This window comes from Asterias rubens, chromosome 22 (assembly GCF_902459465.1).
Source record: "Asterias rubens chromosome 22, eAstRub1.3, whole genome shotgun sequence".
Taxonomy (NCBI): Eukaryota; Metazoa; Echinodermata; class Asteroidea; order Forcipulatida; family Asteriidae; genus Asterias; species Asterias rubens.
In genome coordinates this window covers 5,160,727-5,232,815 of record NC_047083.1, presented here as the reverse complement: position 1 = coordinate 5,232,815, position 72,089 = coordinate 5,160,727, and the positions used below count along the sequence as shown (strand labels likewise).

The 72,089-nt window shown below is 37.3% G+C and overlaps 1 protein-coding gene across 1 annotated transcript; it reads right to left on the bottom strand.

Moving 5' to 3' along the window:
* Positions 1-32,282: 32,282 nt before the first annotated feature.
* On the bottom strand, positions 32,283-56,016 carry LOC117305418 (melatonin receptor type 1A-like). The gene is made up of 5 exons (XM_033790288.1): positions 55,719-56,016; positions 42,972-43,126; positions 40,345-40,596; positions 36,972-37,198; positions 32,283-32,499 (listed from the first exon to the last, which is right to left on the bottom strand). Exons 1-5 carry the CDS (start codon positions 56,014-56,016, stop codon positions 32,343-32,345), a joined length of 1,089 nt encoding a protein of 362 aa, XP_033646179.1. The 3' UTR covers positions 32,283-32,342.
* Between the last annotated feature and the right edge of the window lie 16,073 nt (positions 56,017-72,089).

Genomic DNA, 72,089 nt, shown 5'->3' with positions numbered 1-72,089 from the left:
GTCTCAACAACTATGAGGATTGGGGTTAATTTACTCTTCCAATAATCAGTTATGCACTATCCCTTTTATATGTTTCTTAAAAACTAGAGGATTGGAATGAATTTACTCTTCCACTAATCAGTTATGCACTATCCCTTTTATATGTTTCTTAAAAACTAGAGGGTTGGAATGAATTTATTATTAATGATGTACGATCTCTTTGTGATCTGTTTCTTGAAAGCTAAACAGTTGGAAAGAACACTCTCTTTCAATTATCAACTTTGTTTGTGTCTTGTCTTGTCTTGCCTTTCCTTCACAAACCGCCGCCACCTGGGCTCTAAACGTGCAGACCCTCATGCTTGCGTGCTTAAACTTGTATGTTTTCAAGGAGGGACTTAAAGTTGTAGGCGTCAGGGCTGATTTAACTTGTGGAGTGAGTTCCAGATTGGTATTGTTCTCGGATACTTACAAGGAGTAACTGTAGCATGTGTCTTGAAAACTAGAGAATGTGATTGAATTTACTCTTCTAACTACCAATGATGAAATATCCCTTTAAAGGCAGTGGACACTATTGGTAATTGTCAAAGACTAGCCTTCACAGTTAGTGTATCTCAACATATGCATAAATTAACAAACCTGTGAAAATTATGAAAGAAAAACACCCTTGTCACACGAAGTTGTGTGCGTTAAGATGGTTGATTTCGAGACCTCAAATTCTAAATTTGAGGTCTCGAAATCAAATTCGTGGAAAATTACTTCTTTCTCGAAAACTACGTCACTTCAGAGGGAGCTGTTTCTCACAATGTTTTATACCATCAACCTCTCCCCATTACGGGTAATCAAGAAAGGTTTTATTATGATAATTATTTCGAGTAATTACCAATAGTGTCCACTGCCTTTAGGAGCAAATTACCATGGTTGACACTATCGACGTTTCCCTGAAATGTACTTAAATGTACTTGCCCGTACGTGTGTTCGATGTTCGATCGAGACAAAGTCTTCCTCGATTGACGTCACAAAAGGGGTAGGCGGAGTCACCCCCACACAACTTTATTTAATTTTTTAAACTTATAAATCGTTGAAAACAATTACTCAAAAAATTATTTTATTGTTCAGGAATATATACTCTAATGTTTGAAGAAAACAAAATTCTATTTCCAGGTGCCTTTAAGAGTAAACCCACTCATCGTGGGTAGATCTCCCAACTTGTTGGCTTTGTTAATGAGCGCCCTTCCCGTGGGACATTCTTGAGTAGCTCGTGTGCCCAACCACAATCCAGTGGATTTAAGTTATCGTACCTCCCCCCCCTATTCTTTAATTTGGAATTAACTTCGCATACTGTGGAACTTGGCAGATACCTCAGTAGGTGCCAAATTGCTAGCCTCAACATATTTCAAGCTCTGTCAGTCTGTAAAGCCTCGTCACTGAAGTTCTTAAATCGCAGTTTATTAAGAACAGTGTTTTGATCTCCGCTTTAGAGAAATGCAGGGCCTTTTCACCAGCATGGATGATGTTCCTTGATGTTACTTTCCACCATTAAAGTATCAGCCACTTTTGACAATTCTGCCCAACAGCGATCACTGCGACGAACAACATGGAACCCTTCCAGGAAGCATTTGTGGATATCTAGACCTTCTGCAAACGTCCAAGAAGCCATTGCAGCATCCCTTTTCCAAGGACACAGTGCTTGTTGGGATGACACCGACCTGTTAGTGCTACTTGTCACCATGCGTATACATATAAGGCAGAGCCTTATTCTTCTTGACCAAAGCCAAAGCCGAAACAAAAATAAAAATCAGTGTGGAACATCCGGAATGGGCAGCTCGGCCCTTCTGTGTGCTCAAGGCTAATTTTTGTCCATGCACTTTGGGGGTGCACGTGACACGACATCAAAGCGGCTAATACTTTCATGATGGAAAGCGTTAAGAGGTACATTATCATCCATGCTTGTGAAAAGCCCTTGCATTCCTCTTAAGTGAGATCAAGAAACTGGTCTTATAACAAACCCTGATTCAAGAACTTCTATACATGGGTATAGACACCATTTTGAGCATGCTAGCCCTCTTTGTTTCAAAGATATGTTTTTCCACTTTCAGCTAATGACGGAAACTCATTAACAAAACTATGCAAATTTGAAGGCTGTTCGACACTTTTGAAAGGTTATGTTTTTCTTCATTTGACTCCTTGACCATGAAAACACAGGTATAGACACCTTTTTGAGCATGCTATCCCTCTTTGTTTTAAAGATATGCATGTTTTTACACTAATGGCAGAAACTAATTAACATAGTTATGCAAGTTTGATGGCTTTCCAACACTTTTTAAAGGCTGTTTCTTTCTTCATAGAACTCCTTGACCATGAAAACATGGGTATAGACACCATTTTGAGCATGCTAGCCCTCTTTGTTTTAAAGATATGCATGTTTTACACTAATGGCAGAAACTAATTAACATAGTTTTGCAAACTTGAAGGCTTTCCAACACCTTTTAAAGGTTGTTTCTTTCTTCATAGAACTCCTTGACCATGAAAACATGGGTATAGACACCATTTTGAGCATGCTAGCCCTTTTTGTATTAAAAATATTCATGGTTTTCCATTTTCAGCTAATGGCGGAAACTAATTAACACAATAACTTATGCAAAATTGAAGACTCTCCGGTAGTTTTTAAAGGTTATTCCTCTCTCATTGGACTTCTTGACCATGAAAACATGGGTATATACACCATGTTGAGCATGCTAGCCCTCTTTGTTGTCAAGATATGCATGGTTTTTCATTTTCAGCTAATGGCGGAAACTAATTAACATAATTATGCAAATTTGACGGCTTTCCGACACTTGGAATTTAGAGGACTTTTGATATGTTGAACTTGGGTGTATATAGAACCCATGACAATTGAAATCAATTCTGTTGCAATTTTTTGCCAGGTCAAGCCAGTATTTCTGATAGATTGACTGTACTATTTGGAAATGACTTAGAGACCATGTTTGTGTAGTTGGATGACTGTATTAACAAGGTCGGCAAGAAGAGGGGATTTAGAAAATGACGTCCGGACAGAACACATTTAATTCTCTGAAATGATTAGTTTGAGAAAATCTCATCAACCGAAAAATGTCAGGAACGCAGGAAAACAATCAAATGAGACAGGGGCAATTTTTAGTGTAATGTAATCCTTTTTAGAAGCCATTTTTAGTAAGATTATGGTTTTCGTATTAACAAGGCCATGAAGGGGAGGGATTTTTTTTTTCGAGGAAAATCTCATTAACTGAAGAATGTGTGCACGCATGAAAACAAGCAAATGAAGCTATACAAGAAGGCATTTTTTATTATTTTTTTTTATGAATTATTAAAAAAAAAAATGTTTTGTAATCCAACCGATTTGTCTTATTATTTTGTTTGTGTTTTCCTGAAAAGTTTAGTTTGAGAAAAAGCTCATTAATGGAATGTGTCGAACACAGAAAAAGAAGCAATGGGAACTGGCAGGGGGCAATATTTAGTGTAATTTAATACCTTTTAAAGGATTCGGGTACTTTTTCAAAATGTCAACAGATTTACATTAACTTACAGGGTTTGAAAATATTGATAGTGGAAAGCTTCCCTTCAAATATTACTAACCGAGGTTGTGTTGTTTTTGAGAAATGAGGTAAAACAAGTCACAAAATAATTTTCGTTTTGAAAAGACGAAAATTATTTGAACATGCAAAATCCCATTAATCAGTTATAATAGTATGACAAAACCGTAGCGTAACTGGTTTATACAATTATTGTAATTTATGTACATGTTAAAACTGAGAGGAACATTATTTGTTTTACTCATTTCTCAAAAACTACAGCACCTCAGTAAGTAACATTTCAAGGGAAACTTTCTACTATCATAATCTTCAAACTATTTAAGTTTAATGTAAATCTGTGGACATTGTGTTTTTTGTTAGGAAAAAATACATATACCCTTGTACTGACTTGTATGTAGTGTCTTGAGCTTGACTGGGACTTCTCCCGGTTCCTTTTTCCTACGTGGGGAATGGTTATGGGGGGGGGGGGGGGTGATGTTTGTTTGTTTGTTTGTTGCAATGTCTGTAGGGGTGCAGTCAGTTATAGGGACAGAAAACCCAAACCACATTGTGCCCCCGGGGTCCTATGATGCGCAAGGCGAGACAAGACACTTACTACACGAACCTGACAATTGAAACGGGCAATTAATTGAACTATTGTTTTTATTCTCGATTAAAGATTGATGAACTCTTTGGAGGTAAATAAACTGTAATTATTTTTCAAAAGCAGACAGGGACTGCCTTATCCACAGCCACAAGAGGGCGCCAATCTCATGCTGTTTTGGAGTCGAATATCAGAAGCGTTTTGAAATGAAATTTTGAGAAAACTTGTAAACTTGAAATTTGCCAGAACAACAAGTTTTCCTAATTTGATATTATCCCATCTACAAACTTGATGACCAACTACGACAGAAGTAAAACATTCAAATCAATTTTATGGGCATTTTTTGTTTATAGAACAAATGCACTCTTCCAATAACCAATGATGTACCATCCCTTTATGATAATGTTTCTTGAAAACTAAAGGATTGGAAAGAATTTACTTTTTCAAAAACCAATGATCTACCATCCCTTCATGATATGTTTCTTGAAACTAAAATATTTGAATAAATGCACTCTTCCAATAACCAATGATGTACCATCCCTTTATGATATGTTTCTTGAAAACTAGAGGTCGGGGATTGGAATGAATTTACTCTTCCAATAATCAGTTATGCACTATCCCTTTTATATGTTTCTTAAAAACTAGAGGATTGGAATAAATTTACTCTTCCACTAATCAGTTATGCACTATCCCTTTTATATGTTTCTTAAAAACTAGAGGATTGGAATGAATTTATTATTAATACTGTACCATCCCTTTGTATGTGTCTCAACAACTATGAGGATTGGGGTTAATTTACTCTTCCAATAATCAGTTATGCACTATCCCTTTTATATGTTTCTTAAAAACTAGAGGATTGGAATGAATTTACTCTTCCACTAATCAGTTATGCACTATCCCTTTTATATGTTTCTTAAAAACTAGAGGGTTGGAATGAATTTATTATTAATGATGTACGATCTCTTTGTGATCTGTTTCTTGAAAGCTAAACAGTTGGAAAGAACACTCTCTTTCAATTATCAACTTTGTTTGTGTCTTGTCTTGTCTTGCCTTTCCTTCACAAACCGCCGCCACCTGGGCTCTAAACGTGCAGACCCTCATGCTTGCGTGCTTAAACTTGTATGTTTTCAAGGAGGGACTTAAAGTTGTAGGCGTCAGGGGCTGATTTAACTTGTGGAGTGAGTTCCAGATTGGTATTGTTCTCGGATACTTACAAGGAGTAACTGTAGCATGTGTCTTGAAAACTAGAGAATGTGATTGAATTTACTCTTCTAACTACCAATGATGAAATATCCCTTTAAAGGCAGTGGACACTATTGGTAATTGTCAAAGACTAGCCTTCACAGTTAGTGTATCTCAACATATGCATAAATTAACAAACCTGTGAAAATTATGAAAGAAAAAACACCCTTGTCACACGAAGTTGTGTGCGTTAAGATGGTTGATTTCGAGACCTCAAATTCTAAATTTGAGGTCTCGAAATCAAATTCGTGGAAAATTACTTCTTTCTCGAAAACTACGTCACTTCAGAGGGAGCTGTTTCTCACAATGTTTTATACCATCAACCTCTCCCCATTACGGGTAATCAAGAAAGGTTTTATTATGATAATTATTTCGAGTAATTACCAATAGTGTCCACTGCCTTTAGGAGCAAATTACCATGGTTGACACTATCGACGTTTCCCTGAAATGTACTTGAATGTACTTGCCCGTACGTGTGTTCGATGTTCGATCGAGACAAAGTCTTCCTCGATTGACGTCACAAAAGGGGTAGGCGGAGTCACCCCCACACAACTTTATTTAATTTTTTAAACTTATAAATCGTTGAAAACAATTACTCAAAAAATTATTTTATTGTTCAGGAATATATACTCTAATGTTTGAAGAAAACAAAATTCTATTTCCAGGTGCCTTTAAGAGTAAACCCACTCATCGTGGGTAGATCTCCCAACTTGTTGGCTATGTTAATGAGCGCCCTTCCCGTGGGACATTCTTGAGTAGCTCGTGTGCCCAACCACAATCCAGTGGATTTAAGTTATCGTACCTCCCCCCCCCCTATTCTTTAATTTGGAATTAACTTCGCATACTGTGGAACTTGGCAGATACCTCAGTAGGTGCCAAATTGCTAGCCTCAACATATTTCAAGCTCTGTCAGTCTGTAAAGCCTCGTCACTGAAGTTCTTAAATCGCAGTTTATTAAGAACAGTGTTTTGATCTCCGCTGTAGAGAAATGCAGGGCCTTTTCACCAGCATGGATGATGTTCCTTGATGTTACTTTCCACCATTAAAGTATCAGCCACTTTTGACAATTCTGCCCAACAGCGATCACTGCGACGAACAACATGGAACCCTTCCAGGAAGCATTTGTGGATATCTAGACCTTCTGCAAACGTCCAAGAAGCCATTGCAGCATCCCTTTTCCAAGGACACAGTGCTTGTTGGGATGACACCGACCTGTTAGTGCTACTTGTCACCATGCGTATACATATAAGGCAGAGCCTTATTCTTCTTGACCAAAGCCAAAGCCGAAACAAAAATAAAAATCAGTGTGGAACATCCGGAATGGGCAGCTTGGCCCTTCTGTGTGCTCAAGGCTAATTTTTGTCCATGCACTTTGGGGGTGCACGTGACACGACATCAAAGCGGCTAATACTTTCATGATGGAAAGCGTTAAGAGGTACATTATCATCCATGCTTGTGAAAAGCCCTTGCATTCCTCTTAAGTGAGATCAAGAAACTGGTCTTATAACAAACCCTGATTCAAGAACTTCTATACATGGGTAAAGACACCATTTTGAGCATGCTAGCCCTCTTTGTTTCAAAGATATGTTTTTCCACTTTCAGCTAATGACGGAAACTGATTAACAAAACTATGCAAATTTGAAGGCTGTTCGACACTTTTGAAAGGTTATGTTTTTCTTCATTTGACTCCTTCACCATGAAAACACAGGTATAGACACCTTTTTGAGCATGCTATCCCTCTTTGTTTTAAAGATATGCATGTTTTTACACTAATGGCAGAAACTAATTAACATAGTTATGCAAGTTTGATGGCTTTCCAACACTTTTTAAAGGCTGTTTATTTCTTCATAGAACTCCTTGACCATAAAAACATGGGTATAGACACCATTTTGAGCGTGCTAGCCCTCTTTGTTTTAAAGATATGCATGTTTTACACTAATGGCAGAAACTAATTAACATAGTTTTGCAAACTTGAAGGCTTTCCAACACCTTTTAAAGGTTGTTTCTTTCTTCATAGAACTCCTTGACCATGAAAACATGGGTATAGACACCATTTTGAGCATGCTAGCCCTTTTTGTATTAAAAATATTCATGGTTTTCCATTTTCAGCTAATGGCGGAAACTAATTAACACAATAACTTATGCAAAATTGAAGACTCTCCGGTAGTTTTTAAAGGTTATTCCTCTCTCATTGGACTTCTTGACCATGAAAACATGGGTATATACACCATGTTGAGCATGCTAGCCCTCTTTGTTGTCAAGAGATGCATGGTTTTTCATTTTCAGCTAATGGCGGAAACTAATTAACATAATTATGCAAATTTGACGGCTTTCCGACATTTGGAATTTAGAGGACTTTTGATATGTTGAACTTGGGTGTATATAGAACCCATGACAATTGAAATCAATTCTGTTGCAATTTTTTGCCAGGTCAAGCCAGTATTTCTGATAGATTGACTGTACTATTTGGAAATGACTTAGAGACCATGTTTGTGTAGTTGGATGACTGTATTAACAAGGTCGGCAAGAAGAGGGGATTTAGAAAATGACGTCCGGACAGAACACATTTAATTCTCTGAAATGATTAGTTTGAGAAAAATCTCATCAACCGAAAAATGTCAGGAACGCAGGAAAACAATCAAATGAGACAGGGGCAATTTTTAGTGTAATGTAATCCTTTTTAGAAGCCATTTTTAGTAAGATTATGGTTTTCGTATTAACAAGGCCATGAAGGGGAGGGATTTTTTTTTTCGAGGAAAATCTCATTAACTGAAGAATGTGTGCACGCATGAAAACAAGCAAATGAAGCTATACAAGAAGGCATTTTTTATTATTTTTTTTTATGAATTATTAAAAAAAAAAATGTTTTGTAATCCAACCGATTTGTCTTATTATTTTGTTTGTGTTTTCCTGAAAAGTTTAGTTTGAGAAAAAGCTCATTAATGGAATGTGTCGAACACAGAAAAAGAAGCAATGGGAACTGGCAGGGGGCAATATTTAGTGTAATTTAATACCTTTTAAAGGATTCGGGTACTTTTTCAAAATGTCAACAGATTTACATTAAACTTACAGGGTTTGAAAATATTGATAGTGGAAAGCTTCCCTTCAAATATTACTAACCGAGGTTGTGTTGTTTTTGAGAAATGAGTAAAACAAGTCACAAAATAATTTTCGTTTTGAAAAGACGAAAATTATTTGAACATGCAAAATCCCATTAATCAGTTATAATAGTATGACAAAACCGTAGCGTAACTGGTTTATACAATTATTGTAATTTATGTACATGTTAAAACTGAGAGGAACATTATTTGTTTTACTCATTTCTCAAAAACTACAGCACCTCAGTAAGTAACATTTCAAGGGAAACTTTCTACTATCATAATCTTCAAACTATTTAAGTTTAATGTAAATCTGTGGACATTGTGTTTTTTGTTAGGAAAAAATACATATACCCTTGTACTGACTTGTATGTAGTGTCTTGAGCTTGACTGGGACTTCTCCCGGTTCCTTTTTCCTACGTGGGGAATGGTTATGGGGGGGGGGGGTGATGTTTGTTTGTTTGTTTGTTGCAATGTCTGTAGGGGTGCAGTCAGTTATAGGGACAGAAAACCCAAACCACATTGTGCCCCCGGGGTCCTATGATGCGCAAGGCGAGACAAGACACTTACTACACGAACCTGACAATTGAAACGGGCAATTAATTGAACTATTGTTTTTATTCTCGATTAAAGATTGATGAACTCTTTGGAGGTAAATAAACTGTAATTATTTTTCAAAAGCAGACAGGGACTGCCTTATCCACAGCCACAAGAGGGCGCCAATCTCATGCTGTTTTGGAGTCGAATATCAGAAGCGTTTTGAAATGAAATTTTGAGAAAACTTGTAAACTTGAAATTTGCCAGAACAACAAGTTTTCCTAATTTGATATTATCCCATCTACAAACTTGATGACCAACTACGACAGAAGTAAAAAATTCAAATAAATTTTATGGGCATTTTTTGTTTATAGAACAAATGCACTCTTCCAATAACCAATGATGTACCATCCCTTTATGATAATGTTTCTTGAAAACTAAAGGATTGGAAAGAATTTACTTTATCAAAAACCAATGATCTACCATCCCTTCATGATATGTTTCTTGAAACTAAAATATTTGAATAAATGCACTCTTCCAATAACCAATGATGTACCATCCCTTTATGATATGTTTCTTGAAAACTAGAGGTCGGGGATTGGAATGAATTTACTCTTCCAATAATCAGTTATGCACTATCCCTTTTATATGTTTCTTAAAAACTAGAGGATTGGAATGAATTTACTCTTCCACTAATCAGTTATGCACTATCCCTTTTATATGTTTCTTAAAAACTAGAGGATTGGAATGAATTTATTATTAATGATGTACGATCTCTTTGTGATCTGTTTCTTGAAAGCTAAACAGTTGGAAAGAACACTCTCTTTCAATTATCAACTTTGTTTGTGTCTTGTCTTGTCTTGCCTTTCCTTCACAAACCGCCGCCACCTGGGCTCTAAACGTGCAGACCCTCATGCTTGCGTGCTTAAACTTGTATGTTTTCAAGGAGGGACTTAAAGTTGTAGGCGTCAGGGGCTGATTCAACTTGTGGAGTGAGTTCCAGATTGGTATTGTTCTCGGATACTTACAAGGAGTAACTGTAGCATGTGTCTTGAAAACTAGAGAATGTGATTGAATTTACTCTTCTAACTACCAATGATGAAACATCCCTTTAAAGGCAGTGGACACTATTGGTAATTGTCAAAGACTAGCCTTCACAGTTGGTGTATCTCAACATATGCATAAAATAACAAACCTGTGAAAATTTGAGCTACATCGGTCATCGAACTTGCGAGATAATAATGAAAGAAAAAACACCCTTGTCACACGAAGTTGTGTGCGTTAAGATGGTTGATTTCGAGACCTCAAATTCTAAATTTGAGGTCTCGAAATCAAATTCGTGGAAAATTACTTCTTTCTCGAAAACTACGTCACTTCAGAGGGAGCTGTTTCTCACAATGTTTTATACCATCAACCTCTCCCCATTACTCGTAATCAAGAAAGGTTTTATTATGATAATTATTTCGAGTAATTACCAATAGTGTCCACTGCCTTTAGGAGCAAATTACCATGGTTGACACTATCGACGTTTCCCTGAAACGTCGGGAAAGCATTACCTTCCAGCCTCTTGGAGAGGTGGGGGTGGGGGACTAAGAAAAAATCCTGAGACCAAATTCGAAACAGATCTGTTTGTGCCAGGTTTCATTGCCACGCACTATCGACTCTTGTGAAGTTATTCAATTGAATCGTGCTGAAACAATTAAGTCTATTACATTTGAAGATAATGATAATAAAACTTACCAAGCATTACTTGCTGAATTGCTATAGTTTTTGAGAACGGTTAAAACCTTGTCACGATAACAACTGGTAAATACTTTTTGCTAAAATAACGTTCGTGTCACTGAGACGAACATTACTTCCGTGACTTGTTCTACTCATTTCTCAAAAACTACAGCACCTCAGCAAGTAACATTTTAAAGCTTTCTACCATATTTTCAAACTGTGTAAGATAGTTTAATGTAAATGTGTGGGCGGTCTGTTTTGTGTCCTACAAAAAGTACCCGGACCCTTTAATAAGCAGAAAATACTGCTTGACACATTTCTTCACTGAGCAAACATTGAGTGGGGCACCAGTTATCACAATGTAAACTTTATGGAATGTTGGTTGTGTTATGTTTCTGTTAAGCAATACTTTTCTGTACTTAGCAAGTTTTTGTGCTAAAATTTGACCCAATTTCCATTGCAGTGCACTTTTGGACTCTTTGGAAGTAATTCAATTGAGTCGTGATAAAACAATCATCATGTCCGGTACATCCATGTTGAATCGACAGAGAAGCTTCGTGTGTGTATAGTGCTTGCTCTTTCTGAACACGTTTCCAGACCAATAAAAGGTCGATCTAAATTCAATAAATCTAAGGTTTCAACCTCTATTAAAAACAAAGAGTGGATGCAACCACGATGGGAAACAGTTTGCATCGTGTCCGGAGTCAACATTAAAGCAACTGACAGTGTGCTTCGGACAAGGTCTTTTAAAGGAACTGGACGTGTTTGGCAATCGCTCTGGCCTAAAAAAAAAAATAAAAAAACTTACCTGGTAAAGAGCAACAGAGAAGAGCTGTTGATCACATTGTGAGAACCGACAATTTCTGAAGTAGCGTAGTTTTTGAGAAAGAGGTAATTCCTCACTAATAATCTTTTGTTTGTTTGTTTGTTTGTTTTTTATTTCCAAATATCACAATAAATAATCATGAAACATACAAGAAATAAGAACAACGAGTGATAAGAGGAGGGCACCAGGAAAAAGCCTAGGCTTGTACAGAGCCTGGACCCTTTATAATATAAATTAATAGGTTTTAGTTTATACCAATAACAATATTGATTATTGAAATTAAGGTACGGTGAAAGGTATAGTGCATACAGCAAAAATAACACAAAACAATGATTGTTTGTAATTAAACTGTTTTGAAAAAAATTTGTTTGCTATGCAGCCATAAATACATCTTGAGAGTTGATAACAAAAAGGAAAATTAACAGAACATTATTTAGGAAATTACAAAAACTTGATAATTTGGAATGGATAATCATGGTACGCGTGTAGTTACAGGTGGTGTCATTTTAGACGATACTGGTTATAAGTAGGTTTTTCATGTATTTTTTGAAGCTGTGCACAGTTCTAAATGAAGGTATTGGGGTGAGCTGATTCCAGAGTAGGGGGCCTTGATGTCTGACTATTTTCATAAATAAAGTGGTCCGAGCCTTTCCAATATGAAGTTTAGTAGCTGATCTAGTGTTATGTGAATGGATGTCAATATTTCGTGTAAAGAGGAGTCTTATGTTACCTGGTAACAAGTTAGATTCACACTTAAACATAAGGACCCCAAGATGATATTTATACAGTGTAAAAATATCGAGTGTTTTAAATTGCTTGAAAAGGGGTGCAGTGTGCTCTCTAAAGCTAGAATTGGCTATAACTCTCAAGGATTTCTTCTGTACAATTAATAGCTTGTTCAGGTAAGAAGCATGAGTATTTCCCCAGGCTAGAATCCCGTATTGAAAGTGGGGCAATGCCAGCGTATTATAAATAGAGAAAAGCACATTTCTAGGCAGAATATGTTTAAGTTTACGTAGAACACCCAAAATTTGGGAAACTGATGTGTGAATCTTTTGGCAGTGAGACTTCCATGTAAGGTTGCTGTCAATTATACACCTAGAAATCTAAAAGAATTTACTTGGCTTATGTTAGAGTTGTTTATATAAATATTGATGTTGTCATCTTTACATATATTTGAAAATAACATAAAGCAAGTTTTCTTTTCATTAATTGATAGTTTGTTACATTTAAACCACAATGAAACCTTATGCAGTTCTGAGTTCATTACTGAAACTGCCTCCTTTAAGTTACTATGACTAAAGAAAACATTGGTGTCATCGGCAAAAAGAATAAAGGATAACAATTTCAAAGAATTACAGATATCGTTTATATATAAGAGAAAGAGTATTGGACCTAGAATTGAACCTTGAGGTACGCCACATTTAATAGTTTTAGATGTAGAGTCATAATCTTTCCAATGAACGAATTGTTTCCTATCAGAGAGATAGCTTTTGAACCAGTCCAAGGCCTTTCCCCTAATTCCATACCTCTCAAGCTTTGAAAGTAAGATAACATGATCAATAGTGTCGAATGCCTTTGAAAGGTCCAAGAACAATCCTATAGTGCGGTTACATTGATCAATAGACAAACTGATTTTGTCAACAAGGTCTATAAGTGCCGTTTGGGTTGAGAAGTTAGCACGGAAACCATACTGGGAGTTATGCAGAATATTATACTTAGTTATAAAGGTATTAAGACGATTAGCAACCAAGCGCTCAAGCAATTTGGAGAGACATGGTAATATAGAAATAGGGCGGTAGTTGCATATTAATTTAGGGTCACCATTTTTATACAAAGGAATAACCTTAGCCTTCTTAAAATCATGTGGCACAATTCCTGACTCCAGCGATAGGTTAAATATTTTCAGCAACGGCCCAGCAATAATGGTGCCAGTCTTTTTAATAAGATAGCTGTTTAATTTATCATGGCCGGGACTTTTGTTAGACGATAAACCATCAATACACTTCAGAAGTTCACTTTTAGTTATAGGGGTAATAAAATGAGAATTAGGATAATCACCTTCGATAAAATCAGTGGGGTTTAGTCTTGAATCCGGAATCTTTGATGCCAGGTTAGGACCAATATTAGTAAAGAAATCGTTAAAATGCTCAGCAATGTGTCTTGGGTCGTCTACGGTCGTACCATTGACAAGGAATGAATCAGAACCGGGCGGCTTTTTACTTCTTTTGTTCAAGACATTATTGATCATTTTCCATGTTTGTTTAATATTACCTTTTTCCTTATCAAAGGAAGCAGTGAAATAAATCTTTTTCGCTTCTCTAATTACAGTTGTTAACTTGTTTCTGTATTTATCATACTTTCTTTTGTTAGATTCATTTGGGTTTCGGAGATAGCATTTATACAACCTGTGTTTTCGTCTGATTGATTTCAACAGACCCTTGGTCATCCAGGGATTGCACACGGATTTCTTACATTTGAATCGTTTATATGGAACATATCATTCAAACACTTCATTTAATTTTGTAACAAACCGGGAGTAACATTCATTTACATCTTCAGTATTAACAATTTCATCCCATTGGATTGTGTCCATTTCACGTTTCATGAAGGAGACATTTCGATCTCTGGTATCCCGTTTCCAATAAAACATATTTGAGTTTTTAACTTTAACAAAACTTGGACCGAACAATACAATTGGCAAATGATCACTAAGACCTGAAGTAATAATTTCTGCCTGATGAGAGTCTACGCTGTTGGTGAAAATGTTGTCAATAAGAGTAGCTGAACTGCACGTTATTCTTGTTGGTTTGTCTACAGTGGGGCGAAAGGAGTGTGAATATAAGATATCCAAAAACTCGCGAGTTGGGTTATGGGAATCACTTTTAAGTAAGTTTATATTGAGATCCCCTAAAATGTAGCAGATTTTGTTTTCAGTCGTTAGTTTGTTAAGAATTTCATCCATTTCTTCGGAAAAGTTAGAAACAGCAAGACCGGGAGGTCTGTAAATTAAACCTATGATGATAGTTTTCTTTGTATTTGTACCGATTTCTAAAAAAAATGATTCAAAACATCCTGAAGCACTAACAATGTCGGGCCGAATGGTGTATTGCAATGAGTCTTTTACATATAACATGACACCACCGCCATTTTGCATAGGTCTATTTTTGTGCTCACATTTGTATCCAGGAATGGATAACATTGCGGGGTGCTTTTGAGCCATGTTTCAGTAAGACCGATAATGTGGAACTTATGTTGTATTTCATTTAGAGTAAAGGTGAGATCTTCAACATTTTTGTTTACACTTCTGATATTGGCGTGGAAGATTGAAAAGGAGTCAATTTCTAATTCCCTTGTTTTATCTCTGAGTTGTCTTTCTGACAGGTATTGAGCACCACAGGTGTTAAATAAAAGCTGACTAGGATTCGCTGAATTCAGAATTGTCGGACTAAAAACACAATCATTGAAACGAAGAGTAGTGTCATTCAATGGCTCAGAGCTACTGTCGTCACTACTTGCGCTTTCGTTATCACTCACTGTGTGAAATGAATTCAAATTGGTGACGACGGACAAGCAGACTGTTTAAGTACAATGGGGGTGATTACATGTATCAAGCTAAGAATAAGAAGATGCACTGTGTACAGACTGATGAAAGCAAAGGGAACAAAATGGCACCACAATATAAAGCAACATGGGGTAACTTGATTTACAAGAAAATAACACAAGTTCATTCCAATAAGATTGATTTGTGAAAATAATATACAATTAAATTTAAAGAAATCTTGTGATAACACTCAGAAGAAAATTACTCAGCTGACGTGGGTTATACTATGAAGAAAACAAGCTAGGAGATGGGGGTTGCTTCCCCAAGCCGAAAGGTCTTGAACGGACCGCTTTTCAGTTTGTAGGAGATTACTGCGGGGACGGACATAGGGATGTAGGCGAACTGTACCCTTGAGTCATTTCGAATGGATTGGAGATGATCCTCTCTGAGACATTTTCTGCCTGCCCGGATCCTTGAGGTGACGTCATCGGTGATGTAGATGTTAGCTCCTTTGTAGGGATTGTTCTTCAAGGTTCGGGCGGCGTTTTTGAGAATGAATTTTCTGTCCGTATACCTGAGGAGCTTGACATGAATTAGTCGTGGGCGAGTCTGAGTACCGGACCCGGAGCGAGATTGATGGTTTCCCGGAGTGCGGTGGGCCCGTTCGATTTCAACTTCTTCACTTCCCTCCAGCTTCATGTGGAAAGCTAAAAAGCCCGCCACAAACTCCTCGCAGGACTTTTGATCTTTCTCAGATCCCTCTGGGACACCATGGATGACGATGTTATTTCTCCTGTTCCGGTTTTGAAGATCGTCTAGCTGGTTACCAAGCTTGTGTGTATCACTATGGTGACCGTCGAACCTGCTGTTTGTGGCTGCTAAGTGATTCATATGTTGCTTCTCAAGCATTTCCAGAGATGTTTTAGGTCGTTAATGTCCTTGATGTTGGCACTAACACGATGATCCGTATCCCGGAGGTTGACTTCAAGGGTGGACAGTCTAGCACCCATGGTCTCCAGAGTAGCGAGAATTTTGTCCAGCTTGGTGTTCACATTGGCCAATGAACCATGACAAGACTGGCAGCCATCTTGCACCCCAACAGGCTCCTTGGGGGATTGGGTCGGTGACGGATCCCGTTTCCCTCGTTTTTTGCTTCCTCGTGCAGGTTTACTCTTTTCAGGTGATTCAGCCATGGTCAGCAAGGTTGTCAGGTAAGTACGTTGGCAAAAACTAGTGAAAAATTTTGCGGTAATAGGCTAAATATTGATGACTTTTTGGGGAGCGCAGAAGGGCCCGTGCGTCACTGTTGAATGCACATTACTAAAAGCCTGAAGCCTTTTCCAGCATCTGAAAGCGCACACATATTGTGCAACATGTTTTTTCTTCTTCATTATTTCTTGCAATTTCGATTACCAGTTGGGCATTTTCTTTTTACAGATTTATTGTTTTATGCGAAATGTTGGGATACACCAAGTGAAATGGTCCGTGACTGTTACTAAACATGCCCAGTGTTCTTTAAAGCCATTGGACCCTTTCGGAACAGAAAAAAAAAAAAAAGTTCACAGATTTACAAATGACTTACAGGGTTTACAGAAGGTAATGGTAAAATACTTCTCTTGAAATGTTATTCCATGAAATGCTTTACTTTTTGAGAAAACATTAAAACAATTATCAATTCTCGACAACGAGAATTACGGATTCATAGTAAACGCATGTCATGACACGGCGAAACGTGTGGAAACAAGGGTGGGGTTTCCCGTTATTTTCTCCCGACTCCGATGATCGATTGAGCCTAAATTTTGCACAGGTTTGTTAATTTATTTATAAGTTGTGATACGCGAAGTGTTGGTTTTGGACAACACTGTTTACCCGAAAGTGTCCACTGGCTTTAAAGGGGGTGTATATGTTTGGTAAGCAGTCTTAAAACTAATGGCATTAAAAACTTACATCGTTCAGAAGTACACCAGCTTTCGATAGCAAAAAGCATTTTGAGACTCATTTCACTTTGAAGTATTGTGGTTATGGACAACAAATATTTCTCTGGCGGATTGGATTGGTACCGGTGTGGCGGTTTCAGTCTTCCGCCGTGTTCAGTTTTCCGGGTGACGTAGTCGGACATATCAGCACGTTGTTCGAACCGTTTTAGCTTTCCGGCGTGTTCAGTTTTCCGGGTGACCTGTCAGATACCGCCGCGAGTACCCTGGCGAGTACTGTTGTTCTCTCAGCAGTGACCCCACATTGTTTATAATATTACGATTCTTTTCTGTGTAGTCACATAATGTATTCATGGGTACTTTAGGCAGGTCACACTCTGCTTGCATAAAAAACAACTCATACGATCCACGCGTTTGCCGCTAGTTGTACTCGACTCGTGGACGCCGCCATGACAGCTACCGGAGGGTAATGGATGACTCAATACGGCACTAAAAATGGACTACTTTCGCTTGCTGTGCTTTCAGACTGAAACATTCAATTCACTACCAATCCAAATTTATACAATATGAAGGCATGACATTTTTACAACTTCAGTCTGGTTTCCGAATTTTGTTTGCCCTTGGGGGAAAACAAGAAAAAAGAAATATGATTAAAGACAGTGGACACTATTGGTAATTATTCAAAATAACTATTAGCAGTAACGGGGAGCTGTTGATAGAATAAATAAAACTGAAAAACGGCTCCCTCTGAAGTAACTTTCTAGAAAAAAATATTTTTCCACGAATTTGATTTCGAGCCCTCAGATTTAGAATTTGAGGTCACGAAATCAAGCTTCTGAACGCACACAACTTCGTGACGCAACGTCGACGACCGATTGAGCTTAAATTTTCACACGTTTGTTATTTTATGCATATGTTGAGATATACCAGGTGAGAAGACTGGTCTTTGACAATAGTGTCCATTGTCTTTAAACAGACTTTCTAATCATATGCATTTTATAACAAACGGCTACAAACGATTTTCAAAGACCAACTCGACCGATCCAAGGCAACGGGTTCCTTTAAGTAGTACATGTATACCCATTGTCACCTACCTCGCTATAACAGTGGATAGTAGATAGTTGTTTGTGGTATTGAGGCATTACACGGTGAGGTATGTGAGGTATCAATGGTTTGCGTTAACACCAATGTGTATCTACTTGCCAGCGAGATTTTGTTCTTTAAAGGCAGTGGACACTATTGGTAATTACTCAAAGTAATTATTGGCATGAAACCTTTCTTGATTACGAGTAATGGGGAGAGGTTGATGAAATAAAACATTGTGAGAAACGGCTCCCTCTGAAGTGCCATAGTTTTCGAGAAAGAAGTGATTTTCGGTGACCGATTGAGCTCAAACTTTCACAGGTTTGTTATTTTATGCATATGTTTAGATACACCAACTGTGAAGGCTAGTCTTTGACAATTACCAATAGTGTCCACTGGCTTCAAGTAGTACATACCCATTGTCACCTACCTCGCTATAACAGTGGATAGTAGATAGTTGTTTGTGGTATTGAGGCCATTACACGGTGAGGTATTAATGGTTTGCGTTAACACCAATGTGTATCTACTTGCCAGCGAGATTTGGTTATTTCAAGAACTGTCTTGCTTTTATAATACTCTACCACGACTACTACCGTGGAGTAGATTTCCGGAATTCGGGAGACATCTCAGTCCTGAAAAAGACCTGTCCTGCTTTTTAACTAATTTACTTATCTTGACGGAAGGTAGAGCATCGGCTGTGACTACTTGGCTTTTATATATATAGAAGATTTTGCGGTAACACCATGTAATAATCTCTAAATGAGTTGGGGTGGTTCTGAAAAGAACCGTTGGTTTAACTCGACGTTTCGATCAGTATGCTCTGATCGTCTTCTGGAGAATGCTGAACTCTGATGCTGCATGCTGCTTAAGTACTTAGCTTTTGGTGGATCGGTAACTTCACTACCATGGAGTGAGTTGTTCTTTATTGTTTTCGACGTTTCGACTAGCTTGTTCTGGTCATCGTCAGGAGACTCTGTTGTTACAGTGGCAGTTTATATTGCTGTTTTCTAAGCCAGAAAACACTGTACTCTTTCAAAATGTTCACATTGACTTAAATTGCACACTTTTTGATAGCTTGCCCATAAATCAGATTTGTGTTGACGTAAAACCAAATAATGAGTCTAACCTTTAAGCTAAATGTCAGGAAAACCAGTCCCCCATCAGAGGACAAATGACCACCTTAATGAGAAGTTGCTATTTTTGGACAGGATGTGCGAGATATCCTTAATTTTTTTGTTTGCCGATTGGCCAATTAGCAAAGATATGAACAAGTCAATAGTAAGCAATCCATTAAAATTATGGCAGACCTAGGTTTTGTTTTTGTTTGTTTTTAATGTCATGCAAGGGACAATTTTCATAAAGCTGTTAAGCAGAAAATACTGCTGAGCAAATTTATATGCTTGGCATAAAATGGGGTGGGCACCAGTCACCAAAGTGTATATTTTTATGGACCTTTGGCTGGTAACCGGTTCTGTTGAGCAGTACTTTTTTTTTTTTTTTTTTTTTTTGTGCTTAGCAAGTTTTGTGCTCACGGGCTTTATGAAATTGGGCCCTGACAGTAGCCCTCACTGCATAGTTTTGAAAAAATTTTTTTTATATATTTTGTTTTATTGTTAATGGTTTTATTAAAATATTGCTTCATAGGGCTACAGCGGCTAAATCCGAAATTTTCAGTTAGTAAAAATTAATAAAACCCCGGCAATGATATTACATTTAAAGGAACACGTTGCCCTGGATCGGACGAGTTGGTCTTTAAAAAGAGTTTGTAACCATTTGTTATAAAATGCATATGATTGGAAAGATGTTTTAAAAGTAGAATACAATGGTCCACACACACATTTGTCTCGAAATTGCGTGGTTTTCCTTTTACTTTGCGAACTAACACGGTCGGCCATTTATGGGAGTCCAAAATTTGACTCCCATAAATGGCCGACCGTGTTAGTCAACGAGGTAAAAGGAAAACCGTGCAATTTCGAGGCATGTTTGTGTGGACCATTGTATTCTACTTTTAAAACATCTTTCTAATCATATGCATTTTATAACAAACGGTTACAAACGCTTTTCAAAGACCAACTCGACCGATCCAAGGCAACGTGTTCCTTTAAATAATGAAATAACATTGATCTTTTCTTAATGTGTTTTTTCCCTTATTGGCGATACTTAAGTTACCAATTATTGGTTGAGCTCATGGGAAATTAACATTGAAGGGTAGGCCTAATATTAATACACAAAGCGCCAGTTACTGCACTGGGCGTGGTACACAGAGTGTTCTGTTTGAACAACAAAGATTTGACGACAATAATTGGGGCGGCGCTCACAGTAATGAACGGCAGTTTGTACACTAAAATGTCTGATCCTCAGGATTTTAACTTTGAGGCGCAATTGTACACTGCGGGGTCCCCAGTGTATTGTTACCTCTGCAAACTGTCTTTCTGTGCAATGTCCCGTGGTCGTTAAGAAAAAAAGCAATTATTGGCGTGCAAAAAGATCAGGTCAGTGTTTACACACAAGTCCTTTCGAACAGAGTGCTGACAAAAGGAAATATTTTAAAGGGTTAAGGTACCTTTTGTATATGGAACAAAACAAACTTCTACAGAATTACATTAAACTTATACGGTTTAAATATAATGAAAGTAGAAAACTTCACTCAAAATATTACTGAGGTGCTGTTTTTGAGAAATTAGTAAAGAAATTTCACAAAAACAATTCAGTTTAGGGCCTACAACAGATTGACGCGACTCTACTGAAAACCTTTTTTTTTTTTCTCTCAAAGGCTATACGACTAATGAGAGGTTGAAACTTATACAATGTAAATTATTTTAAACATATTTTGATTCAGTATGGATTCATGTCATGGTCACAAACTTGACATACAAAAGGTATCAAAACCAGATACCCTCGGTATATTGGTAATTATTGGTAATTAAGTCTTCTCACTTGGTGGATCTCAACATCATGCATAAAATAACAAACCTGTGAAAATTTGAGCTCAAAATTGATCGTCAAAGTTAAGAGATAATAATGAAAGATAAAAACACCCTTTTTTCTGTTCCGAAAGTGTCCAATGGCTTTAATCATAGTACAATACAATCATAACATGTAAACATTTCATATCAAAAGGTTTTCGCGCTTTTGAGATAGCTCCTAGTCTTGGTGCAAGACGTTTCTCGTTTCCCTTTCACGCTCACCGCGGCCAATTCACCAACAGCGGACTATAAGTCAGGTGAGTCGGTGCGCGCGCTGTCGGTGAATTGGCCGCGGTGTGCGTGAACAGGAAACGAGAAACGTCTTGTACCAAGACTAGATATCTCCACGCAGGCAGAATAAAATCCATAATGTATTACACATCCCTAGAAGCGGTACTGCAGTAACACTTCTCATATTCAAACTTGTGGGCATAACAACTTGTATCTGTTAACATAACCACATTTCTCCGAAGTGAATTTGTTTTTCAAAATGCTTTATACTATAATCGAATGCTGCCATAGGCCTCTAGTTGTTATTAACGTAAACCTTCCCATTAAAGTCTAATAGATAAGCTATAGGCTTTCCTTCGATAAGTGTTATGGGTGCATCGAAGGACATTTGGCTCTCAAGGTAGTCATTTAGTTAAACTTTCCCCAGCAAAAGGTCAAATGAAGCCATAAAACTGGCTATATTATTGACAGAATGCGTATAAAAATTTAATATAAATGTTGACTTTATAGTATTCGGTAGAGTTGACCGATAGGACAATACAGTGTGCATTGTTTGTGTGATCAACCCACAATTTTTCTCTGATCAGTCCTCTTAAAAACAATCTTTTTTGTTTTAAGTTAGAAGAATGTACCGAGTCTCGCTTTGTATTTTACTGTAATTTCCCGATTTTTTTTTTTTTTTTTTTTTATCTCGGCGGGGATGAGCAAGTTCAGACTTTTATCAGAATTTAAACTTTGTAAGGCTTGTGAAGAAAATCAGCTGTACACGCAGGATGAAACCTTTCTCGTTAACAAAGTGTCATTGGATATGTCAGTTTCCAATGTGAAATGGATTTGGTATTGGATCAAATCCTTAGGTCCAGTAATCCACCCTTTCATACTAAACATCCTTTGTCCTCGCCATTTTACTCCTATTGGTTCATAGCCACCAATTGTTTCTGAAATAGAAACTTTGATTGGCTGTTATTTTCCCGCTTCTTTCAGGATCCTTCCCTTAATCCCTTTCCCCTCTCTTTTTCTATAAATGGATATGTATTTTTGTACTTGTTTTATGCCTCTGAAGAAGGTCCGGTTTGGATCGAAAGCTAAGGCCATCTACCCTATTATATATATATATATATATATATCAAATAATTAACCACAAGGGAAACTGACTGGGAACATTTTTAAATGATTTTTGGATTGAACAAAGAAAAATTGACTAGAGCGGAATTTGAACCAACGACCTCCGGTTTAACGTGCCGGCGCTCTACCAACTGAGCTATCTAGCCCTATGTTGGTGGTCTCCCAATTTTGTCAATATCTTTTTTCGGGGGTGCCTGTCAGAAGCCATGAAACCGCAAACTGCCGTGTAGCCAGGGATCACACCCGGGTAACGATACAACCTGGGAAGCGGCAGACAGGGGATCACCTTAAGGGGATGCGACTTTTTATATCAGATATCAAATAATAAACCACAAGGGAAACTGACTGGGAACATTTTTAAATGATTTTTGGATTGAACAAAGAAAAATTGACTAGAGCGGGATTTGAACCAACGACCTCCGGTTTAACGTGCCGGCGCTCTACCAACTGAGCTATCTAGCCCTATGTTGGTGGTCTCCCAATTTTGTCAATATCTTTGTTCGGGGGTGCCTGTCAGAAGCCATGAAACCGCATATATAATGAATAGGGTAGATGGCCTTAGCTTTCGATCCAATCCGGACCTTCTTCAGAGGCATAAAACAAGTACAAACAAATACATATCCATTTATAGAAAAAGAGAGGGGGAAAGGGATTAAGGAAAGGATCCAGAAAGAAGCGGGAAAATAACAGCCAATCAAAGTTCCTATTTCAGAAACAATATTGGTGGCTATGAACCAATGGGAGTGAAGTGGCGAGGACAAAGGATGTTTAGAATGAAAGGAAGGGTTACTGGACCATAAAAGTGGTAAAAGTATTGTTCGACAACAATGCAGGGAGACATGAAAGGGTAGGATTAGAGAGCAAGTTGCATCATGATGCAACTAACAATGGTCAATTAATAAGAATAGCAAGATCAGCAAGATCAAAGGTATGATGATTTTAAAAATAGGTATGAGGGACCTGTGGAAAAAAGGGGGGGGGTTACTTACATCAGATAGTTACAGTGATGAATTTATAAAAACAACTTTAAACTAGGTTAATTTATACTTTATGTACAGAATATATACAACATATAAGTTCTTAGGCAGAAGTGAAGTGGAGGGTAATGAGAAGTTATTTAACACCAGTGTTTATGTTAAGTCCAAAGGGTTTGACTGTCTTGAGTTGCTGAATCCAGTGTGATTCTCTATTCTTGCGGTGTGTGTCATCACCATTGCAAGCTTCAATCACCAGAAGTTCAACATCAATGACACTATGATTGGGGCTGTTGAAGTGGATAGAGACTGGGTACGGTTTCTTAGTCTTTATGGAAGAGACATGATTCGCAAAGCGAAGACTAAGTTTGGTCTTAGTCTCTCCCACATATTGTAGCCCACATCTCTTACATGATATGACATAGACTACATTAGACGTGCTGCATTCAGAGTCGGTCATGATGTTGTATGAAGAGCCAGTGGTATGACTCTTCACCTTAAGTGAGGGCTTAATGTGCAGACACGTTTTGCATTTGGAACGGGTACATTTGTGACAGCCCAGTATATCTGTCGGGGGTTGTGTTTGGACTGTACCTGGGGGAAGTTTGGCCCTGACTAGTATGTCACCAAGGTTCTTAGGGCGGCGGAATGCAACCATGGGAACCTCAGTGATTGCTGAGTGTAACCTGCTGGAGAAGTGAAGTATAGGCATGTTATTATTGAGAATTGAGGGAAGTTTGGGTAGTTTGGGGTGGAAGGTGGTGACCAAAGCAACTCTATTGGTAGGAGCTTTTTTAGCTCCCGTGTTAGTCAACAGAGTATGACGAGGTACGTTGAGAGCCCTGTTGATAGCAAGTTGGACCCTACGTTCGCTGTGTCCCCTAGATACAAGGTGTTTCCTTAGCTCTGATGAGCGCCTCTTGTACAGGGTATCTGTGGAACAGATACGCCTGATACGTAAGGCCTGACTGTAAGCAATTGCCTTCTTACAGTGACTAGGGTGACAGCTATTGGAGAGAAGGTACTGGTGGGTGTCGGTGGGTTTACTGTAACATCTGTGACAAGGCCATTAGGAGACTTGGTTATTGTCACATCTAGAAAGTTCACACTGGTGAGAGATTGTTCGGTAGTGAACTTTATGGTGGGGTGAAATGAGTTGATATGGTCAATAAACTCATCCAAGCTGTCTTGGTCACCACACCAGATGGAGAAAATATCATCAATAAATCTCCACCAAACTAGTGGTCGGTTGGGGGCGGAGGACAGGAGTCTGTCCTCCAACTGAGACATGAATAGGTTAGCATATGAGGGTGCCATTTTGGTACCCATGGCAGTACCCTGTACCTGTAGAAAATGCCTGTCAGAAAATGTGAAATTATTCTTCATAAGAATGTGGCTCATGAGTTCCTTAATATGACTCACTGAGGGGCGGGACTGATTACTAGCATTGAGGGCAGAGACACATGCACTCATGCCTTCATGATGGGGTATGTTAGTATACAGTGATAAAACATCAAAAGTAACCAAAATAGCAGAGTCAGGTATTTGGTGCTATATTGATATCTGATATAAAAAGTCGCATACCCTTAAGGTGATCCCCTGTCTGCCGCTTCCCAGGTTGTATCGTTACCCGGGTGTGATCCCTGGCTACACGGCAGTTTGCGCTTTAATGGCTTCTGACAGGCACCCCCCAAACAAAGATATTGACAAAATTGGGAGACCACCAACATAGGGCTAGATAGCTCAGTTGGTAGAGCGCCGGCACGTTAAACCGGAGGTCGTTGGTTCATATCCCGCTCTAGTCAATTTTTCTTTGTTCTATCCAAAATCATTTATATATCTATATATATAATGAATAGGGTAGGTGGCCTTAGCTTTCGATCCAACCGGACCTTCTTCAGAGGCATAAAACAAGTACAAACAAATACATATCCATTTATAGAAAAAGAGAGGGGGAAAGGGATTAAGGGACGGATCCAGCAAAAAAGGGGGAAAATAACAGCCAATCAAAGTTTCTATTTCAGAAACAATATTGGTGGCTATGAACCAATAGGAGTAAAGTGGCGAGGACAACGGATGTTTAGTATGAATATAAACTGCTCACAAAAAGTAAGGAAACTTTTTTCAATCCAGTATATTTGTTATTATTTAATACTCTCTTTGTATGTGGTATATATCATTGCAAAGCTGAACTGTTCCTCTTTAAAGTGATACCACATTTGCAATGTTTACATGTTGCTGGACTTGACCACGTTAATGAGAATGAGACAAAGTCACAAATCAAATGTGCCAAAATTAGCAATTTTGTGTTACCGTGTGAACAATCAAATTGACACTGTAATTCAAAACAAGCAAGACAACTTACTGATCTTAATCCACTTTATTGAGACAAGAAGTTTGGTATAGAGCGAAGACAACTTATTGATCTTAATACACTTTATTGGTACAAAACGTTCAGTAAAAAGTGGATGATCCGAAGGCGTTGATGACAGCCTGGCACCTTCTTCTCATGCTGCGCACAAGTCTTGTGATGCGCTGCTGAGGGATGGCGTTCCATTCTTCATTAAGGAACTTGGTTCGGTCAGCCACAGTTGATGTGTTGGTGGTTCTGGCGCGGACAGCGAGGCCAAGCTGGTCCCACAGATGTTCCATGTGATTCAGGTCTGGACTGTTAGCAGACCTTTCCATCTGGTGCACCCCAACATTTTTCAGGTAGTCAGTCACCAGTCGGGCTCGATGGGGGCGAGCGTTGTCATCTTGAAAGATGGCATTTGGTCCAAGAGTCTGCAAGTATGGGACTGCATTTCGTCTTGCAAATACCCATCAAACAAGGTGTTTTTTATGAGATGAGGGTTAATTGTGTCCGATGAGCTCACTGGTGCAAATCATTGTGTAAACCATTAATGGTTCTGAAAAGCTTAATCGGTTCGATTATTGAGCATTACCTATTGACCATTCACAGACAACAGTAATTTTGGCACATTTGATTTGTGACTTTGCCTCATTGTTATTCGTGTAGCCAAGTTCAGCAACATGTAATCATTGCAAATGTGGTATCATTTTAAAGAGGAACAGTTCAGCTTTGCAATGATATATACCATATACAAAGAGAGTATTAACAATAACAAATATACTGGATTGAAAAAAAGTTTCCTTACTGTTTGTGAGCAGTTTATATATATATAGACGAAAACAATTGATTCCAACACTCGCACGAGTTCGGAGAGTGACACCACACTTATAAAGTGTTTGATCCATCGTTTTGTTTGATAAATCTGGCATGTTTTTGCATTGGATCAACAAGTTTAATTGTTTTGATCCAACACTAAAAAGGTTAATTCAACAATTTAAGTGTGAATTCAACATTTCTCAAAAAGAATTCATTGGAATTGTTGGATCAGCTTTTTAAACGTTAAATTATAACTTAAATTGTTGTCTGGATGCGGTAAATGCTGGGTTTAGCATATAAAATGCTGGATTCAACACTTTCAAAGTGATGTCACTATCCGAGCTCTAGCAAGTGTTGGATTCAACCCTTTAGTTTTTAAAGTGTAGTTATTGTAGGGCATGTGTAGGTTTGGCAAACGACAACAGGATAATGGTGAAATGAAGAATTTGTGAAGAGGCTTTCCTCTTGCAGTGGAGTGAAAATAGGTTTAAAAGAAGAGAAAACAAAGGAAGAAGAAGATGAAGGCCTATATGAAAATGTATAGGCCTAAAATGAATAGCCACCAATTGTGTCTGAATTAGAAACTTTGGCTATGAAATAAAAACTTTTGCTGATTTGCTATATTTTTTTTCTTCTTTTCTGGATCCCTCCCTTAATCCTTTTTCCTCTCGTTTTTTCTATAGTTTGTAGGCTACTTGTTTTTGCCTCCGAAGAAGGTCCGGTTTCAATCGAAAGCTAATCCTACTCATTAATGTATAGGTCTATATATAAATTATACAGTTAGAATGAACCTCGATTCAAAGTCTCTGGGTGCCCGAACCATTCGAGCGTATAGGGAATTTGAAAAATAAAATACATTTCCAAATACGAATTGAATGATGACGTCGACTCTGGAGCTTTTTATCTGACAAAAATAGTACTTAATACAAACATCAAAAGGTGTGTTTTACAATGGTTTACAGATGAAAAGTATTAAGTGAACTTTTCATGAGATTTAAGTCAAAGTATCCCATGTCTTGTACTAAAATAATGTTACGGTTTTTCCACCAACATCGAAACCAAAAAAACGTGATGAGTACATGTATTGTAAAACGTGGCGAATGGAAAAGGTAGCTCGAGTTTTTGAGATACCAATGTCAGGCTGTGTTCGAATTGACGGCTGGGATTGTCGGCTTCGGCAAGAAGCAATCACCGTAGCCATTTTGTAACTGATGTTTGATTGTATTTCTTAAAGGGACGTTACATAATTGGTAAGAAACAAAAATCGTGAAGATCACAGATTTACGTAAAACTTACACGGTCTAATGATGATGATAGTAGAAAACATCTCTTGAAATATTTCTGTCTGAAATATCATATTTGATGAGAAATAAATAATCTAACTTCGCGTATTTGTAGTCGGTTTTTCACTATTCTCTCGTGACCCAGATGGCCGATCGATCTTAAACTTCCACAGGTTTGTCAGTTTATGTATAATAATGGTGGAGTACATTGTTAACATTGCCAGCAACTGTTTTGTTAGCAAAAGCCAATTCTGTAATGTTCGTTTAAGTTTTTATTAATATTTTTGTCTGTGGTTTTGACTTTTTAGTTGAAATGTGAAAAATACAATATTTTGATTTTACTTACATACACCGATGCGTGTAAGAAAAATCACAGGCGTTGTGATATCTCGGGTGGGATTCAAACACACGACCTTTGCGATCCTAAAGCAGTGTCTTACCACATTGGTGTGTAATAATCATGGGTAAATCATACATTAATATTCTTTATCCCCGATGAATGTCCATTCCATTAAATGTCTTCTTGAACGGATTTTTGAGGAATGGCTATTAAAATTACAGTAGAGATGTTCATTCTACCAATGCCAATTATTGGTAAAACATTACAACAAACTCACATTTTTTTCAGTGACGTTTCACCACTACAGTCGTGGCTTTATCAGACTTGGCGACTCATCCAAACTGGTTTTCTCCTTTTATAGTTATCAGAGACGTGAGTTTGTGATCCTTTTGTCACCCATTGGAATTGGTAAAGGCAGTGGACACTATTGGTAATTACTCAAAGTAATTATTATCACAAAACCTTTCTTGATTACGAGTAATTGGGAAAAGTTGATAGTATAACATATAGTGAGAAACGGCTCCCTCTGAAGTAATGTAGTTTTCGAGAAAGAAGTAATTTTCCACGAATTTGATTTCGAAACCTCAGATTTAGAACTTGAGGTCTCGAAATCAAGCATCGGAAAGCACACAACTTCGTGTGACAAGGTTGTTTTTTCTTGCATTATTATCTCGCAACTTCGATGACCGATTGAGCTGACATTTTCACAGGTTTTATATTTTGTGCCTAATGTTGAGAATACACTAAGTGAGAAGAGTGAGTGTCCAGTGTCTTTAAATGCACATCTTTCTGATGCCCAAATACACGTTAAGGCACGTAGTGCAGGGACTGAAACATTGAACAGTTTTACAATTTGTTTTTTTCATAAAATAAATACTTTCATTGAAATAAAATTATAGAGTAAAAGCTTGTTTCGCATAATCCTTATCAACGCCCATTATTATACATAGTGAAGTTACAAGAGAGAAAATAGAGTGCCCACAAACAGCTTACGCAGCAGCTTACACAAAATGACTTATGATTTAAAGGCAGCGGACACTATTGGTAACAACTACTCAAAATAATTATCAGCATAAAACCTCACTTGGTAAAGAGCAATGGGGAGAGGTTGATACTATAAAACCTTGTGAGAAACGGCTCCCTCTAAAGTGACGTAGTTTTCGAGAAATAAGTAATTTGTCACGGATTTGATTTCGATACCTCAAGTTTATAATTTGAGGTCTCGACATCAAGCCTCTGGGACAAGGGTGCTGTTAGGTACCTCGCAACTCCGACGACCAATCAAGCTCAAATATTCACAGGTTTGTTATTTTATGCATATGTTGTGGTACACCAGTGAGAAGACTGGTATTTGACAATTACCAATAGTGTCCACAGTCTTTACCTCGGAGGTTGACAAATGGTGCCAGAAGTCTGTTATGGACCCATTACAATGTGCACACGAATTATCGGAGTTTGTGCACCAAAAAATTAATCCTTTGGATCAGTATAGTAGTATTGACCCATTATGTTTAGAATGCTTCAATCTTTCAGTGTCTTTAAATATATGCACACATAAATAGTCGTTTCGACCATGGTCAAAACGTCAGGCCATGAACTATTTTTAACACAATATTAAGAACCCAAACGTATATGTTTATCTTTTATAATACAATATATCAGTAAAATTTAATGTTTATTAATGTGCACAAGCAGTGTAAAAAAATTACTTTTTGTGATACAAAAAAGGCAACAGTTTTAAACACTTCACACATTTCCACTTTTGTAAATTTAATTAATCAGTGTTTTCGAACGAAAATTGTTGGTTAAATTGGTTAAATTATTACTTTTTGTTTGTCCTCGTTGCTTCTGCTTGTTGTTAATTTGTTGGGTTTTTAGGTCCGCAACTTGCCCACTTTATGCAATTGAATTATTGTACAAAGATGGCAAGGTTTCACTTAATGACACTGGACACTATTGGTAATTGTCAAAGACCAGTCTTCTCACTTGGTGTAGCTCAACATATGCATAAAATAACGAACCTGTGAAAATGTGAGCTCAACGGTCGTATAATAATGAAAGAAAGAAAAAACACCCTTGTCACACGAAGTTGTGTGCGTTTAGATGGTTGATTTCGAGACCTCAAATTCTAAATCTGAGGTCTCGAAATCGAAGTCGTGGAAAATGTACATCTTTCTCGAAAACTTCATTGCCTTTTTTTTTTTTTTTTTTTTTTTAAAGACTTATGTCAGCCTTTTTCGAGCATCTGAGCAAACAAATTTGCGCACAATGTTGTTTTTCTGTCATTATTTTCTTGCTACGTCGATGACCAATTGAGTCCAATCACAAATTTATTGCGCGTTTGTTTGGATATACCCTGAGTGAGAATACTGGTACTTGATAACATGTTCACAACCGGTTCACAACCGGTGTACATTATTGTGAAAAACGATTCACTGCGAAGATTGAGAAAGATGTAATGTCTCACTAAAATATTATTGTTAACTGGGAAAACATGGCCTGAAGCCCTTCCCATGGATCTGATGGACGTACATTTGCGCAACAAGGATGCTTTTTATTGTATTATTTTATTGCAACTTCGGTGATCAATTAAGCCCACATCTTCACAAATTAGTTTTTGTTGAGATACACCAAGTGAGAACACTATTCTTTGATAACCAAAGGTGTCCAGTGTCTTTAAGATGAATCTCATCTTGATCAGTTCACTTTGGATTGACTGATGTACCAATTTAAAAAATGTTGCTATTTAATTTTGTGCAACCACGCGTAAATCACTGTTGGTTTTTATGATTGAATATTGGTGTAATCTAAGGCATTATCACCCTAGGCAAATTACAGGCAACCGTGCGTTCCAGGCAATCTCAAATGAGAACATTCGTTCACATTTCAGCTGTTCTCATTAATTTCCTTGGAAACGATTTATGTAGAAGAATGTATCCTGTGCTGACAAAGTGCTCCTTGTGCACAGGAGGAGTGAATGCATCCACGATGCCTGTATTGAATTCCGTGATGTTTAACATGGCTACCATGGGCACCTTTTCAAAATGTCAACATATTTATATTAAACTTACGGGGTTTGAAGATAATGATAGTGGAAAGCTCCCCTTCAAATATTACTAACCGAGGTTGTGTGGTTTTTCAGAAATGCGTAAAACAAGTCACAAAATAATTTAAGTCTCAGGAAGACGACAATTATTTGAGCCTGTAAAATCCCATTAACCAGTTATGATATTAAATCTAAACCATAGCAAAACTGGTTAATACGTTTTTACATGCTAAAACTGAGACGAAAATTATTAGTTTTACCCCTTTCTCAAAAAACACAACACCTCAGTAAGTATAATTTCAAGGGAAGCTTTCTACTATCATAATCTTCAAACTGTGCAAGTGTAATGTCTATCTGGGGACATTGTGTTTTGTGTTAGGAAAAAGTACGTACCCTTTCAAGAGGTCGAGTAATTTTGTAAGGGCATAAAACACAATTTCCATATATTTACATTTAACTAACACGGTTTGAAGACAGTGATGGTAGAAGGCTTCCCTTCAAATAGCTACTTACTGAAGTGCTGTAGTTTTTTTGTGAAATGGGTAAAACATGAGTTAAACATGGCTAAAGCAAGTCATTTCCCAGTCTGATTCAGAAAATGCCTAAATGAGGGGTTCGATAAATCAAAAGTCTCTCCCTTAAAAATAAACAATAAAACTAAATATTTAGAATTAAATTATAAAATAATAATAAAAATAAGAATGAAGACTTACCAATAAATAAAAATGATATAATAGTGGATAGTGTAACCAGACCATCCGAGGCCGGAGGTTCGAAGGCACGAATAACAATAAAATGTTATCACAAAAGTACAGCAAATTACAAACAAATAACATTAAACAAAATACATACAAAACGGGGGGGGGGGGGGGCACACACACAGAACTCCTTAGAGATGATTCCCAAAAGTCACATTATGAATAACAATTAAATCAGCTCTACATTTTAATTACAATGATGAACGATAAATAATAGATAGTAGTATTATAAACTTTGTTTACAAATTTACAAATGTATGTCCCTTCCCTCATTACGCGGTACAACGATTGATAACGTCGACTGACTCAAGTCTAATAGTCGGGCTACAATTATTACCTCCGTTCGACTCGCGTTGTTCTCTGCACAGTGGAGCTGGGGTTCGTCACTTGTCGGTCGGCTCGAGATGCGCATGCTCGTCCACACGTCATCGTTTGAATTAATTTCCTGTAGCCGTCTCTGAAGTTTTTGTTCGTGACACCGTAAAGAATACTGTGGTGAAAACGGGAAGAAAGTTGTAAGAGACATAAGTTCAAATCAGTTAAAAGGCAGTGAACACTTTTGGTAATTACTCAAAACAGTTATTAGCATAAAACCTTACTTGGTAGCGAGACAGTTATTGATAGTATCAAACATTGTTAGAAACGACTCACTCAGAATTGACGTAGTTTTTTTTAGAAAGAAGTAATTTCTCACTTAAATAATATGATTTGAATTCGAGACCCCAGCTGAGGTCTCGAATTCAAGCATCTGAAAGCAAACAGCTTGTGGGACAATTATGTTTTGTTTTCCCCATAACTCTCTCGCAATTCGACGACCAACTTTTTTTCCCGAAATAAGTTTTACAGGTTTGTTATTTGATGCATATGTTGAGATACACAAAGTGGGAAGACTGGTCTTTGCATTTTCTAAAGGTGTCCAGTGCCTTGACACTTCTTATCTGATCACTGTTAAATAAATACGAATAATCTTTGTTTATGGAAGAGTAAATTAAACTCCTGGACTACGAAAAAGGCAACAAGTTATCTTTGAAAATCTACTGAATTCCAAAAAATTTACTCCGCGGTAGTAGAATTTAGGGCTTAAAGGCAGTGGACACTATTGGTAATTGTCAAAGACTAGCCTTCACAGTTGGTGTGTCTCAACATATGCATAAAATGCCAGAACCTGTGAAAATTTGAGCTCAATCGGTCATCAAACTTGCGAGATTATAATGAAAGAAAAACACCCTTGTCACACGAAGTTGTGTGCGTTTAGATAGTTGATTTCGAGACCTCAAGTTCTAAACTTGAGGTCTCGAAATCAAATTCGTGGAAAATTACTTCTCTCTCGAAAACTATGGCACTTCAGAGGGAGCTGTTTCTCACAATGTTTTATACCTGCCATCAACCTCTCCACATTACTGGTCACCAAGAAAGGTTTTATGCTCATAATTATTTTGAGTGATTACCAATAGTGTCCACTGCCTTTAAAATGCAGTGGACACTATTGGTAAATACTCAAAATAATTATTGGCATAAAACAATACTTGGTAATGGGAAGAGGTTTGATAGTATAAAACGTGTTGAGAAACAGCTCCCTTTGAAGTAATGTGGTTTTCGAGAAAGAAGTAATTTTTCCAGCAATTTGGTTTCGAGACCTCAGAGTTGTGTGAGGTCTCTAAATCAAGCATCTGAAAGCACAAAACTTCGTTTGACAAGTTTGGGTGTTTTTTCTTTCGTAGTTATCTCGCAACTTCAACCACCAAATGAATTGAGCTCAAACTTAAAGACAGTGGACACTATTGGTAATTGTCAAAGACTAGTCTTCCCAGTTGGTGTATGCATAAAATAACAAACCTGTGAAAATTGTGAGATAATAATGAAAGAAAAAACACCCTTGTCACACGAAGTTGTGTGCTTTCTGATGCTTGATTTCGAGACCTCAAATTCTAATCTTGAGGACTCGAAATCAAATTCGTGGAAAATTACTTCTTTCTCGAAAACTACCTCACTTCATAGGGAGCTGTTTCTCACAATGTTTTATACTATCAACCTCTCCCCATTACTCGTAATAAAGAAATGTTTTATGATGATAATTATTTTGAGTAATTACCAATAGTATCCACTGCCTTTAAATGGATTGCTCGAAATTAATAATATATTCTGAAGAAGGATAACTACGAAAGCCCATTAGTGCCATCGCAAGTACATATTCAGCGATTCTTGTTTTTTGGAAGTACATCAAAAAAACAAGAATCGCTGAATATGTACTTCAAAAAAACATGAATCGCTGAATATGTACTTCAAAAAAACAAGAATCGCTGAATATGTACCTAAAAAAAAACAAGATTTACTGAACATGTACTTCCAAAAAACAAGATTTACTGAATATGTACTCCTCCAAAAAACAAGAATCGCTGAATATGTACTTCAAAAAAACAAGAATCGCTGAATATGTACTTCAAAAAAACAAGATTTACTGAATATGTACTTCCAAAAAACAAGATTTACTGAATATGTACTTCCAAAAAAAAGATTTGCTGAATATGTACTTCCAAAAAACAAGATTTACTGAATATGTACTCCTCCAAAAAACAAGAATCGCTGAATATGTACTTCCAAAAAACAAGATTCGCTGAATATGTACCTAAAAAAAAACAAGATTTACTGAACATGTACTTCCAAAAAACAAGATTTACTGAATATGTACTCCTCCAAAAAACAAGAATCGCTGAATATGTACTTCAAAAAAACAAGAATCGCTGAATATGTACTTCAAAAAAACAAGATTTACTGAATATGTACTTCCAAAAAACAAGATTTACTGAATATGTACTTCCAAAAAAAAGATTTGCTGAATATGTACTTCCAAAAAACAAGATTTACTGAATATGTACTCCTCCAAAAAACAAGAATCGCTGAATATGTACTTCCAAAAAACAAGATTCGCTGAATATGTACCTAAAAAAAAACAAGATTTACTGAACATGTACTTCCAAAAAACAAGATTTACTGAATATGTACTCCTCCAAAAAACAAGAATCGCTGAATATGTACTTCAAAAAAACAAGAATCGCTGAATATGTACTTCAAAAAAACAAGATTTACTGAATATGTACTTCCAAAAAACAAGATTTACTGAATATGTACTTCCAAAAAAAAGATTTGCTGAATATGTACTTCCAAAAAACAAGATTTACTGAATATGTACTCCTCCAAAAAACAAGAATCGCTGAATATGTACTTCCAAAAAACAAGATTCGCTGAATATGTACTTCCAAAAAAACAAGAATCGCTAAATATGTACTTAAAAAAACCAAGAATCGCTGAATATGTACTTAAAAAAAACAAGAATCGCTGAATATGTACTTAAAAAAAACAAGAATCGCTGAATATGTACTTAAAAAAACCAAGAATCGCTAAATATGTACTTTAAAAAAACAAGAATCGCTGAATATGTACTTTAAAAAAACAAGAATCGCTGAATATGTACTTCAACAAAACAAGAATCGCTGAATATGTACTTGCGAGGGCACTAATGGGCTTTCGTAGATAACAGATAAAAAAAAGGTTTGTAGAATGATTTTGAGCTGGCGATATACCACCTATCATCCGATATTACATCTCCACGTGATCGGGTTTTGACCAATCATAGACTGGAAACTGTACAAGGTATTTATATTAATTCCTGCTAATGCGAATGCTACGAATTTTGACGACACAAATTCGAAACAAATTTTAGTTGACTTGTGCTCAACTCCTGCGAAACTTTCGCTGCGAAAATAGCACCTTGGCTTGAAAACTTAATTCGCATTAGCAGGAAGTATGAACCGTGCTCACAACAACATAATTAATATTGTGCTTGCTTGCGGCAGAAATAGCCACAATTCTTGAGAATCAAAAATTAGTCGCGACAAGTGCCATAGTTGGGTTTGAGGTGCGAATAGTCAAGTAGTCGAGTTGTGACCTTACGTAAAGCATATTACAAAGCTTGTAGCGGGGATTCATTTTAACAAACCTGCGAAAATTGGAGCTGCTTTGGTCGTCAAAGTTGCGAGATACGGATGAAATAAACTTAATATCAACCTCTCCCCATTACTCGGTACCAAGTTGGGTTTCATGCTAATAATTATTTTGAGTGGTTACCAATAGTATCCATCGCCTTTAACCAATCTAATAAATTGTCAAAGAATGTTGCACGCACGTAGCAGCTAAATTGAAAAACGTGCAATGTTAAACAAACATTGAAGATTTTAATATCGAGCCCTTCAATCTCTGACAGAATTGTTGACGTGTTCGAACCGCTGGCCTTTTGGAATTAGAGTACCGTTAAGTAATAATAATAGAGGGGCGTATGTAGCCTACACGCACTTTAAATTACATCGTTAAAAATCATCTAATGGCAAGAACGCAGTATGTTGTCGGCGACCAGATCGAATGTAAAATGACGAGTTATAAGACACTTGACACAATTTGTAGCTACTCAAAGTATTGGCGTAAAATCTTACTTGGTCGAGCAATTGAGAGCTGTTGATAGTATAAAACATTGAGAGAAACGGATCCACTGAAGTAACGTAGATTTTGAGAAAGAAGTAATTTTCCACCGATTTGATTTCGAAATCTCAAAATTAGATTTTGAGGTCTCGAAATCGAGCATTTGAAAGCACACAACTTCGTGTGACAAGGGTGTTTTTTCTTTCATTATTCTCTCGCAATTTCGACGACCAACTGAGTTTTCACAATTTTGTTATTTTATGCATATGATTGAAATACACCCAGTTAGAAGACTGCTCTTTGACGATTACCAACAGTGTCCCTTTAAGGTGCACAAACCTATATAGAAATGATCGGTGATGCAGTACTTAAGCAGCATGCAACACCAGAGTCCATCATTAGAGATAGTCATTACATGGTGTTACCGCAAACCTTTCTATATCGCATTTCCACCATGCAAAGTTTCAAATCCTACCTGCACAAACCTACCTGTTCATACTCGAGTTTGCATGTGCCATTATAATCGCAGCTACGTATAGCTCATCCGGGTACGTATTATGCAAATCGGACAAGACGATAATGGTGTATGGCGTCCAGCACAGTAAGAAGACAATGAAGATAATGGCGACGGTCCGTAAGAGTCGAGTGTCAATCTTCTTGCCTCCATCTATGGGAGAATGGCCGTCAGAGGGCGCCCCAGATTTCCAGGCTTGAATCTGATAAAGGACAACGTTTTAAGTAGAATTTAAAATAAGAAACAAACATTGGGTTTGAAATTCTGCATTTGGGGGAGCTACGAAGTTGCGGTTACAACTTGAAAACTATGAACTATCTGCCAATGATGTGATCTAGACTATTGGAGTGAATGACTCGACGTTTCGATGTGAATGTCTTCATCAAACTTCTGTTGTGTTGTAGTTTAGCGTAAAATATGTTATACACGCAATTTTCGTCTCCTGCGACAAACATTGTGTTCGGAACATTTATCATTTCTATCGTCATTATCTTCAGTGTGAGTTTAATGTTAATCTGCGGACACTGTGATTTGTGTCGAACAAAAAAATACCATTTCCAAAACCCTTTGTAAATTATTACACACATAACTTTAAGTAGATTTAATCATTAGTTGTCACTTCGCGCCCAAGCTTCACCAGGTGGTCAACCAGCCAGGGGCATAGCTCAGACAGAAAATTCCCCCTTAATTTAGAAACTATAACTATCCACTCTCAAGATGGACCGAAAGTCAAGCGCTCATTAAGAGTGACCTTGCCGTGGTTTTTAGGCACAATTAGCATTTTTTTTTTTTTTTTAGTGCCATGTTCCAAGTTAATTTCCTCTTGCTATGGTTGATTGATACTGATCTCTGTGGACATAAGGAGTGCGTTTTGGCGACCCCAACCAAAAACTGTTTCTGACGTCATAACCAAAACGGTAACCCAGCTCACAACTCGGTTATCGTTCAGTCTGAACAGCAGAACCAACGACCAACAACCGAAACAGTTTATGGTTGGGGTCGCCAAAACGCACTCCATGACAGGCAGACATTAAAGTCACCTAGAAAAAGAATTTGTTTTTTCTTCAAACATTAGAGTATATGTTAATGAACAATAAAATAATTTGTTGAGTAATTGTTTGGAACGATTTATATGTTTAAAAAATATACAAAGTTGTTTTGGGGGTGACTCCGCCTACCCCTTTTGTGACGTCAATCGAACATTGAACACACGTACGTGCAAGTACATGCAAGTCCTAGTCTTAAGTTTGTACGTTTCGAAAAAAGGTTTATTTCTTGCATTTTTCCGGCAATGTCGACCACGTGTATTGCTGCTGATGTATTGTTGCTTGAGGCAGCAAAACAACTAAAAATGGGGTCAGTTTGCAAAGTGGTCCGGTCCGACGTCTTTTCCAGCGCTGTGCAGCAAACACTTCGAGCCGCCGTGCTTCAAATATCGCGCCTAGATTGACGTCACGAACAGCGCACTCTCGGGTCGGGCCTACTTTTAATTTTTTTAGTAACATGAAAACTAAATTTTTAGAACCTTAGTTAACTGTTTATTCATATTCTACTCATCAAAACACATTTTAGTGACAAAAGCTTTATCTTGACAAAATACCACTTCCAGGTGACTTTAAAGGCACTGGCCTCTTCTGGTAATTGTCAAAGACCAGTCTTCTCACATGGTGTATCTCAACATAATTTCATGCACAAAATAACAGAACCTGCGAAAATTTGAACTAAATTGGTCGTCGAAGGTGCGAGAAAAAACACCCTCGTCACATGAAGTTGTGTGCTTTCAGATGCTTGATTTCGGGACCTCAAAATCTAATTCTGAGGACTCGAAATCACATTCGGGGAAAATTACTTCTTTCTCGAAAACTGCGTTACTTGTAGAGGGGGACGTTTCTCACTATGTTTTATAATATCAACTCCAGCGAATACTGGTTAAAGGCAGCGGACACTATTGGTAATTGTCAAAGACTGGCCTTCACAGTTGGTGTATCTCAACATATGCATAAAATAACAAACCTGTGAAAAATTTGAGCTCAATCGGTCATCAAAGTTGCGAGATAATAATGAAAGAAGAAAACACCCTTGTCCTACGAAGTTGTGTGCGTTTAGATTCTTGATTTCGAGACCTCAAGTTCTAAATCTGACGTCTCGAAATCAAATTCATGGAAAATTACTTCTTTCTCGAAAACTATGGCACTTCAGAGGGAGCCGTTTCTCACAATGTTTTATACTATCAACCTCTCTCCATTACTCGTTACCAAGAAAGGTTTTATACTAATAATTATTTTGAGTAATTAGCAATAGTATCCACTGCCTATAAAGGTCGGTTCATACCTCCATGCGTATAATACCGATTATCAATTTAATAATTTGCAAGAGTTGAACTGTGTTTCAACTTCTATGAATCATTCGCGGCAAAAAGAAGCCATGTGACGTCAAAGGATGATTGGCATTCTCGAAACGCAGGATGTATGAAACGGGCCTTCAGCCCATAGTTTATGTGAAGGCTGCATTCCTAACAGGTCAATGGTACATTCTGTATTTTGATTAATAAACATCTCGCATCTGGGCGGAACAAACTTGGATAGTGTTTGTGATAGAAGATACAAAATAGTATATTATTAAAGAGTCTGTATACGTTTTGGTATTTACTCTGAAAACGTATGTAAATAATGTCAATGATAATTTGATGCTAACAATTCATTCGAGCAACTACCAATAGTGTCCAATGCCAATAGTTTACCCTTTTATAATAAAAGGGAAACAACTTTTAGTAGATTAATAACTGGTTTATATTGCGCATTACAACAAGATATTGCATACTAGTAGAAATACATATTAATGCAAGCACATTTTCATACAAGCAAAACTAAAATCAAAAGTCTTCACTTTTTGCTTAAAGACACTGGACACCATCGGTAATAGTCAAAGACCACTCTTCTCATACTAGGTGCATCGCAACATATGCATAAAATAACAAACCTGTACAAGTTTTAGTTCAATTGGTCGTCGAGTTGCAAGATAACAATGGAGAAAAAAAAAACACTTGTCACACTAAATTGTGTGCTTTCATTAGATGCTTGATTTCATGACCTAAAATTTAAACCTGAGGTCTCAAAATCAAAGTTGTTGTAAATTACCTCTTTCTCAAAAACTACGTTACTTCAGAGGGAGCTGTTTCTCACACTATTTTATACTATCAACATTTTCCCATTACTCGTTACCAAGAAAGGTTTCTTGCAAACAATTATTTTGAGTAATTACCAATAGTGTCCACGGCCGTTAAAATAATATCAATGGATTGTATGTCAGATGGAATTAAGAATTAATGATTATGAATCAGTACTCCACCTTGATATGATGTGCTCGAACAAAGAGGAATATTTTAAGGTAACAGAAGACCACGATGCTCATGGGGGTAGCCACGCCCATCCCGATGAAATAGAGGGTGTAGCCGTAATATCCCAGTCTGTCGAATGAGCAGCCTCGTTTCTTAACGTCGAAGATGTGTTTGCCTAGACCAACGAGGTTGGGAAAGTCGATCAAGAAACAAAGGATCCAGAGAAAAGCTGCCATTAGGAGCGTGTTTCGACGGGTGTAGATCTGTGGGATAGAAGTATTATAAGGGAATCAATGTGTGGTGAAGAGGTTTTCAACTGATGGTTTATCCCAACGAGGCCTGGTTCTTGATAATTTTACCGAGACGAAGGTATTTATGAATGTAGGTTTAACACTTTTAAGGAATTAACAATTGTATTATTGGAAATCCCCCATGTTTTTTTTTTTTTTTTTTTTTGGGGGGGGGGGGGAAGTAACATTACAGAATTGTTTTTTTTTTTTACTGACGATGTAAGCGCTTCATGTAACCCACCATAACATAGAGTTTAAAGATCGATCGGCCATCTGGGTCACGAATCGATAGAACGTAGCATGCTATAGATAAACAAAATAATATCGAACCGCTCTCTGAGCGATAAAATCCAAACGAGAATTAATTGTTATTTATATCTCATCAAATGACATTTCAGACAGAAATATTTCAAATGATGTTTCGTACTATCATCATCATTAGACCGTGTAAGTTTAATGTAAATCTGCGATCTTAAGACGAATTTTTGTCTTACCAATTCTGTAATGTTCCTTTTAGAAAAGCAACTAAGTGTCGCTCCACATTACATCAGTCGTTGATTTTTAAACTCCAACTGTCGTTGTACTTTGAGTGGAGTTACCCCTTTGTCTATATCAGCCTACGCCCGTCACATGTTTTATTTTTCTATTGTCTACGTTTTTAGCTTATTACCTTAAAAATAACAGCCTTGACAATATCGTTGTGTAGGTCTACATACATAAAACTAATAATTGACTACGGTTTATTGAGTCAATGGCAGGACTTTTGATGTCATAGAATTTTCTTCATATTGCCGTCTTTAGTATAACTAGTGTGTTATATTATTCCAAACATAAAAACCAATCATCCAGAAAACTTGGGCTCAATGGGTCATTGCAAATTAAGAGAAACAGCCTTGGTGCACAGTTTATTGTGTGTTGTCGAATGCATGATAAAATACTTCAGCTTAAGTATGTTATTGTTCATTTTGTTAGTTAGAAATTACCTCATTCTCAATACAATCAACCGGCAGCTCTCCGTTGCTCGTTACCAAATAGGTTGGTATGATGAACACTATTTTGAGTAATGACCAACAGTTGTCCAGTGCATTTAAAGACAACATACTTCTGTAATGGTTTTCAGTTATTCTCAATATGAAAGCTGAGTTAAGTATAACAAAACACCCGCATACCAAACCAAAGTGTTTATGTTAAATCATGTTAAAGGAACATTCAGGGTTGGTTTTGAAAGCAAAACAGTTGCTGGCAGTATAAGCACTTTATGTAATACACCATATATACATTAACTGACAAACCTGTACAAGTTTGAGATCGATCGACCTTCTGATGGGTCCCGAGAGAATAGTGAAAAACCGATTACAAATTTTACATTGCATCGATGCCAAAACAAAAATGAATAAAACGCTCACTGAGCGATAAACTCCAAACGCGAAATTAGATAATTTTTTTATCATAAAATATGAAATTTCAGACAGAAATATTTCAAGGGATGTTTTCTATTATCATCATCAAATTAGACCGTGTAAGTTTTATGTAAATCTGTGATCTTCACGATTTGTGTTTCTTACCAATTCTGTAACGTTCCTTTAACAATAAAGACACTGTAAGTGCCTAATAGACACTGCCTTAAAGACACTGGACACTTGGTTATTGTCAAAGACAGTCTTCTCGCTTGGTGTATATCAACAAAATGCCCCCTCCCCCCCCCCCAAAAAAAAGAACCTTGTCACACGAAGTTGTGTGCTTCCAGATGCTTGAATTCGAGACCTCGAAATCTAATTCTAAGGTTTTGACATCAAATTCGTGGAAAATTACTTCTTTCTCGAAAACTATACGTCACTTCAGAAGGATCCGTTTCTCGCAATGTTTTATATCAACCTCGCCCCACTACTCGTTACCAAGTAAGATGTTATGCTAAAAACGTATTTGAGTAATTACCAATAGTGTACAATGCCTTAAAGACAGTGGATACTATTGGTAGTTACTCAAAATAATTATTATCATAAAACCTTTCTTGGTGACGAGTAATGGGGAGAGGTTGATGGTATAAAACATTGTAAGAAACGGCTGCCTCTGAAGTGCCATAGTTTTCATGGAAAGAAAGTTATTTTCGACGAATTTGGTTTCGAGACCTCAGTTTTGGAACTTGAGGTCTCGAAATCAACCATCTAAACGCACACAACTTCGTGTGACAATGGTGTTTTTTCTTGCATTATTATCGCGCAAGTTCGATGACCAATTGAGCTCAAATTTTCACATGTTTGTTGTTTTTTGCAAATGTTGAGATACACCAACTGTGAAGGCTAGTCTTTGACAATTACCAATAGTGTCCACTGCCTTTAATGCCATACCTTGTGATAAATGACTCCCTTTGTGACGCACACATAACGGTTAACGCTAATAGCAGTAATGCTCCATAGTGAACATGTGCAACTGATTATACAGATCGACGCAGAGAACCCACAAAATAAATCGCTTTCCTTCAACCACCTGGGCTGAATATTTCCTGCAAAGAATTAAAACAAAAACTTAAGATGGCATCGGCAATAAATTATGTTAATTATTTATATTAATCAAAGTAATTTACTTGAAACGAGCAATGGAGAGCTGTTTTAGTATTGCGAGAAACGGCTCCCTCTGAAGTAACGTAGTTTCTTGAGAAAGAGGTATTTTCTCATTAAAATAATCAAATACTTCAGGCCCGAAGTTTATTTTTAAATGCATATGAAAGTAAACAATTAGTGCGACAAAAGTGTGTTTTTCTTTCATTATTTGTTCTCTTGCAACTTACCAATCGAGCACAAATTCCCACAGATTTGAATATTGTACGAAAAATTTAAGATACACAAAATGAGAACATGTTCCATTCTTACAACAGCTCTTCATTGCTCGTAAGTTATTTTCGCTGACAATTATTTTAAGTAATTACCAATAGTGTCCAGTGCCTTTAAACATCATCTGGGTCATAAGGCCTCATTCAAAGTGTGTTGAATCGGTTTTCAACTAGTGGTTTAAACCCGCCGGGCTTTGTTCTGTATAATTTACCTCGAATTCGTCTCGGTAAAATTATCAAGAACCAGGCCTCGTTGGGATTAAACCACTAGTTGAAAACTTCTTCACCACACATAGATTCCCTCATTAAAAACTTACCATTTAGAGGTTGATTATTCAACAAATTCAATAAGCACTTTTAAAAGATAAATATAGACAGATGGCATTGAATAAGGTTACAAACATTAACTATACAAAACAATTAGTACTTGATGGCCCAATATACTTAAAGTCACCTTGAAATAGATTTGTTTTCTTCTTTCAAACATAAGAGTTTATGCTTACGAACAATAAAACATTCTTTTTAGTTAATTGTTTGTCACGATTTATATGTTTAAAAAATATATAAAGTTGTTTGGGAGGCTGACTCCGCCTACCCCTTTTGTGACGTCAATCGAGGCAGATTTTGCCTGCAATGCGTATAGTAAACACACGTGCAAAGTACATGTACGTCCAAGTCGTGAGTTGGTACATTTCAAAAAGTGTTTTTCTGCATTCAGCAGCAATACACCTAGTCGGCATTGCCGGAAAAAAAAACACAAAATATTCTTTTTGAAACGTACAAACTCACGACTTGGTCCGTACATGTACTTTGCAATTGTGTTTACTCTACGCATTACAGGCAAAGTCTGCCTCGATTGACGTCACGAACAGCGCCCTCTCGGGTCGGGGTCTACTCTTAAATTTGTAAATAACATAAGAACTGATTTTTTAAAACCTTAGTTAACTGTTTATTCACATTCCACTTATCAAAACACATATATTAGTGACAAAAGCTTTATTTTGAAAAAATACCACTTCCAGGTGACTTTAATACTCGACTAACATGTACTTGACTATACAATGCCATGCCAGTACAGGGACACGTTGCCTTGGATCTATAGGCATTTACGTGTGAATCGTTTTAATTCCACTTTCAAACATTTCTCTCACCATTATTCATTTCCATTTAATTAATACAAAAACTGAGTTGGCAAGCTCCATTAACAAAATAATTATTATGGCTTAAAATAGACAATATTATTTTAAGAGTTATGAAGATAATATGACAATTGACAATAAGCAGACCATTTAAAAGTCATTGAAACCAGTATGATAACAGAGAGGAAATGTGTTGAAATGCCTTTACTTGGGCTAATTTGTCAGATCCAAGGCAACGCGTCCATTTTAAAGGCAGTGGACACTATTGGTAATTACTAAAAAATATTATCAGCATAAAACCTCACTTGGTGACGAGTAATGGGGAGAGGTTGATGGTATAAAACATTGTGAGAAACGACTCCCTCTAAAGTCACATAGTTTTCGAGAAAGAAGTAGTTTTCCACGAGTTTGATTTCGAGACCTCAAGTTTAGAATTTGAGGTCTCGAAATCAAGCATCTAAAAGCACACAACTTCGTGTGACAAGGGTGTTTTTTCTTTCATAGTTATCTCGCAACTCCGACGACCAATCGAGCTCAAATTTCCCCGGGTTTGTTATTTTATGCATATATTCTGGTACACCAAGTGAGAAGATTGGTCTTTGACAATTACCAATAGTGTCCACTGTCTTTAAGGAGAAACGCTACTTGTGAAATACTGGCAAGGTCGAAGAGTTATTATTATTTTAAAGACCCCTAATCACCGTAAATTATTTTGATTGCCGCTTTCTAAATAAGCTCGATCGACGTTCACAAAGCCTTGGATCAGTAATAAACACGTGTCGAAATTGTGTTAGGCGTATTTGTTTGGATCATTATATTCTACTTTTAAAACACATGGTTGGAAACATGTATTGTAATGCATTTATAACAAATGGTTTAAAACTTGTCCGTTTAAAACTATTTTAAATAATAAATATGTGTCTTGCTGACGGCGGCACTCCACTGGAAGGGTTTATGCAAGACACTTCCAGGCCATTGCTTACGACGGGATGAAATTTAAAGCCGTTTATGACTCGTGTGTTGTGTAATGTGTTGGAAGAATGACGAAACAAAAGGTTACTTGCAGTATTTGGAGACTGATCGTGATGGAAAATTTGGCATGGAGAATGAGAAACTTGTCTTTGGAGTAATTCTAGCAAAGGCACTTACACATCGAAGATGCGGTAAAAACATTCGGGCAGTGGAAACTGTTAGTAATAATTAGTAGCACAAAACCTTTCTTGGTAACGAGTAATGGGAGGAGGGAGGATGATACTATAAAACATTGTGAGAAACAGCTCTCTCTGAAGTGACGTAGTTTTCGAGAAAGAAGTAATATTTCACTTGATTTCGAGACCTCAGATTTAGAATTTGAGGTCTCGAAATCAAGCATACGAAAGCACACAACTTCGTGTGACAAGCATGTTTTTTGTTTGTTTTGTTTTTCATTATTATTTCGCAACTTCGACGACCTATTGAGCTCAAACTTTCACAGGTTTGTTATTTTATGCATATGTTGAGATACACAAAGTGAGAAGACTGGACTTTGGCAATTACCAATAGTGTCCACTGCCTTTAAGAAGAAGGAAAAAAACACCCTGTTTGTACACAATGCTTGTGCTCTAAGATGCCTGTATATTAACAAAAGGCTTCAGGCATGAAGTAGTTAAAATTTTAATGGAAATCTTTTTCAAAAACATGTCATGCAGACGGCGGCTCTCCAGTGGAGGGTTTTATACAAGACAAGTAGCCATTATTGATTCAGATTACTTGAATGGAAAGTAAAGCCGTAGGTCTCATGTGTTGTGTAATGTGTTGGAAGATTTGTGTGACAAAAAGCTATGAGAGAGGTCGTTTATTTCAAGTCAATGCACATTTGTATTTTTGTTTAACAATTTAACATAGAGTTGAGAACAGATAACAATGGGTATAATAATGAAAGATGGATACCACATAACTCAACAGCGATAAAAGGTCTAGACATTTCAAAGATAACTACAGTGTATAGCGTAGATAATAAAATGCAGAGAATTGGTTAAAGACAATTGACAATAATATTGGTAATTGTCAAAGACCAGTCTTCTCGCTTAGTTTATATTAACATATGCATCGGTCGTCGAAGTTGAGAGATAATAATACAAGAAAAAACACCCCTGTAACACGAAGTTTTGTGCTTTCAGATTCTTGATTTCGAAACCTCAAAAGTCTAATATTATGAGGTCTCGACATCAAATCCGTGAAAAAAAACTTTCTTCTCGACAACTACGTCACTTCAGAGGGAGCCGTTTCCCACAAAGTGTTATACCAGCAACAGCTCCCCATTACTCGTTACCAAGTAAGGTTTTATGCTAATAATTATTTTGAGTAATTGCCTATAATGTCCACTGCCTTTAAGCATGCTGCTTTTGTACATTTCCCCGAGACAGACAATGACTTGGACACGGCGTAGACAAAAATATCAATGAGACGGACCAGACTTATTTATTTATTTTATTTTATTTTAAATTTTTAGACATACACAAAAGTTACAAGTTGTACAGGGGCTGCCAAGGTTAAAACAAAAGTACAAAACTGTCATCAAAAGATGTCTAAAATCAGACCCCTGAAAAACCAGACCCCTTATCAATATAAAAAAAAACATAAAAACAACAGTCTTTTTACTATAAGTAATGAGCACAACTAAACGTGATGGTCTAATCGGTTTTATGAAGCCCTTAAGGGGTAATTCTGCAGTGGGATTGAAAACGTGCATTTCGAGTAATTATATTATGGGCAACACAAATGCTATTGCTTTTAAAGGGTGTATGTACTTTTTGTAGGACAAGAAACACAATGTCCACAGATTTACACTAAACTTACACAGTTTGAAGATAAAGATAGTAGAAAGCTTCCCTGAAAATGTTACGTGCTGAGGTGCTCTAGTTTTTGGGTTATGAGTAAAACAATGTCAAGAAAATAATTTTCGTCTCATGCGACCAAAATTATTTTAAGCATTTACAAACGTGTTTTCATTACATTGTTTTACTCATTTCTCAAACACTACAGCACCTCAGTAAGTAATAATTGAAGGGAAGCTTTCCACTATCATTATCTTCAAACCAAGTAAGTTTAGTGTAAATCTGTGGACATTTAAAACAAAAGTACCCAAATTCTTTAAAGGCACTGTATTGGTAATTGTCAAAGACCAGTCTTCTCACTTGGTGTATCCCAACATATGTATAAAATAACAAACCTGTGAACACTTGGGCTCAAAATATCATCAAAAGTTGCACGAAAATAATTCTAGGAAACAAAACCCTGTTGCACAAGATTTGTGTGGGCTTTCAGATGACTGGGAAAGGCTTCGAACCCGAAGGAAGTTATGTGAACCTTCAAGAGTGAATGCTTGCCCTACATTGAGATTGAGTCAAAGGTGTTATAATTTCAAAAAATCTAGCTCTGCTACCTGTAAATAAAACATTCGGAGTGCCCCCCGCCCCCCCCCCCCCCGGATGTCATGAGCATTATGTAACAACTGCGTTATTTATATATATTTATACCGCAACGAGTAAGTAATAATATGTCACTCGAACAAAAGTAATACTAGTTTATGTCAATAATGTATGCGGGTAGTAAAGACACATTCCGTAAATTTTAGAAAAACATCGTTCGTATGGTATCGCTATGTAGGAGCGCCAAGGGTTGTATAATTAACGCACGGATAGCGATCGCAAGTCGACTCAACGTGTCGACGCAACGTTTCGACACAATGCGTCAACACGTTGAGTCTAAACATGTCAACTAAACGTGGCTCATTAATTAGTAGAGTGACCTTAAAAGGTCGTCACTCTAACAACTTCCGGGTCAACAATGACCCGGATGAGGCCTCAACTTCAGCGTTCTGCTTTACGCATTAAGCAAAGAATCGGCGCATACGGAAGCAGAGAATTCTGTGCTTACGTCAAGCGTATTTTACGGGTTAGCGGCGAATTTCGGCATGTGTGCGTGCGTACTCCACGTTTATTCTACGTTTACACAACTATAGCGCAGAAATTCGACGCTCGCAAGTAAGTTTAGAATGGTGATCACAAGCGCAGAATTCGGCGGTAAGCTGAGCCGTAAAATATTCGCATGGTGTCATGGTCTTACTAAGATACGGTGGCAATTTGTTGTTCTCCACTACGGAATCCGGGTAAATCCTTACCCGGAAGTATTTCTAGTGTTAGTTTCAGTCACTGAATTTGTTAGATAAGATACATACATTTATCTTAAAAAAAATTAAAATGATATTTCATGGCATTTCTCGAACGCCGTACAGCTAATGTCTTCGTTTATCTTCAATCATGGCTTTGGGTGTTTTTAATTATTAGTATTGTCGAACACTGTACAGATAATCTTTTCGTTTATCTTCAATCATGGTTTTTTGGTCGTTTTAATTATTAGTATTGATGTTCCACATCTGTGAAGTTAATTGACTGTGCAAGTTTAGCTCGTTTTCGAACTTCCGAGACCAATTAATTAGACTCGAACCATAAAGAGTTTTACGTGTGCGTGATTCTGAGTCTTTGAATGTAATGTCAATAGATATTTTGGGTTTACTAAAATAAAGATTGATTTTTTCTTTCTTTTTTTCGTTTACTCCCCCCCCCCCCCCCCCCCACTTCAATACCGTTATCAGTGTGGCGAGGCTCTTTGGATCCTTAGCGATGGTTGATTTCTAACGTAATCAAAACGTTGTTGTGCTCTTTTTAATGTTTTTTTTGTTTCTGTCACAGATTTGCCTGTGTGTTTATATTATTTTTGGATATTATTTTTATGTTTTGTTTGTTAATATAGCAATATTTGTAATGACTATAATTTTGATGTAAACTGTACATTTCGGCTTTTAGCCGCTGTACTTCAGTGTTGTAATTAATACTTCAGTTTCTGTGGTTTTCTGTGTTTTGTTGAATTTATTTTAAAGGGATGCTGCAGTGAACTACTGTCATTTATTTCTGATATAATGTATTGAACATCAATAAAATGTGTTTGTTTATTCCCGACATATCTGACATGCGTAATGAGCGAATAGTGGATTATTACCGCCCCTACCATCGACGTCATGTCGGGAATTCAAATATAATCGTCGGCAAAAAGAGTGTGGTCCCTAACTACACGCGCCTAGTATAGGTACCATGCCACACAGCACACGTCTCTATATGCACACAGCCATGGGGCCCGACGGCTCGGGTTACCGACATGACGTCACATTTATGCAAACGTTTAATCTCTTGAAAACCATTTTTAAAATACTTGCTCATTTAATAATAAACAATAAAAAAAAAGTCAGGTTTAAAAAGTCATGTTTAAATGAATAAAAGAAAAACTCAACCACCCTTTAAATTTGTCCTGGCTCAATTTTATACCCCGACAAAATTCACAGGGTGTTACCGGAAGTCTCTCTTACAAACAAATTATTTCTTATCGAAAATAAATGGCAGAATTACTCCGAAATGAAAAAGAAATTTTATAAATTATTTCAGCGAAAAATATTATTTATAAAAACAAATTAAATTTTGAAAATTATTTCGGCGAGAAAACGAGAAAAGAATTGTTTGACTTGTCGTGAATAATATGATTTAAAGAAGAGAGGATTTAATTTACAGATAATTATGTATTTGTCTTCGTTTAAGTTGTCATGACACGGCGAAACGTGCGGAAACAAGAGTGGGTATTCCCTTTATTTTCTCCCGACTCCGATGACTGGTTGAGCCTAAACTTTCACAGGTTTGTAATTTTATATAGTTGTGATACACGAAGTGTGGGCCTTGGACAATGCTGTTTACCGAAAGTGTCCAATGGCTGTATAGGTGGGATCTCTAGTTTGGTTTATGTCAACGTTATGCTAGTTTATTGGCAACATTATTTGTGAAGACACAAACAAGTGACGTGTGTGCGGCACCATAATGTAGCCCGAGCCCTAAATTTAGTCCGGACCTAAATGTAGCCCCAAACACAGACGTGTGTAGGTTTCAGCTGAATAAATATTGTCTAGTTATTGTGCAAATCAGCATGTTTCCGTTTTTCTAGTTTCGGACGACCAATTGTTCAATTGGAACGTGTATTTCTACAGCCACTTTACTCTTGCTGTTGTATTTTATTTGGGTGTTTAACTTTGTTCCCAACTTTGTACAATGAAGCGATTTTGGCATAAGGACCACCTGTTTGAATTCATTGTGATGATACTAAATATAACGGAGAAGAAAAACAAATCAAACTCTAGGCCTGGGCGACGAAGTTAAATTTATTTAATACTCGACTATAGTCGCGACTAATTGTTATTTTCCAACACAGTGTATTATACAAATTTGCGCTGAAAGGATTAAAGGATTTTGTAACTGATGTATGATTGTATTTCTTAAAGGAACGTTACAGAATTGGTAAAAAACAAAAATCGTGAAGATCACAGATTTACATAAAACTTACACTGTTTAATGATGACGATAGTAGAAAACATCCCTTGAAATATTTCTGTCTGAAATGTCATATTATTTGATGAGAAATAAATAATTTAACTTCGCGTTTGGAGTTTATCGCTCAGTGAGCGTTTTATTCACTTTTATTTTGGCATCGATGCAATCCAAAATTTTCAATCGTTTTTTTCACTATTCTCTCGTGACCCAGATGGCTGATCGATCTCAAACTTATGCAGGTTTGTCGGTTTATGTATATAGTGGATAACGTATTAAAGTGCTTACACTGCCAGCAACTGTTTTGTTAGCAAAAAAATAATTATGTAATATTCTTATAGGTAAATTATGTTGTGTGTCGTGAAGCGTTGTGAGCGACACAATTGGTTCACCAAACAGGTAGTCGCGACAATTTTTGTTGTAGTCGTGACGGCATGATAGACCGAGTAATTGAACAACGATAGTCTCAACTTGCTTAAAGACATCGGACACTATTGGTAATTGTCTAAGGCCAGTCTTGTCATTTGGTGTATTTCAACATATACATAAAACAACAAACCTGTGAAAATTTGAGCTCAATCGGTCATCGAAGTTGCAAGGTAATAATGAAAGAAAAAACACTCTTGTCACACGATCGTTGTGTGCTTTCAGATGCTTGATTTCAAGACCTCAAATTCTAAATCTGAGATCTCGAAATCGAATTCGTGGAAAAATACTTCTTTCTCGAAAACTACAGTACTTCAGTGTGAGCCCTTTCTCACAATGTTTTATACTATCAACAGTTCCCCACTACTCGTTACCAATAAGTTTGTATGCTCATAATTATTTTGAGTAATTACCAACAATGTTCACTGCCTTTAAGCAATCAGTAGTCGCGGCTATAAAATGCACTAGTTGCCAAGGCTTATATGTAACTAATAAAACTCAAGGTATTTTTCACAATAACATCGAATCCGGTGACTTAAGCAATTGCGAACGGTCACCAACCCTCATCTTAGAAACGATTCATGCATTAATAATTTCTCAGATTTAAAGACAATGGACACTATTGGTAAGTGTCAAAGACAAGTCTTCTCACTTGGTGTATCTCAACATATGCTCAAAATAACAAGACAAGACAAACAGACAAACAAAGAAAAGAAAAACGGACAAACAAAAACTTGACAAATAGACAAACAGAGACAGTATGGAGGTTGATTTGATAAGCCGAGGCTTGTAGCAATCAGCCTGCTGACAGAAAGAGTAAAAAAATAAAATAAAAAAAGGACAAACAGAGGACGTCCAAATAAGAACAATTAAAGAAAACTTACAAACAGTTTACAACGCCTAAAATGAACCCCCAAAAATGACATACCTAACAAAGCAGTCATCATAAAGAAAGCTATATATACTGAGATATACCAATGTTTCTTTGTTTGAAAACAAATGAAATGCTCTCTTGCAAACATTTGTAATTGTCCATTTTGATTTATGAACAGTTTCCCCTCTTTGAATGCTTGTTGTTATGTTACATATTTTTTATATTTACAGACATTGGATATTGTCAAAGACCAGTCTTCTCAACAGGTGTATCTCAACATATGCGTAAAAAACAAACCTGAGCAAATTTGAGCTCAATTTGGTCGTCGTCGATAATAATGAAAGAAAAAATACTCTTTTCACACTAAGTTGTGTGCTTTCAGATGCTTGATTTCAAGACATTTTAGTTATGTCTCGACATCAAATTCGTGGAAAATTACTTCTTTCTCAAAAACTACGTTAATTCACAATGTTTTATCAGCCTCTCCCCATTACTCGTTACCATGAAAGGTTTTATGCTTATAATTATTTTAAATATTAACCAATAATGTACACTGCCTTTAAAGGGATTGCTCTTTTGGGTGGCGATTTGGTTCGCTTTTGGGCAATCCCTTTATGCTTCTGTTTAGGTCTCTACTTTCGTAGTGTTTTTATACAATTCGAGTATTTGGTACTGGTTTAAAAAAAATGGTTTTGACAGACTGAATGAATGAATAAATAAATAGAGATAATGGCATTGTTCATGTCCGGATTTTAAATGAGACATCCGGGGAAACGGGTGTTGTGAAAGATTCTTGATGCTGTGATGTTTCGTGACTATGAGTGAGGACAGCATGTTTATGGGAGTCGGTTACCGTGATGAATTGGATTACGTTTGCAGTTGGAGATTTCAGACATATTGATTATTGAATCCTGAATTGTTATACTCTCCTAAAAGCATTGGTGCTCTCAATGAGCGGGTGGGTTGCAAATCCATTTGTGGCTCTGTGCTCGAATGTGATGTCAATATATTGTGATTTTTTGTCCTGAGAGAGAATTGAAGCGTCATTCCTCTTATAGCTGATAGCTGTCAGTGGTTCTCTCTGGAACCATTGCATGTGGGGGGGGGGGCTGCTTCTTAAACGGAGGGGGACACTATATTGGTAATCTTCAAAGACTAGCCTTCATATTTGGTGTATTAAAAAAAAAAACCCTTGTCACACGAAGTTGTGTGCGTTAAGATGGTTGGTTTTGAGACCTCAAGTTCTAAAAAGAGGTCTCGAAATCAAATTCGTGGAAAATTCTTTCTTTCTCGAAAACTATGGCACTTAGCCGTTTCTCACACGCCATCAACCTCTCCCCATACTCATCACCAAGAAAGGTTTTATGCTAATAATTATTTTGAGTAATTACCAATAGTGTCCACACATTGGACACTATGTGGACACATGGTTGGAGAGATGTTTTAAAAGTAGAATACAATGATCCACACAAATTTGTCCTGAAATTGCATGGTTTTCCTTTTACTTTGCAAACTGACACGGTCGGCAATTTTATGGGAGTCAATTATTTGACTCCATTGACGCCCATAAATGGCCGATCGTGTTAGTCGACGAGGTAAAATGAAAACCGTGCATTTTCGAGGCATGTTTGTGTGGATCATTGTATTCTACACAACATGTTTTCCAACCATATGTATTTTATAACAAACGGTTACAAACGCATTTCAAAGACCAACTCGACCGATCCAAGGCAACGTTGCCTTTAAAGTCACCTGGAAATAGATTGTTTTTCTTTCAAACATAAGAGTATATGCTTACGAACAATACAACATTTTTTTTAGTAATTGTTTGTCACGATTTATATGTTTAAAAAATATATAAAGTTGTTTGGGGGGCTGACTCCGCCTACCCCTTTTGTGACGTCAATCGAGGCAGACTTTGCCTGCAATGCGTATAGTAAACACACGTGTAAAGTACATGTACGTCAAGTACATGTACTTTGCAATTGTGTTTACTCTACGCATTACAGACAAAATTCTGCCTCGATTGACGTCACGAACAGCGCCCTTCCGGGTCGGGGTCTACTCTTAAATTTGTAAATAACATAAGAACTGATTTTTTAAAACTTTAGTCAACTGTTTATTCACATTCCACTCATCAAAACACAAATATTAGTGACAAAAGCTTTATTTTGAAAAAATACCACTTCCAGGTGACTTTAAACAAACAGTTCAATCTGTTCAGAATACCGGTGTAGCATAGTCACTACGTGTATAGATTCAATGAAGAGAAGCGCTAGCTTTGTTTTGACCATCAGTCTATTTCAAAACCCTACAGTCAGGGCCGCTTTCAGTGCTGATATGTATTAATAATGTGTATAACACAAACACAATTTGAGACTCCCCCCCCCCGCACTTAAATGGAATGGCTCAGTGTAGGGTATCAGTGAAAATGATTCGCCAGGTCCATGCACTTTTTGGAAATGGTTTCGTCTCGTCGAAACTATCGAGAACCAGACTTCGTCTCGGTGAAACTATCGAGAACTAGGCCTCGGCGGGTTTAAACCACTACTTTGAAACTTCTTCACCACACATTGATTTCCTTTAGGCAGTGGATACTATTGGTAACTACTCAAAATAATTGTTAGCATAAAAACTTACTTGGTAACGAGTAATGGAGAGCTGTTGATGGTATAAAACATTGTGAGAAACGCTCCCTCTGAAGAAACGTAGTTTTAGAGAAAGAAGGAATTTTCCACGAGTTTGATTTCGAGACCTCAGAATTAGATTTTGAGGTTTCGAAATCAAACATCTGATGAAAGCACACAACTTTGTGTGACAAGGGTTGTTTTTTGTTATTTTATGCAACATATTGGGATACACCAAGTATTAAGAAGACTGGTCTTCGACAAATGCCATTAGTGTCTAGTGTCTTTAAGCAACGAAATTAGTAAATTAACTCAGGCAATACCTGGACTTTTAAACAACACACATTGCTATTGTTGAAAATAAAATACAAACAAAATTAAACCAGCTTAAAATCTTATAACAAAACAACTTCTCTCAACATGTGCTGACAACAATGGGTGCGTTGTAACCCAACAGGTCCAGAACATTTGCGACGTAAATATTTAACCATTTTTTTCACGTTGATTTACCCTGCATGTAATTTGTTTCAAAATGTTAAAATATAACTATATAAAAATAGGTAGGATTTGAAACTTTGCATGGTGGAAAAGTTTGTGGTAACACCATGTAATGACTATTCTCCAGAAGACGATCAAAGCATACTGATCGAAACGTCGAGTTAAACCAACGGTTCTTTTCAGAACCACCCCAACTCATTTAGAGATAGTCATTACATAGTATTATCGCAAACTCTTCTATATATAAAAATAGACAGACAATAACCCAAAACGAATAACGTTCAAGCCACTCACCGAGTACATAAGACAAATCCACAAACGACGTCACACAAAAATCGGCAATCGCTAAATTGAAGATGAAGACATTCGCCACATTCTGTCTGATCTTTCGTTGTGTTAGAATGGTCGCCATGACGAATGGGTTACCAACGTTGCCCCACGCCATGGACAGAACGAAGAAGGAGATTAGTACCGCCCGAACAGTGTGATGGCCGGGGGTGTCTAGCGCGCTTGTCTCAGTGGAGACACCCGGGTCTACCGTGCCGTTACCCGGCGGAGTGGTCAAGACTCTCTCGGTGATAAACTCATCCATTCCGTCTGCCAATTTTTCAAGTTGCGATGTTTCAAACAGATTATCCTTATTTATATATATATCCACTTCATAACATGTCAGGGTTATAAAACTGCCACTGGCGTTGTGGAGTTGTGTAACACATAATTAAAAGAGTGCGTGCACACCAGTCGACATTATTCCAGATAAAAATGATTCAACGCAAACCACGCGGGACCTCACGTTAATTTGAATGTTGATAGGCCGTTTGGTTATGGCGCGTGATCACGACTAGACTGTCTACTTAATATTCGACAAAGATATGTGGTGGTGACACTTGAGCATGCGCAAGGCGGATGCGCAAGGCTGATGCGCAAGACAGGTGCGTCAGGCGCATGCGCATATCTATTATAGTAGCAATTTAGTTTAATGGGAAACTTTAGACTATCTGCCAATCACCAAGAGAGGGCGCTCTTCACCAGGTAATGTCAACAACTTAGGAATAGGAGAAGCATGAGTGACGGTCACTGACAGCAAATACCTTGTGTTTTGCGTGTTTTTGATTTTGTATTTAGATTTAGCCAAACTGTATTTTGTTTTTAATAACACAATGCCAGCATAAACCAAACTATTCTGGAACAGGACGTACTGGACACGAGTTCCCCAATGATAACAAGCGGTGTGCGTGAGTTTTTGGGAGTGTTTCTTCTAGGGTAATTAGCAAAAATTCCAAAATGCTGACCTACCAAACATTGAGAAGAAATCTGAAGTTTAGTTGTATGACAATGTATCTGATTTAATTTTCAAGAGGCTGAGAGACTTCTAAATATTTTTTGAGTATTTGAATTTTTAGCATTTACCATTGTTTGCTATAGGAGTTGTGCACCCTTACCTGGTAGGTCTGCTGCCCTCTAGTGGCAGAGCTTTCAAAAAGTCTCCCATTGGTACAGATACACTGGTCATAAGACTGTTATATATCAAAATAATGACGGTGCCTTGTTTACGAAAAATCGCCTGTACACTTAGCAATTAAGCTCCAGCTGGTAAAAACATTGGTTGTAAGACTCTGTGCTTACAATAACAAAGTAATTAGGGTGCATGCACACATTTATTATCTTAGCAATTAAGTTTCAATTTGTAGAAACACTGCTCGTGAGCAGTATATGAATATTACTCATTATGAATTATGCTTGCATACTCGTTATGAATATGTGCTTTTGATAAAATATATATACCATACCATGTTCACTAATTCTAAAGGTCGTTTCGAGGTCGTCTAAGTATTGGTGATTATTTTTTATTACCTTTTTCTAATGGTTGGGAAAGTGGAATTAACTGTTGCACAATGCTTTACCTACCGAAAGGACCTGTGGTCTAAATATATTGGAGAGGTAAATGGCCAGACGTTTTTAAATCGTGTTTAAAGGCAGTGGACACTATTGGTAAGTACTCAAAATAATTATTAGCCTAAAACCTTTCTTGGTTAAAATGGGTAACCTTTCAATGGGTAAAAACATTGTGAGAAACGGCTCCCTCTGAAGTAAAGTAGCTTTCGAGAAAGAAGTAGTTTACCAAGAGTTTGATTTCAAGACCTCAGATTTAGATTTCTCGAAATCAAGAATCTGAAAGCACACAACATTGTGTGATGACAAGGTGTGTTTCTTTCTTTCATGGTTACTTCGCATCTTCGATGACCGATCGAGCTCCAATTTTCACAGGTTTGTTATTTTATGCATATGTTGAGATACAGCAAGTGAGAAGACTGGTCTTTTACAATTACCAATAGTGTCCAGTGTCTTGTATAGACTCCAATGTTATCTGCGATGACCAGTTTCGATACTCTTGGTCCCAGGTAGTTAATTGATTGATTAATAATTAATTAATTAATTATGCTTTGTAAATCTATGCAAAAGGGAAACCAAAATCTAAATTCACAGTTCGCGCTAGCTAAAATGGGAGTTGGAAATAGAACGAGTCCGGGCATCGCCAGGGGGAATCACTTTTAAAGACACTGAACACTTTCGGCAACTACTCGAAATAATTGTTAGCATAAAACATACTTGCATGGCAACGAGCGTTCGATAGAGCTGTCGATAGTATAAAACATAGCGAGAAACGGCTCCCTCTGAAGTAACATAGTTTTTAGAAGGAGGTATTTTCTCACTTAAATAATAAAATACTTAAAAGACTTTAAGACGGAATAAAAGAGTTGAGGTCTTTTATTATGCATCTGAAAGCACACACACTTTGTGCAACAAGGATGTTTTTCGGCGTTGTTCTCTTTCTTCTACGAGGACAAATTGTCATTAAAGATTTGTTATTCTATGTAATGTAAGTGATGAGATACACCAAGATAAAAAAACAATATTACCAATGGTGTACATTGCTTTAAAGACACTGGACACTATATTCTGGTAATTGTCAAAGGCCAGTCTTCTCACTTGGTGTATCTCAACATGTGCCTAAAATAACAAACCTGTGAAAGTTTGAGCTCAATTCGTCGTCAAAGTTGCAAGATAACAGTGATAGAAAAACACCCTTGTCACACGAACTTGTGAGCTTTTCAGATGCTTGATTTCTAGACCTCAAATTCTAAATCTGAGTTCTCGAAATTGAACTCGTTGAAGAGTACTTCTTTCTCGAAAACTACGTTACTTCAGAGGGAGCCGTTTCTCACAATGTTTATACCATCAACCTCTCCCCATTACTCAATACCAAGTAAGGTTTTATGCTAATAATTGTTATGATGACAGAAAAAACACCCTTGTACAAAATAGTGGCTGTCAGGTAGTAATACAAGACTTCTAGCAAGAAGTCTTTGATTATTTTAGTGAAAAATTACCTCTTTCTCAAAAACTACGTTGCTTCAGAGAGAGCCGTTTCTCGCAACTAGGTTTACTATCAACAGCTCTCCGTTGCTCGTTACCAAGTAAGTTGTTTTGCTAATGTATGTTTGAGTGATATTACCAAACGTGTATACAGTGCCTTTAAAGACAGTGTGGACACTATTGGTAATTACTTAAAATAATTATTGGCATAAAACCGTACTTGGTGACGAGTATAATGGGGAGAGGTTGATGGTAAAAAACATTGTGAGAAACGGCTCCCTCTGAAGTGCCATAGTTTTCGAGAAAGAAGTAATTTTCCACGAATTTGATTTCGAGACCTCAAATTTAGAACTTGAGGTCTCGAAATCAACCATCTAAACGCACACAACTGTGTCTGACAGGGGTTATTTTTCTTTCATTATTATCTCGCAACTTCGATGACCGATTAAGCTCAAATTTTCACAGGTTTGTTATTTTATGCATATGTTGAGATACACAAACTGTGAAGGCTAGTCTTTGACAAATACCAAAAGTGTCCACTACCGTTAAGCTGCTGATGAAACTAAAAGAACATCATACCATGTTGTGTATGTACACCTACCAAAGTACCACTCAGTAGTTTCTTAGCGAGACCATTTTCCCATTTTTTTTATTCTTACATATAGATCTTGTGCGTAAATAAGATCAAGTTATGGCTACAAGTATTAACACGCGACCATGTACAAACACTGGCTTTCCAACGACCGAAAACACAGTTGAAAGAAATGCATGTTTGGATTTTTGTTTAAGTTTATACACGATGTTGGAAACGTATTGCCGCCACATTAATTAAAACAAGAATCTTATCGTGTTCGTACACAATAACTTATCGTGTACGTACACGATAAGCTGCAGGGCCACACAAAAAAAGCAAGCACACCAAATTATGCTCACAAAATTTCTACAGATTTTTGTTGTACAACGACCGGTTTCAATTACTTTTCACCTAGCCCGATACAGGTGTCCCTCGCCCGATACAGGTGTCCATGTAACACTTTGAACATCACTGCTGACACTTTTAAGAGCTTTTTCAGTGAAGCAATTCAAAGAAAACCCGCTGTTTGTGTTAAAAGGTAGCACTGACTGCACAGGAAATGAACACAAACTATTGCCATTTGTATGTCAATAAATCAACCTTTAAAAGCTACAGCTGTCGATGGATGGTGTCAGTTTCTGTCAGGAAATCAATTGAGTTTGTGTTTTCTCACGGTTGGAATCAACCTTACAACCTCTTTAGCACCTTTCGTTGGTTATCATCTATAAAGGTGTGCCACAGTTTGTCATTTCTCCTCCTATGATAAGCATGTACCAGGCAGGGAGTTCCAATCATAGATGTAGTACGTGGAAAAGGCCGTTTGGTGGTTCTTTGTTCTGGTGTATTGGCGTTCAAGGGGGCGAATGAGTCCGGTGGTGGATTTCACAAAGAGTTAGGACTAGTCTTATCTCGAGTTAGGACTGGTTACTCGTACTAACTTAGGACTATCCATGCAATTTGTATATCTCGTAGGACTAGTCCTAACTCTTTGTGAAATCGACCCCTGCACCGAAGTTATGACACGGTTGTAAAACGTTCAGCTTAGTGCAGGATTCAGACTAAGGCCCTCGTGGCCAGCTTGCGAGCTGGCCACTCATCATGCCGTCATGCCTGACTGGTTGATGCTTAAGTATCCTGGTAAGTATCACTCTACATCCCACCTAAGCAATAGTGTATGGATTAGAAGAAGCAGAGAGCTGGGCCCAATTTCATGGCTCTGCTTACCGCCGAATTCTGCGCTCACGATCGCGATTCCCCGCTTACGTGCAAGCGCCGAATTTCTGCGCTAGCCTTGTAAGCGTAGAATGCCTAGTAACGTCAAGTACGCACGTCCCCGTGCAGAAGCCCAAATTCGCCGCTAACCCGTGAAATACGCTTGCCGTGAGCACAGAGTTTCCTGCTTCCGTAAGCGCCGATTCTGTGCTTACGGTAAGCAGAGCCATGAAATTGGGCCCTGGCTATGCTCATAAAACATGAACCGCCAGGTTGGACACACTGGTGGAAATTTTGTATTAGTACATGTCGGAAAAGACAGGGGCAGAATAAAGGCCGGGTCCCACAGCAGCGATAATGTAAACGATACCGACAACAAGAGAACGCATTATTATGTTAAGGTAGCCTGGCCTCTTTCTTTATCCGCAAGGATAAAGACAAGTACCTGCTACAAAGACCCAGTGATCCCAGTCGATACAAAAACATCATGGAACGTGCGGTGACATGAGCTGCCCAAACAGGGTGCGTTCGATTAGCTTCCCCTGGTCGACCCCGGTGTGTGGCGTTTTCTTTTTCCAGGTCGAACGTGTATGCAGATAATTACCCACGTAATGAAGCGATGAAAAACAGACCACATCACAAGATGTATAATTATAAAGCCCGATTCATAAATCATGTGAATGCGAATGTGAAACGAATTGTGACGACACAAACTCGCAACGAATGATTCGCTTCGGACTAAAATAACGTGCTCAAAAAAATGTGTTTTTGTCATAGAGCTATAAATATTTTTTGTTTTATCTAATTTGTAACTGGCACTAGCCAGTTTGCCCTTTTAATGTATACAAACAAATTGTAATTCTTAATTTGTTTTTGTAATTTTTAAACATTTCGATTTTTTATGAATCTCTGTATTTTAAACTCAATTCAGCTTGTAGCTGCGATGTTTGAATGTGTTTTAATAAACCAATAATAATAATAATAATAATATTGCTCTGAGGTTTTTTGTTCTACCTCAACCAACCCGATTATGGTTGCTAATAAAATTATCCTTATCCCAGCTCCTACTAAAGGCAGTGGACACTATTGGTAGTTACTCACATATAATGAGCATGTAAAGGAGTAATGGAGTAAAGGAGCTGTAATGGAGAGGTTAATAGAATATAACATTGTGAGAAACGGCTCCCTCTGAGGTGACGTAGTTTTGGAGAGAGAAATTATATTTCACGAATTTAATTCCGAGACCTCAAGTTTAGAATTTAAGGTCTCGAAATCAAGCATCTCAAAGCACACAACTTCGTTCGACAAGTTTTTTTTTTTTTTTTTTTTTCGTGCAAATTCGACGACCTAATGAGCTCAAATTTTTACAGGTTTGTTATTTAATGCTATTAAATGTTGAGATACACCAAGTGAGACGATTGGTTTTTGACAATTCATTCGAAGCGAAAAGCGGTGCTATGACGTCAACATGCTAATTCGCAGGTAGTATATGAACCGAGGTTATTCAAGATTCGCTGATAGCCTCGTTGCAATGTGATATTGAATGTTTGGGGTTTGATGTTGACATTTCATGAGCTGCGGACTCACGATGCTGAAACAACACACTGTGAAGGGGAATATTTGCAGATGCTCAAGTAACCTAGAAACCGTATATTCAACCAAATTGATTATCGATACAAATCTACCCGACGCCATTTTTTTGTGTTCGTCTGCTGTTTAGGATTGCCTTCCTCAAAAATTCTCCAGATTTAAAGACAGTGGACACTATTGGTAATTGTCAAAGACCAGTCTGCTCACTTTGTGTATCTCAACATACACATAAAACATCCAACCTGTGCAAATTTGAGCTCAATTGGTCGTCGGAGTTGCGAGATAACAATGAAATAAAAAACACCCTTGTCACACGAAGTTGGGTGCTTTCAGATGCTTGATTTCGAGACCTCAAATTCTAAAGAAAAAACACCCTTGTCACAGGTATATTTCAGATGCTTGATTTTGAGACCTCAAATTCTAAGTCTGACGTCTCGAAATCAAATTCGCTAAAAATTACTTCTTTCTCGAAAAATACATTACTTCAGAGGGCACCGTTTCTCACGATGTTTTATACTATCAACCTCTCCCCAATACTCGTTACCAAGAAAGGTTTTATGCTATAAAATAAATATTTTGAGTAGTTACCATTAGTGTTCATTCCTGCCTTTAACAAAATTGCTACCCGGTGCGCATATTTCTTTCGTCGTAAAAGTATTTATTTTATTGTCAATCTGAAAGCTCAGTGAGTATGCAAAAAACCGTACAATTAGAACCAATGGAGAACTTTTACTTTCTAAAATTAAGGTCAAAGTCTGCGAAGTAACATTTTGAAAAACCTGGACCCAATTTCATAGAGCTGCTGTTTGTGTGCTTACTGTGCACGATTTCGATTTTATAGCGCGATGCTAACCGTAGGCACACAACACCATCCGGTGCTTATGTGCACGAAAGATGAATGACGTCACAATGCAAATCCTTGGTGAATGCGCAAAATGACAGCCTGAATTTCGTGCTAACCTGTGAAACATTTTACCTCGCCTTATTAACCGGGGCAAATACATTTACCAGTAAACATTTTTTCCTTCTAGAGGGAGCATCGCAATTTGCTTACCGTAAGCATGCAGCGCTATGAATATGGGTTCAACAACCGATTTCACGAACCTTTACGCAGTTGCGTATAAGTCGACTTGCGCAACGTTTATGGCGCAAGTTACTCCATTAACGTTGCGCAAGTGGACTTACGCAGTTTTGCAAATCGTGAAATCGGCCGCTGGGCTCAATTTCATGAAGCCGTGAAGTATACAATTATACTGCTTAGCAATTTTCTTTGCTAAGAAAACATCGAGTGGGGCACTTGTCACAACAGTGTATTATGAATGTAATTTGGGCTGGTAATCTGTTTCTGTTAAAGCCATTACACACTTTCGGAACAGAAAAAAAAGTTAACAGATTAACAAATAACTTACAGGGTTTACAGAAGGTAATGGAAAAAGACTTCTCTTGAAATATTATTCCATGAAATGATTTACTTTTTGAGAAAACATTAAAACAGTTATCAATTCTCGACAGCGAGAATTACGGATTTATAGTAAACACATGTCATGACACAGCGAAACGTACGGAATCAAGGGTGGGTTTTCCCGTTATTTTCTCCCGACTCCGATGACCGATTGAGCCTATATTTTCACAGGTTTGTTATTTTATATAATTATAAGTTGTGATACACGAAGTGTGGGCCTTCGACAACACTGTTTACCGAAAGTGCCCACTGGCTTTAAGCAAAACGTATATGTGCTTAGCAACTGTTGTTGTGCATAACAGCCTTAATGAAAATGGGGCCCAATGTAAAGCTACCCAACAACACAAAACTGTCGTTGTATTTGCTCAGACGAGACATAATAAAAATGCCTAGTCTCACACGAGGCAATTTAAGCCCGGTTCATATTTCCTGTGAATGCGAGTGCGAGGCAAATTTTGTAGTCACACAATCCAGGGGTGGATTTCACATAGAGCTAAGATGATTCTTATCTCCAGTTAGGACGAGTTACTCGTCCTCACTCGTCCTTACTAAGAAGCTAAGATTATTCTTATCTCGAGTTAGGACGAGTTACTCGTCCTTACTCGTCCTTACTAAGAACAAGTCCTAAGTTAAGACTATCTTTGTGAAATCGACCCCACTTTTTGCAGCGAATGTTTCGCAGTTCAATCATTGCGAATTATTCGTTGCGAGTATAAACAAATATAAACCTTAAAATTCGCTTTCACATTTGCAGGAAGTTTATCGACCGGTCTTTCACGAAACGCAAGGATTAATCTTATCTCGAGTTAAGGAGGAGAGACCCGTCCTAACTTAGGATATAGGTTCAATGCGTCCTACGTCTTTGGATACCGAACTTAACTCGTCCTAAGTTCTAAGATTAATCCTAAGTTCAAGGTTATCTCCGTTGCAAAATTTATTAAATTTCGGTTTTCTCATTAGTTTATTTGGGGTATTGAGTTACATCAGCTTATAGAAAGATGCATTTTGTGCCGCTGACGTACACATGGTGCATCTTTTGCAGTTAGTTGCCTCAAAAAATTCCCGCCAAAAATGCCTTGTATGTAACAAAAGCCTTGGTTGGGATTTTTCTGTTGGTTGTATGGCATGTAATTTATTTTATTTATTCTGACGGGGTTTTGTCAACACGGGATGATCAAATTCTTGCAGTTGCCTAATCTAGGAAGGTACAATTATTTACTAAACTGAATTTATGAAAGTTCCTTCACCAGAGTTTTACAAGGGCAGCTTCTAAGGCCGTTGTTTAAGAACAAAGTGAATTTGATTGTATAAGAAGGAATTAAAGGTTGTTGTTAACAATGCCATTTAATTACATTTCCAGAAGCTGTTTAAAATAAGGTGAGTTATCTTATTGTTTGTTTTTATCTTTTGTATTACCCCAGGCAACGCTTAGAAAATTGTCGTCTAAAGATATTGAAATTTGTATCTTCCTCATAATACATAAAGTTATTTAAGAAATGCATTTACAGTGTTTTACAAGGGCAGCTTCTAAGGCCGTTGTTTAAGAACGAAGTGAATTTGAGTTTGTAAGAATGAATTAAACGTTGTTGGCTACAATGTCATAAATTACATTTTCAAGCAACTTTTTAAAAATCAAATGAGTTCTCTCATTGTTTTTTGTTTTTTTGTATCACCCCAGGCAACTCTCAAGAAAATTGTCTTCTAAAGATATTAAAATTGTTATCTTCCTCATAATTTATTAAGTTATTTAAGAAATGCATTTACAGTGAAAAATCAAATGAGTTCTCTCATTGTTTTTTTTTCTTATTTTTTTTGTATTACCCCAGGCAACACCCAAGAAAATTGTCTTTTAAAGATATTGAAATTTGTATCTTCCTCATAGTACGTAAAGTTATTTAAGAAATGCATTTACGGTGTTTTACAAGGGCAGCTTCTAAGGCCGTTGTTTAAGGTCGAAGTGGGTTTGAGTTTGTAAGATGGAATTAAACGTTGTTGGCTACAATGCCATACATTACATTTCCGGACACTTTTTAAAATCAGTTGAATTCTCTCATCGTTTGTTCTTATCTTTTAAGTTCCCTTAGGCAACTCTCAGAAAATTTTCTTCTTAGATATCAAAATTTGTATCTTCCCACAATACATTTATTTACTAAAGTTACTTTAAAGTGTTTTCCAAGGGCAGCTTTTCTAAGGCCGTTGTGTTGCAGAACGAAGTGAAATTGTGTGCGTTAAGAAGGAATTAAAGGATGTTGGTTACAATGTCATACATTACGTCTCCAGAAACTTTTTTAAAAGCTAAGGCTGACTTATTGACTAAGTTAAAGCCATTATTCATCACTTTCGGTTTCGGAACAGGAAAAAAAAGTTCACAGATGTACAAATAACTTACAGGGTTTACAGAAGGTAATGGTAAAATACTTCTCTTGAAATATCATTTCATGAAATGCTTTACTATTTGAGAAAACATTAAAACAATTATCAATTCTCGACAGCGAGAATTACGGATTTATAGTAAACACATGTCATGACGCGGTGAAACGTGCGAAAACAAGGGTAGGTTTTCCCATTTTTTTTCCCGACTCCGATGAACATATGAGCCTACATTTTCACAAAGTTGTCTGAGCACCAAATAAAGCAAGTTTTCGGAACATGCTGTGCAACATCTAATCTACTGTTTTTACCACCGCTTTTGTGAGTAACAGAGCGTCGGCCTCATTAATTTTAAGTTTATTGTCATATCAATTAATTCTCATGTAAACTTTCTGGTCAACATCCGCCGGGGCGCGCTCCCCGCGTGACGAAGTCCCCTGAAAAACATCCAATTTTATAATTATGTTATCATAATTATCTGTGGAACCCTATACAAACTAAAATAATAGAAACGGTAATTTTATTGGTCTTTAATAACTACTCCTACATTCTCTCACTTAATTCACTTTCAGAAAACACTTGCCTAGTTATTTTGAGGGTTTGTATGCCAGCTACCCCCACACCCACTCCTTTAATTCACTTTCAGAAAACATTTGCCGTGTTGTTTTAAGGGTTTATAGGCCAGTGTCGTTAATTTTGCATGGAGAAATTCGTAAAAAGTACCCGATTCAGCTGCACATGACAGCTCTTTCGATAACAAAACCCGACAGCCGATTGCTTAATACAAAAAGGATTTGGCAAAATCTACATCCTGAGTCCTGACCAAACTGCGTTCTAAGAGTCAGTTCAGGTAAATAATTGACATAGTTGCTCACGGTCAAAAAATGATTTTATTTTATACTTTGTGGGTGGAAGGGCCTTGGGGTGCAAGTAAACAAAATTCATTTTCAATTCTATATATAGCCCGTTGCCATGGTTACTGCTCATTTTGTTTTTTGGCCATTTTAGGCCGATTTTGGGGTCTGAAAAACTGGTTTTTAGCTCATATTTACAACTCCACCCCACCAAAATGCAACATTATTTCAAAAAAACCTTTTATATCACTACAAAGTAACATCCTTGGCCTTCCTTGAGAAAAAAATTTATTGCTTTAAATATCACCCTTGTGCTATTTTTGCATCATGCACTACAGTATGTTTTTAGAACTTGCAAAATCGACATTTTTACCCTATTTTTGGACCCCAAAATGTCAACTTGCCAGGGGTCTCAGAAAATTTTCCTTTCGGCTGTGATTAGGGCCAACATTGGTCTTTCCATATCTGGTGTCAAAAACTTGGGCAATTGTATCCTGTTGTGACAGTACTGCCTCAAAACTAGACTTTTTTCCCCAAAACGTGAAAAATGCCTTTTTAAGGGTCTTTTCACATAATATCGAAATACGTGTCCACGGTAAAAAAAAAAAGGGAATATTTTTCTTATACTTTGTGGATGGTAGGGACTTGGGGTCCAAATAAACAACATTTACATTTCAAATCATAATATAACACGTTGCCATGGTAACAGTTCATTTGTGTTTAGGCCACTTTAGGCCGATCTTGGGGTATGAAAAACTGTTTTTTAGTTAATATTTACAACTCCACCCCACCAAAAAACAAAAATATTTCATAAAACCTTTTACATCACTACAAAGTATCATCCTTGGCTTTACTTGAGACAAAAAAATATTGCTATAAATTTCACCCTTGTGCTATTTTTAGAACGTGCATTAGAGTATGTTTTTAGAACTTGCAGTACTGTCACAACAGGATACAATTGCCCAAGTTTTTGACACCAGATATGGAAAGACCAATGTTGGCCCTAATCACAGCCGAAAGGAAAATTTTCTGAGACCCCTGGCAAGTTGACATTTTGGGGTCCAAAAATAGGGTAAAAATGTCGATTTTGCAAGTTCTAAAAACATACTGTAGTGCATGATGCAAAAATAGCACAAGGGTGATATTTAAAGCAATAATTTTTTTTTCTCAAGGAAGGCCAAGGATGATACTTTGTAGTGATATAAAAGGTTTTTTGAAATAATGTTGCATTTTGGTGGGGTGGAGTTGTAAGTATGAGCTAAAAACCAGTTTTTCAGACCCCAAAATCGGCCTAAAATGGCCAAAAAACAAAATGAGCCGTAACCATGGCAACGGGCTATATATAGAATTGAAAATGCAATTTTGTTTACTTGCACCCCAAGGCCCTTCCACCCACAAAGTATAAAAAAAATTCATTTTTTGACCGTGAGCAACTATGTCAATTATTTACCTAAACTGACTCCTAACAATTTTGTTGCTTCAGAACTTTGAATGGAATGTTCGTTTACAGCTTGAAAACAGCCGTTGATGTTTCACAAAGCTCGTAACCATGAAAGCATACTATTCTTAAACGGTGATTTCATGTACTCTTTTGTAGGTTTAACTGGTAAAACCTATACAATGTATATGAAAAGAATCAGTAATGCATTTACTTTCTTTTTGAAAATGTTTCAACTTTTGCGTGTATACGTTCTGTGTGTGGGTGATGACAATTTAACACAAGCTTTCCGTACGACTTCTTAACTGGTTATTTACTATTATACTGATGTTACCCTCCCCAGGGTTATGGGGTTTGTTTTCGGGATAAAATGAAAATACAATACAATACTATCCCCAATGCCATCATGAGAAAATAAAAATCTGAAATACGAATTATTTCGGTCTGGAACCGGTTGCATGTAGACAACATTTTCTCGTGCGACGTGGCCTTCTAACTGTTTGAGACGGCGGGGGAGGTGGGTGCGGGGGTTAAAGCATCACGCACGCTTCCTTTTTAGAGGCCGCCTATCCTGTTTTTTTTTTTTTTTTTTTTTTTTTAAATGGGGATAAGGTTTTAATCGATATCAGATGAATGAAGACACAATATTGAGAAAAAGCCTAGCCTGTTGTCTTTAAAAATGTATCGGGTGGCCATTAAAATTACAGAAATACAAAAACTCCTCCTCCTTCATTTTTGTCTTCAAAAAGGCAGGACGCTATTAAGCATGCTTTAATTTACTTTGGCGTTTTAATGACTTGAGATTGTGACGGTCGAGGACATTTTTAGCGGGATATTGTTTATATGACATTCACATTTGCCACATCTCCAGATGTAGCGAGGCCAAGTTTCGGTTAATTCTTTCTCCATGATCCATTTAACAAGGCCAAACATCGTGGTATTTCTAGTCAAGCTTTTCAAGGCTAACAATGCAGTCTGGGTGAGATTGCTAGATAAACACTTACTTGGTAACGACCAACGGATAGCTGTTGATACTATAAAGCATTGCGAGAAACGGCTCCCTCTGTAGTAACTTAGTTTTCGAGAACGAAGTAATTTTCCACTCAAATATTTGAGTTTGATTTCGAGACCTCAAAACTAGATTGCGATGTCTCGAAATCAATAAGTTGAAAGCACACAACTTCGTGATTTTTTTTTAATTATTATCTCGCAACTTCGACGACCAATTGAGTTCAAATTTTCACAGGTTTGTTACTTTGAGCATAAGTTGAGATACACCAAGTGCTGAGAAGAATGGTCTTTGATAATTACCAAAGGTGTCCATGGTGTCTTTAAACTGTGGTGACCTCTATGAAGTTTCAAACTGCTTGCCACTCAAGAAGACTTACGGTTAAAAAGATATGAAGGACTGCCCGGTCGAAACAGTTATTTGATTTGTTTTAATTTGTCAGGACTGTGCTTGCATTCCACGAACTAAGTATAATTAACATATAGACTGAGGACACAAACCCGTGTTCGTGTCGTGTTAAAAGTCACTGCTCTTTAAACTTATTTCAACGTGTGTCTTGTATCCTTTTTGTTTAACACTAAGTTGATATTATTGACAATTGTAAGTAAAATCATCACTAACTAACAAAACACAACAGCTTTGACCCTGGGTTTAAAAGGTTATGTTGATTTAGTTTAAATTTGTGAGTTACATCGGGTGGCCATTAAAATTACAGAAATACAAAAACACCTCCTCCTTCATTTCTTTCTTCAAAAAGGTAGGACGCTATTAATTTACTTTGGCGTTTTAATTACTTGAGATTGTGACGGTCGAGGACATTTTTAGCGAGATATTGTTTATAAATATGACATTCACATTTGTCACATCTCTAGATGTATCGAGGCCAAGTTTCGGTTAATTCTTTCTCCATGATTCCTTTAACAAGGCTAAACGTCGTGGTATTTCTAGTCAAGCTTTTCAAGGCTAACAATGCAGTCTGGGTGAGATTGCTAGATGTAACAAAGCTTAGAGTCTCGGCAAATTTTAGATGCAACAAGGCCAACATCAAATGCAAGGGGCGTCTAGAAGAAAACATTTATAGACACTGGTAATGGTCAATAGTTTTCACAGTTGGTATATCTCAACATATGCTTAAAAGAACGAGCCTGTGAAAATTTGAGCTTAAAGGAACACGTTGCCTTGGATCAGACGAGTTGGTCATTAAAAAGCGTTTGAAACCGTTTGTTATGAAATGCATATGGTTAGAATAATGTTTTAAAAGTAGAATATAATGATCCACACAAGTATCACTCAAAATTGCACGGTTTTCATTTTACGTCGCGAACTAACACGGTCGGCCATTTATGGGAGTCAAAAATTTGACTACCATAAATGGCCGACAGTGTTAGTCGACGAGGTAAAAAGAAAACCCCGCAATTTCGAGGCATATTTGTGTAGATCATTGTATTCTACTTTTACAACATCTTTCTAACCATATCGATTTGATAACAAACGGTTACAGAACGCTTTTTTAAGACCAACTCGGCCGATCCAAGGCAACGTGTTCCTTTAATCGGTCGTCGAAAATGCGAGATATTAATCAAAGAAAAAAAAACCACCCTTGTCACACGAAATCGTGTGCTTTCAGATGCTTAATTTCGTAACCTCAAATTCTAAAACTGAGGTCTCGAAATCAAATTCGTGGAAAATGACTTCTTTCTCGAAAACTACGTCACCTCAGTGGAAGCTAGTTCTCACAATGTTTTATATTATAACACCCCTTGCAAGTATTCTGCCTGCTCATTGGTTTAGAGCGCGTCACATGACATGTCTTAGTTTCGCTAGACGACGGCCGTGTGATAGTGCGTCGGTTTGCCATGCGCTAGTCCGAAGACTAGCACACGGCGCCGTGCGCTAGTCCGACAGACTAGCACACGGCGTGCAGTACCCAGACGTCCGTTGCGTGTACGAGGATGATAAATTAATAGTCTGTAACCATTTCGGATTGCACGACACTACATGCAACACAGTAAGTAAAAGTGTTTGCAATCTGTATTCGCGTCGTCCGTGGATTGTAGCATTCAGGTCTGTAACTTAATAATAATAGTACAGTATTTAGAAATGTTTGGGGTGTTATAAAACAAATATTGACTGCTTTTACTCGTGCAATGGTTAAAAACTATGACTCCCTTGGTGATCCCCGGAGCGTTCTATTTTCCCTCGGCTTCGCCTCGGGAAAATAGAACGCTCCGGGGATCACCTCGGGAGTCATAGTTTTAACCATAGCACTCGAAGCAGTCAATATTTGTATACTATCAACCTCTCCCCATTAAATCGTAATCAAGTAAGGTTTTATGATAATAATTATTTTGAGTAATTACCAATAGTGTCCACTGCCTTTATGTTCGCTTTTCTGAGGGCCAATGGCTTCACGTTCAGAATTAAATAATGAACTTGAAGTGAATACTTGTGTCAAACTTATGCATAATGTATCAGACTCAAGCAATATTATTCAAAGTTAACCCCCATGGAATGGGACTGATATAAACTTCAAACAGACAGTGAGCTTTCAGCTACAAAACAACCAACTTTAAAGACATTTCTAAATGTTTGCACCCGCACTTTTGTTTCGTTCTGCGATCAAACTCCCCCCCCCCCCCATCATTCAAAGGCACTGGACACTATTGGTAATTATGCCTACCCAAAACAATTGCTAGCATAAACACTTACTTGGTAACGACCAATGGATAGCTGTTGATACTAAAAAGCATTGCGAGAAACGGCTCCCTCTGTAGTAAC

Bases quoted from the DNA above. Each gene is read 5' to 3' on its own strand.
- LOC117305418 (XM_033790288.1), bottom strand. From the start codon at position 56,016: ATGGATGAGTTTATCACCGAGAGAGTCTTGACCACTCCGCCGGGTAAC. The intron at 43,127-55,718 runs GTGAGTGGCTTG...AATTCTTTGCAG, and splicing joins GGATTTGTCTTATGTACTCG to GAAATATTCAGCCCAGGTGG. The intron at 32,500-36,971 runs GTAGGTTTGTGC...TTTTCACCACAG, and splicing joins GCAAACTCGAGTATGAACAG to TATTCTTTACGGTGTCACGA.